This window comes from Sus scrofa, chromosome 14, assembly GCF_000003025.6.
Source record: "Sus scrofa isolate TJ Tabasco breed Duroc chromosome 14, Sscrofa11.1, whole genome shotgun sequence".
NCBI lineage: Eukaryota > Metazoa > Chordata > Mammalia > Artiodactyla > Suidae > Sus > Sus scrofa.
The window spans coordinates 57,264,884-57,336,972 of NC_010456.5; the positions used below are offsets into that span (position 1 = coordinate 57,264,884).

A 72,089-nucleotide genomic window follows, 5' to 3' on the forward strand; every position below is an offset into this window, starting at 1 on the left:
TGTGGGCGTCTTAAGAACTCAGTCTAGAATACTTGTGCCCAAGACTTTGATCCTTCAGTTTATACTCTGCTCATGCTCAGATCCTCCTTTCTTCTTCCCCACCCCTCCCCAATCCTCCTCTTTCCTATTCACTTTTGACTCCAATTTTACACCTCCACCTAGAGGGTTCCAGAGACAGTTCTGGTGCAGCCACTGCCTTGCCTCTCACTTCCTCATCCTGCCTCTAGGGGACGCTGCTTCTGCTCTCTGACGGACACAGCTACTCTCTCCCTCAGGACCCCATGGCAGCAACTGTCCCTTGGCCAGTGACAAAAAGGTCTGGGAAAGAGACTCTCCCTTACACTTCTTATCGTGACAGGGTGTGGGTTTCACCAAAACTGCTCCAGTCTTTGAGCTTCATCCTTCACAAGAAAACCAGCAAAACAGGAGTTCCTGGGTGTCTCAGTGGGTTAAGGATTCAGCGCTGTCACTGTGGTTGAGGTTCGACCCCTGGCCCGGGGACTTCTGCATGCAGCGGGGCGAAAACAAAACAAAAAACAGTGTGAAGGGTATTAAGGTTTAGTGTATTCTCTGCAGATTCACAAAAGTTTTGAAAATGAAGTATTGCATTCCAGGGAGTTCCCGTCGTTGCTCAGTGTAAACAAATCTGACTAGCATCCATGAGCACGCAGGTTTAATCCCTGGCCTTGCTCAGTGGGTTAAAGGATCCGGCATTGCTGTGGCTGTGGTGTAGGTCGCAGACACAGCTCGGATCCGTGTTGCTGTGGCTGTAGTGTAGCTGGCAGCTGTAGCTCCAATTCCACCCCTAGCCTGGGAACCTCCATATGCCCCGGGTGTGGCCCTAAAAATACACACAAAAAAAAAATACGAAAAAAAACAAAACAAAAAACGTATTGCACTCCATTGTTCTTTAATGACATTCCTTATTCAGAGTTTTCCCTTTATGCTCATCTTCTGTATTTTGCACTCTGCTCTCCTATTAGAATCAAGCAGTGGTGGCAGTTTCCAGCATTGAATAAAAGGTAATGACACTCAGCAGGCGTAAGCCACCACTTCAATGATTTGTATTCTTCCGCGCCTCTGCGCCACAGGGAGCATCGTGACCACTGTGAACTTTCCCGTCATGTCCAGAAGCACGTCCCTGCTCTCCAAGGCGTTTCTGGTCCATCGCTTAGCCAATTACCAACCCAGCGGGAGGAGTCTCCCACTGTGGAGCCGCAGTCGGCATGGAATGCAGGCAGCTCTGTGTTTATAGGCAGCACAACCCAGATCAGAGGAACGGAACGACACGTTTGAAGCTACACCTCGCGAAGGATCCACTGATAAATTTCGCATCACAAGAGCTATGGAGCGGGACGCGGGGCCATGGAGTCCATGTAATTCCTTCTCCTGTTGTTCCTTCTCTTGTTGCTCTCAGACAAGATGAGCAAGGGATTTTATACAATACAGAAGGGTTCTTGAGTTCCCCTCGTGGCGCAGTGGTTAACGAATCCGACTAGAAACCATGAGGTTGAGGGTTCGATTCCTGGCCTTGCTCAGTGGGTTAAGGATCCCGTGTTGCGGTGAGCTGTGGAGTAGGTCGCAGACGTGGCTCGGATCCGCGTTGCTGTGGCTGTGGTGTAGGCCAGCAGCTATAGCTCCTATTAGACCCCTAGCCTGGGAACCTCCATATGCCATGGGAACGGCCCTAGAAAAGGCAAAAAAAGACCAAAAAAAAAAAAAAAAAAAAAAGAGGATACAACATTTTAAGGCTCTTTGAAAACAGGAGTTCCCTGGTTGCTTAATGGGTTAAGGATCCAGGGTTGTCACTGCAGTGCCTCAGGGGTCAATCCCTGGTCCAGGAACTTCTGCATGCAGCAGGTGCAGCCAAAACCAGAACAAACAAAACCCATCAAAAACAGCATGAGGTTATTAAAGTTTAGTGTATTCTCTGAAGATTCACAAGTTTTGAAAGTGAGCAGGGGAGTTCCCATCGTGGCGCAGTGGTTAACGAATCCGACTAGGAACCATGAGGTTGCGGGTTCGATCCCTGCCCTTGCTCAGTGGGTTAACGATCCGGCGTTGCCGTGAGCTGTGGTGTAGGTTGCAGACGCGACTCGGATCCCGCGTTGCTGTGGCTCTGGTGTAGGCTGGCGGCTACAGCTCCGATTAGACCCCTAGCCTGGGAACCTCCATATGCCGCGGGAGCGGCCCAAGAAATAGCAACAACAAAAAAGACAAAAGACAAAAAAAAAAAAAAAAAAAAAAGAAAGTGAGCAGGGCAGGGCTGGTAGCGCCCAAGGGGCACAGCACCGAAGTGGTTGGGGAGGCTTCCTAGAGCCCTGAGGATGCTGTCCTTGTTTGGCTCACTGGGGTGCGGTGCCAGGAGGGTGGATTTTTACCCACACCTCAAGCCTTCCCCATGGAGGTGGGACTTCGTTAGTGGGTCACTGAGTATGAGTTATCCTGAGAGGTCTAATTTTCTCTTTTAAAATTCCTAGAATGGAATTGCCTGGTGGCTCAGCAGGTTGGATCCCTGACCTGGGAATTTTCACATGCCACAGGTGCAGACAAAAATAAAATTCCAATTATGTCCTGTGTATAGCATTTAAATACTGCCTTTATGGTTTCTGTAAAGGAGTGCATATATATTTTATACGTGGAGGAAGACCTCTTGATATATTAAAGTATAAGATTGCAACAAGCTAATTTTTTTTTTTTTCATTTCACTTAATTTAAAACTCTCAGACTAATATGACAATCTGTTCTGTGGCTTCTGTGTTCTGGATCCATGCTTTAGTACTAAGTGACTGCAAATCACAAAGCATTGTCTTTCTTTTTCCCCCCTTTTTTAGCCAAGCCCCTCAGCATATGGAAGTTCCTGGGCCAGCCAGGGATCGAATCCAAGCTGCATCTGTGACCTACTTACACTGTAGCTTCAGCACTGGATCCTTAATCCATTGCCCCAGGCCAGGGATCAAACCACAGACATTAACCCACTGCGCCACAACAGGAATGCCCACAGCGTACTTTCAAAACAAAATAGCTTAACCTTTTTTTTCCTCCACAAGATCGCAATCTTCATTGCTTGTTTGTCTCCAGAGAAAATGCCTACAAACTTTTTAGACATCTGAGATCATACTATTGCAAGAAGGTAGAAACATTTATCACAGCAGAGTACTGAACTCATTCACTCAGAAGTGTAATATTACCCTTAATTTATTGCAGCAACGTTTGATTCTTCAGTATAAAGTGAAATCAAAAGGGAAAATCTCTACAATCTTGGGTGAAGAAGAATGCTGGGATCTAGTGACCTAAACTGATAAACAGGATATAAACATATTTATACTTTATATGTACAGTTAATGGTTATCTATTTGTTATAAATAAGAAGTTTAACTTAGAGTCTACAAAAATAATGATTTGGGGCACATGCAAACCAGTACACTTAAACTTATTTATAAAACACATCTCTATGCCTTTTTTTTTTTTGCTTTTAGATATAAATGTTGCCATTTAACCATCAGCTAAATGATTTAAATGCAAATCCCAAAGTCCCTAAGTAAAAGTAGAAAATCTGCTTCTATCCACAGTGGGATGCTGCTTCAAAGATTCTTCACCTATTAGTAAAGTTGCAATAATTTTGTCACATATGAAATACGGGTACATATGCCATTTCCTCAGATTTTAGACAGCCTTCTGGAGTAAAAGCTTCCTTTGTTCCATTTTACAAAAAAAATGTTGCAAACAGTAGCTATTTATTAAAATATCACCTTGGTTTTTACAATCTCATAAAAATGAACAAAACAAAGCCTCTTCCCACTGGCCCTGCACCCGGGGACAGCGCTGCAGAGCCGAAGCCTACTGGCTTGTGGCGCCATCAGTCAAGGCAGGTGCCGAGGGGGCCACAAAAGGCTCGTTCTGCTTCTGCTCCTCCTTGGTGCCGGCAGCTGGGTCCGTGATGGAGGAGAAGGACAGCTGGTCATGCTCGATGATGTGTACCTGGTCCTCGTCCTTGTCCTTCTTCACGTAGAACATTTTCCTGAATTTTTTCAGCTCGTGGAGCTCACAGAAGGTTTCCAGGACCACCAGCATGGCGATGAGGCCAAGGAGCAGGTAACCTGTGGGAGAAAAATGACAGCATCTCCGTGGGACAGAGTCAGGCCACCACCTGTCTGTGGCCCCTGTCAGTGTCATAGCCACTTTTCTAATTTCTAGGGATGTTTTGAATTCCATGGCTTGAAGAGGGACAGAGAAAAATGGAGAATCTGGGGGACGCAGAATAACAGGGGGCCATGCTGGGGGTGGGGAATAAAAGTGGGGCTGATGGGGGATTGTTAGAGAGAGGTAGTAACTATTCTCACCCAAGGGCGACCTCCCCCTGACTGTGTGATCAGCACCCCTTAAAAAACCAGTGACATTTCAGAAGAGGTGGGGGGGTCTTTTGTTTTCTGCTTTTAATTTTAAAGCTGCAGTTGCAATCTAATGCCATAGCTGTGGCAATGCCAGATCCTTTAATCCATTGCATTGGGCCAGGGATTGAGCCCACACCTCCACATCGACCTGAGCCACTGCAGTTGGATTCTTAGTCCACTATGCTACCGTAGGAACTCCAGTTTTGGGGTTATTTTTGGCCATGTCTGCAGCATGTGGAAGTTCGCAGGCCAAGGGATTGAACCTGCACCACAGCAGTGACCTGAGCTGCTGCGGTGACGATGCCAGATCCTTAACCCACTGTGCCACAAGGGAACTCCCAAAAGAGTTTTTGATGTATAATGAGGCCTTGGAACAAAGCTTGGAACCCTTTTCAGGACTCAATCATTTTATCATGATTCCACAAGAGTACAGCTTTTAGCAATTGAAATTACAGTTTAAGCTAGAGGAACATTCCTTTAAGAATGGGCATGGGTATTAACAAGGTCTCTATATGTGGTTTTTCACACTTCCACCGAGATCTAGCAGCAAACTCAGCTTTCCATAATGTGACATGTCATTTTGGGGGCACAAGAACCATTCATCGAATAATTCTACCAGCTTTTTACTCCCAAATAAAACATAAGCTGTAGCTTCAGGTAACATGCTGTTCCTTGGAGTCAGTAATGGATGGCAACATGTTTAAAATCAGTCTTCAGGAATTCCTGTTGTAGCGCAGTGGAAACGAATCCAACTAGTATCCATGATGATACAGGTTGGATCCCTGGCCTCTATCAGTGGGTTGGTGATTACAGCATTGCCATGAGCTGTGGTGTAGGCCGGCAGCTGCAGCTCCAATTCAACCCCTAGCCTGGGAACTTCCATATGCCATGGGTGTGGCCCTAAAAAGCAAAAAATAAAAAAAATTTCTAAAAACAAAAATTAAAAAAAAAAATCAGTCTTCAGAAAAAAAAATCATTAGGAAAAGGAACAAAAATGTGAAAATGAAAACTCTCAGAATAACAAAAATCCCAATTTCATTTCCTAGTAGTAAAATGCTTGAGGAAGATTTTTAGAAAACAGAATGAACCAAGGAAGCCAGAATTGGCAGCATATAATAGGAACAAAGAGGCTGATTGTCCTAAGAATGCCAAGTGACAGTTCTAATATCTTTAGAATTTAGCTATTAGGATCTGATAATAATATACCATATTTTAGAAACAGCAGTGACATTGTTAGACTAACTAGCAAGCCTCCTCCTTTTTCCATTATCCACGATTTAGTCAGACTCTAGCGTGCTGACAAAAACCCCCCTGGAGTTTCAAAGAAAAGTCGTGGGATTTTAATCAATCCACAAATCCATATACTTCTGGAACTTTCACTTGCCCCACCCAGCACATACATTATGTAGATTACCTTTAAAAAAAAAAAAAGATCACATTGAAACATGTCTTAAAATGTTCTACCGGGATTTAGTACTACATGAAAAATCAAGGAGGTTCAACTGTTGGGAAAAACTTGGGAGAAGACAATTAACACAAGGGAAAAGTAGAGCTAGCAAATAATTGATTACAAAAACACATTTGACAGGCGTGAGTCATGAAAAAAATAAATTCAAATCAGGAGGTCACATTTTACTCTAAGAAAAGAAAGTTAATGTTTGTCTACGGTGTCGAATGGTCAATAATAGAACACCTAGACAGCGGCGGTAACTGGCCCACACCCGACCCTCCCCGCCCCGGAATGCAGGTAACCCTGGTGATGCTGTAAACTCATAATGCATTTGGGAAAGCACTGGGTCACCGTTTTCTGTGAGTCACAAAAAGGCATGTTCGCTTTGGGTCAGCCATTCCACTTCCTGGAAAGGTAACAAGGTAGAAACGTGGAAAGACACGCAAATAGTTACGGCAGTGTTATTGATAACGCCCCCAAATTGGAAGCAATCTAAATATTGATATAGTCACCTGGTAAAGTAGTATGTGGATATAAAAAATAAAAACGGCAACTAGAGGAAAGATGAAATCACCCTTGTAACCATTTGGTAAATAGTTATTGAACTCATAAGGTAGCCAGTACTGTTCAAAGCCCTGGGTGTTCTGAGAGAAGCCTTTGTCCTGGGTGAGAATGGTTGACTGGAAATGCTAACATACACGAAGTTCAATGAAGCATTTTGTCACACGGAGACTATAAGATGGGCCAGGACAGAACATCTGACTGTCTGAGTGTGTACTATGATTTCCTAGAAGACATGGCATGAGCTGAGTCTCAAAACATTCTTGAGAAGGCAGACAGGGAAGTTGTACTACATTACAACGCAATTCTATGCATTGTGAAAAGACAGGAAAGGGACATACAAAAATAGTTACTTGCAGATGGATTTCTAAGTTTTCTATCATATCATATTGAATTTTTAAAAATTGTTTAAAGGAATTCCCTGGTGGCTCAGTGAGTTGAGGATCCGGTGTTGTCACTGCTGTGGCTCAGGTCACTGCTATAGTGTGGGTTCGATCCCTGACTGGGTAACTTTTGCACTCCTCAGGCACGCCCCCCCCACCCCCCAAAAAAACTTTAAAAATGATGTCACTGGCCATCTGAATTGTAATGCCTATTTTTCATATGTCAAATTCTGAAAGCAGTGAATGTATTCTAACTTTTTCAAAAAGAACCAGATGATCAAATGAGATTAGATGTTCCTGGTAAATTAAAGAGCATGATTGATTGAATTCTAGCCCTAGTTTTCTGGAGCTTAAAACATTCAATACAGTAGAGCAACTTTTTAAAATTAAAAGTTGATTATCAGAGTTCCTGCTGCAGCACAGTGGGTTAATGATCCAGTTTGTCTCTGTGGTGGTGCAGGTTCAATCCCCAACCCAGACAGTGGGTTAGGGATCTGGCATTGCTGCACCTGTGGCATAAGTCATAGCTGCAGCTTGGATTTGATCCCTGGCCCAGAAACTTCCAAATGCCAAGGGCACGGCAAAAAAAAATTTCTAAAAAAAGTTGATTATCAAGTGTATTCTGTGTGTGCATTTTTACACTGTCATTTATAACGCTATTTCATTCCTACGAAGAAATTGATAAGTATTTTTCAGGTGCCTGGGAAAAATAATTCTCAGTAAAAAGACTTTCTTTTTTTCTTTTTTGGCTGCCCCATAGCATATGGAATTCCCAGACCAGGGATCAGATCCCGGCTGCCAGCTTGGGTCACAACTGCAGCAATGCTGGATCCTTAACATGCTGTGATGGGCTGGGGTTAGGCCCTGTGTCCCAGTGCTCCCAAGATGCTGCCAATCCCTTTGAGCCACAGCAGGAACTCCAATAATAAGATTTTTTCGTAGAGTTTTGAAAGGAATCAAAATGAAATGAGAATTTATGAGAAGGTGGCAGAATGGAAGATCTACCCATGGAAAGCAGTCAGGGCTCTAATGATCAGGCGAGGTGGACCTGGGGAGAGCCCACTCTCCCCTGGTTGAGAGCCCACTCCCACCCCCCAACCCCCATAGAGGCTGGGAACCCCAGTACTCACACGTGATCCCAATCTTGTAAAGCTCTCTGAATTTCTGATTGTAGCCCTCTCCAGGAACATAATCCCCGAGGCCAATGGTGCTCAGGGAAATAAAACAGAAGTAAAAGGATTCCAGGAAGTTCCAGTCATCCTCCAGGACGGAGAACACTGCAGCTGGGATGAAGAAGAAGCAAGACACGGTGACCACGCCCAGGAGGACGGCGTGGACCACGGCCACTGCCTGCTTGGAGAAGCCCCAGCGGATGTGGAAGTAGAGGACCGGCCGTCGGGTGACATGGATGGTAACGCGCTGGACCACGGCCGTCAGGAAGAGGAGGGTGAAAGGGATGCCGATGACCGAGTAGATGATGCAGAAGGCCTTGCCCCCGTCGGACAGGGGCACAGTGTGGCCGTAACCTGCGGGGGGAGGAAAAGTCTTCATAAGTAACATCCACCTGCTGGCTGCCCTCCTCCCCTCACACCCAGGAGAGGAGTCAGATCAAATTCGGGTCAATGCTTCAAAAGCTCTATCTTGTTACCATGGTAACAGGAGTACCATCAGTGGAGGCCACACATTTGGGAAGGCCGCCATTTTGGATCCAATCTTCCCAGCTCCTCCCACACATCCCAGCCTGGTCTCCAGTTCACTGAAGACTGAAACAGAAGCTTTGTGTGTGAAACAGCTCGCATCTCACCAGTCTTAGGCCACCAGGGAAAATCTATATAGGATGCCTACTTCACCAGAAGGATGCAGACATCAAAAAAGGGGAAGAAGGAGTTCCCGTCTTGGCGCAGTGGTTAACGAATCTGACTAGGAACCATGAGGTTGTGGGTTCAATTCCTGGCCTCGCTCAGTGGGTTAAGGATCCGGCGTTGCCGTGAGCTGTGGTGTAGGTTGCAGACGTGGCTCGGATCCCGCGTTGCTGTGGCTCTGGTGTAGGCCGGTGGCTACAGCTCCAATTGGACCCCTAGCCTGGGAACCTCCATATGCCGCAGGAGCAAGAAATAGCAAAAAGACAAAAAAAGGGGGGGGGGGGAAGAAAAATAAACATTAAAACACACTGAAGAGTTCCCTGGTGGCTCAGAGGTAAGGGATCCTGCCTTGTCAGTGCTATGGCTCAGGTTGCTGCTATGGTGTGGGTTTGATCTGATGATCTGACCCTGGAATTTATGTCGCTGGTGTAGGGGAAAAAAAAAAAAAAAAGGCAAAGCACACTGAGTCACTGAGTTGAGCATTTCTTTCCAAATATTTTGTTCAGTTATCTGGTTAAATGGCACTGTTTAACAATGGCACTGTTAAACTGTTAACATTTTTCCCCTTGTCATTTCTATAGGTTCCAAGATGCCATACATTCCACAGACTAGACATAAAAACACCACACATTAGGGCCAGTGGTCAAAATATATGTCTGTTTTATTTCCCACTAGGTTTGATCATTCCCAGGTCAAGCCAATCAAGAGACTCTATCTGACAAATGCTTTCAAGAGAGAAGCCAGCAGATTGTTTTTAAGATCTCACAAGCCCGTCATCCTGAAAGGAACTAACATGTCTGAACAACTTAATTCAGGAAAAAGCCAAATAAATGCATTTTTGGTAAAACTGGATTCTGAAAAAAATAAAATAAAAAAGCCACCTCACTCATGGGGTTATAATTGAAAAGCGGTTTCAAAATCTGATTTCTAAAATATATCCTGCTTAGAAATAACTCTGAAAAACCTTCCTCTTCAGACCCCAATTCTCTTCTTTACACCATTTTCCAAGTGTATGTGGCTGATAAGAGGCTGCTCCAGTTACTCCCGTGCGCAGTCCCATCACAGGAGTGAGGGTGGTTAATCCCAGAAGGTTCTGAACGACCTGGAGGGAGTCCCAGAAATCTACTGAAGTCGTATCACCTTGAACATCCCCACACACGTGCATTTTTCCATAAGGAGATGTCAGAGCTCCGAATCTCAGGACTAAGAACCAGACTGAGAACCACTGTTCTCTATTCACTGCTGAGCATCAGTTCTGGAATCCACCTGGTCCTCGCACACGCGCTTCTCTGGGAATGCTTGGGGCGATTCGGGCACAGTAGGGTTCTCAGAGAAGAACACAAAGGATGGAGAAAGCTTGATGAATAACGTTCATGCCAAAAAAAAAAAAAGGAAGCAGGAGGCGTTCCCTGTTGGGTTAAGGATCTGGCATTGTCACTGCTGTGGCTCAGGTTCCATCCTGGCCCAGGAACTTCGACATGCCAAGGGCATGGCCAAAAACAACAACAACAAAAAAAAGGAAGCAGGAGAAATGTGAATGTTTTACTCTTGAGGAAAAAAATGTGACAGAGGAATCCGACTCTATGAGGAAAGCAGAAGACTGGGGCCACTCAGAGCCCTGCCAGGCATCAATGAAAGAAGTTTTAATGGTCAGAGATCTGGAAATAGCATCTGATAATGGAATTTTATTTAACCATAACACAGCTATGGAAAGTGCTTCACAAATGTGGTTATGAGCCGGCAATTAAAAGTACCAGGAGACCACAGGGCTCGAGCAGAGCATGCCCAAGATGGATTCACTTTGGCATAGAAAACATAAATCAGCTGGACTAGGTAAAAAGCCTTGAGGCCCATGATTTTACCCTTGTTGGTAGCACTGTTACCAACTACCTTCACTAAAAGGGTAACACACTCATCCCACATAGCCCACCCCTTACGTACCATCTGTCCTGACAAATTACACGATCTCAGTTCTAGTAGGAAAATAAATAAATTTCTAGGTTTTTTTGTTTGTTTGTTTGTTTTGTCTTTTTGCCATTCCTTGGTTCCCAGGCTAGGGGGTCTAATCGGAGCTGTAGCCGCCAGCCTACACCAGAGCCACAGCAACACGGGATCCGAGCCGCGTCTGCAACCTACACCACAGCTCACGGCAACGCCGGATCCTGAACCCACTGAGCAAGGCCAGGGATCGAACCCGCAACCTCATGGTTCCTAGTCAGATTCGTTAACCACTGCGCCACAACGGGAATGCCCCAAATTTCTAGTTTTAAAATGCCTTAGGATGTAACTTTTACTCTCAAATGACCATAGTTCTTTTTATTAGAATCTTTTTTTTGGCCACATCTGCTGCAAGTGGAAGTTCCCGAGCTAGCAATGGAACCTGTGCCACAGCAGACACAATGCTGGGTCCTTAACCCACTAGGCCATCAGGGAACTCCTTATGAGTATCTTAACTAAATCTCCATTTATGAAAATGTTGTCTCCAAGCAATACAGATTAATCTTTACAAGACTCCAGGATGTCTCTTGGCAGAAACACATTTTTGGAGTGGGGGTGGGGTCAGTAATAGACTCCCACTAAGATATTAAAAATCACTGAAGTGTAGATCCTTCTTGAAAGTCAGTTTCTCCTTCTGATGTTGACATAAATAATTTCTGTTAATAGGACGTACGATGTAACATTTCCCTCTCATCTGCAGTCTCTAACTTTTAGTGCCAGCCGCCTTGGGAAAACCATCCTGTTCTAGGTTCTGAGCAATTCTTTTGCAATAGACTGCTTAATGCATCAGATGGAAACCTTCAGTCTTAGTGAATTATAATGAAGTGGTGAATAATTTACTCAAGTTGAGTCGATCGACTCCCCAGATAAATCCTAAGCCAAAGCTCCTGTTTTAACCACATTAAAATCCTTTATGAACTCAGAAGGATTTAGCAAAATGTTATTACCTTACCTATTTGGTGCTCCTTATATTTTTCTAAGGCTGTAAATATAATTTGGGGGCCCAAAAGATTGAATATAGCGAAGACTAATGAAAAAACAAATTTCAAAAACTTAGGATCCTGAGATGAAACTCGAATGCATGAATGTTCTTGTGTCACAGCATCCTAGCTCACGGGTGCTGGGTTTTCTGTGATGACTCTGCACCTGTAGGGCAGGTAGAAGTATATGTATGATGCGGGGGGTGGGGGTGTCTTAGGGAACAGTCTCCTAAGAAACCTGGCTTCCCAATTTGTCATTTTAACTCCAACAGCCCTGACAGGATGCTAGCCAACATCCAATCTGGACCCTTGTGGTGCTTGGTACAGGCCTCCTGGTTTTTCCGGTACTTACATCCTCCCGAAGGAGGTTCAAGAGAACCTCTGTGAGCTCCTATTTCGTCCATCAGAGCAAGTGACCAATGGGCAATGAATTTCTTTTCCCCTACCAGAAGTTTTAAGGACTTTCAAGAAGTGCCACTCACCATGTCACCAAGCAGGACCCTGGGAGGCCTTCCCAGAATGGACCCCCACTCATGTTCTCCACCTGCCTTTTTATCTACAGAAAAACTTTAATCAAAAAATCAATTTAAGGAGTTCCCAACGTGGCTCAGTGGTTAACGAATCCGACTAGGAACCATGAGGTTTCAGGTTCGATCCCTGGCCTTGCTCAGTGGGTTCAGGATCCGGCGTTGCTGTGAGCTGTGGTGTAGGTTGCAGATGCGGCTCGGATCCTGCATTGCTGTGGCTGTGGTGTAGGCCGGTGGCTACAGCTCCAATTTGACCCCTAGCCTGGGAACCTCCATATGCTGCGGGAGCGGCCCAAGAAATGGCAAAAAGACTAAAAAAAAAAAAAAAAAAAAAAATCAATTTAAAAAAAGGAACCAATTTAATCAGAGAAGTGAGAAAATACAGGGGAAAAGGAAAACAGTCAAGCCAGACAATGATCAGACAATGATAATGGTTAGCTGTTCAACAAAGTCAAAGATCTTTACTTAGTTCTTCTGCAAAGACTATAGATAATATTCTGAACCATGACCCTTGTGCTGTTTTGCAGGTGCTGAAGCCCCCACTAGTGGAAGAAGCCACCTGTATGCTGCCCACAAGCACTAGACCCCAGACCAGATGGAACCCAAAGGTTGATGACACTGACTCCCAGTCACCTCACCACCCACCCATCAGGAAAGTGTCCACGAGCTGCTCACGCTCTCTCCTCAACACTATAAGACTCCTCACTACCCCCTCCAAGGGCGGTGGGGTGGGTCACAGTCCTTGAGGCACTAGCCCGCTGTGTTTCCTCTTTGCCTGGCAATTAAAGCTACTTTTTCTGTTTCTTCCAACGCTGTCTCCTATTCCAACTCTGTCTTCTATTTGGCTTCTATGTGGCTTTGTGGGGCCCCTACCCATAAAATAAACACTCTCATTTATTCACATGATTTAGTATAATTTGGTATAACGTATACATTGTCTTTCAAGTTAGCCTGATGTGCTTAAAAAAAAAAAAAAAAAAAACTACAAAAGGAGAATCTGCAATCTCTGATGTCAACCTCAAGAGAGATACCGAAATAGTTGCAACATTTCCCAGTCTGTAAAAACAGGCTTTAATTTGTAATCCTGGGTTTAATTTACACATCATCTCTTTCCCACTAGACTAGAACCCCCTGAGGGGAAGGTCTCGTCTTCCTCTACGGTAAACCTCAGCCCGTGCCCTGGTCAGCGTTGGTCAATCCATGGAGGGCAGTCCCACTGGGGCTGGAAATGACTTCAAATTCAGGCGGGGCTAGAAAGTCACTGTGACAAGGCTTCGCATCAAGTTGACTTTTTTCCCTGTTTGTTGTTTTTTCAATTGAATACAACTTTTATATTGGGGTATACTGATTTACAGTATCATGTTAGTTTCAGGTGTACAGCAAAGTGATTCAGTTATACACACATATACCCAGCCCAGTTCAGATATTCTCATATAGGTTATTACAGAACATTGAGTAGAGTTCCCTGAGCTATATGGCAGGTCCTTGTGGATTATCTAGTGTGTAATAATAATCCCAAACTCCTAATTTCACCTGAATTTTATCTTTCACCTGAAATTTGTTTTTGTTCCACCGTTCCTATAAATGGTTCACTTCTAGATACCCTGCATGCAACAAGCAGGTCCCTCTAATTCTCCTTGTATAGCAACCCCTTCCCAAGACCCACAAGTGGATAAACTCTGTTCATCCCTCCCACTTGTGTCATCTACACAACAATGAACTACGGCTTCTTACGTTGCTTATAAGAGGAAGTTTGTTTACAGAGGAGAGAGGACTCAAGGGAGGTCTAAACCAGACCAAGTGGAAAGAGTGGCAAAGATTGAAAATGGGCTTCCATTCTACACATGGAAATAAATACATAACTGTGGAGCTACCAAATAAGGCAGATGTCCAATGGCTCAGAGGATGAGTTATATTCCAAAGAGGCTAATATCAGATAAAAGTTTCAGTCAAAAATGTACAGCGTAGAAGTTCCCATTGTGGCTCAGCAGTAATGAACCTGACTAGTATCCATGAGGAAGCGGGTTCAATCCCTGGCCTCACTCAGTAGGTTAAGGATCCAGCATCGCCATGAGCAGTGATGTAGGGGGCAGACGTGGCTTGGATCTGGCATTCCTGTGACTGTGGTGTAGGCCAGCAACTGCAGCTCTAATTTGACCCCTAGTCTGGGAACTTCCATAGCATGCAGCCCTAAAAAGACAAACAAAACAACAACAACAAAAAATGTACACTGCAAAAATGATCAATTCCTCAATACATAAAGTACATTTTCATTGGAAAACTTCCAAGAATACTGATGGAGCCCAGGTGACCCTGACCAGCTACCTCCTCTTCTACCCTAAACCTAATCCTAACCCTAACCCTTCAGGTCTCTAGAAGTTATATTGTTATGAGTTCGTAGCCAGTAGTTCCTGAAGTTTTTCTAAGCATCTGGATACATAAACTCAGCTTTCCAGAAAAACATGATTTCAGTTTGTTACTATCATAAAGAGTACACTACACATAGGGTGGTTATATTGTTAAGTTTACTTTGAACGATACATCCTACAGACGTATTGCGTGGAGCCACAAAGATCCATCCACAGTATCCTAGTTATGCTAGCACCCCAGCTGATGTAACCCTCCCCCGGCTGATGGACTGGCTGATGGACCACAGGGTGTTTAAATTCGTAACACGTATGGCATTAGTTTGTTCTTTTTTATGGCTGAGTAGCATTCCATTGTGTATATGTACCACATCTTCTCAACCCATTCATCTGCTGATGGACATTTAGGTTGTTTCCATGTCTTGGCTATTGTGAATAGCACTGCAATGAATATAGGGGTGCATGTATTTTTTTTTGAACCAAAGTTTTATTTGGATATATGACCAGGAGTTCGCATACTAAGTGAAGTTAAGTCAGAAAGAGAAAAACAAATACCATATGATATAGTACTTGTATATGGAATCGAAAATATGGCACAGATGAACCTATCCACAGAACAGATAGACTCACAGACATGGAGAACAGACTTGCGGCTGCCAAACAGGGGGTGGGGGGAGAATGGGATGGACTGGGGGTTTGGGGTTGGTAGATGCAAACTATTACATTTAGAATGGATAAACCATGAGGTCTTTGGTGTACAGCGCAGGGAACTCTATCCAATCACTTGTGACGGAACATGATGGAATATGAGAAAAAGAATGCATATGTATAGGTACGACTAGGTCACTTTGCTGCACAGCAGAAATTGACAGAGCATTGTAAATCAACTATAATAAAAAAAAATTTTTTAAGAGTTCACAAAACAAAAAAATTCTTCATTCTTTCACAGGCCAAAGGCAGCTGAGTGAGGTCTTCACCCAATAGGTCCTGTGAGCTCAGACGTCCCCTCCTAGCCTCCCATGATACATTTCCAGCCTAAAAGAGAGCTAGTTGGAGCGCTCTGGTGGCTCAGTGGGTTAAGGATCTGGTGTCGTCACTGATGTGTCCCAGCTTTGATCCCTGGCCCACAAACTCCTAGAAGCTGCGGGCTTGGCCAATAAGCAAGCAAATAAATAAGAGCTTGCTGGCAATCCTATCATTTTTTTCTTGGCTTTCCAGAGTCGTCTTATAACCTCTTACAAATGTCTTTGGTTCCGATGATTCTGTTTACTAGGTTGTTTTTCACTGTTTGCTACCAGCTTAATGAAGTACCCAATCAAAAATATTTAATTTTCTAAGTATAATTTTTCAGCAAGCAATCCGGCCAACCTAGGGATTCCTATTATGAATGCTTTCTTTTCTAATAAGCACTAACAACTTTCAGGGTTCATTTCCTGTGACTCTATAAAACATGTGCTTATTCATTTTACCCCTCAAACCATTAATACTAATCATATCTAACTCTAAGTGATCCCAATTGTTTCCTGTCTGGAAGGGTTCTTTTCCCTGGCACTGTTTATTATTTTAATGCTTAAATGTCTTGAATGACCTTTTTTAGCTCTAGAGTTCAAATTATAATGAGCCTTCCTTTTTTCTTTTCTTTTTTTTTTCATATCTTGGGACTGGTTCATTGGCCTGTTTTAAGACATGGATTTCCTATCATGTCTTCTCACACCACTCTGCACAGCCTCACAAGCCGAGATCACTTTATGAAGCCCTGTTTCATAAACCTGAAATTTTCAGAGGAAAAAATACATTGCAGTACCTTTTTTCAAACAGTTGACCCTCCTTCCTGCTACTCCCTGAGCTGCCAGCCTAGCTTCCTCCTGGTCCTCCTGCATGAACCTTACTCTGTCAAGATGCCATAAGGACCACTCACCCACCCAGCCACCACTTAGTAGCATCTGTAGGAAGATGTCGCATGCTGAAGCGGCATCACCCAGGAAACAGTGGCCAAGGGCACTGTTGACAAATCATCATAGCACCTACTGCCTATGAAAAAGAACCAGGTCAGGAGTTTCCGTCATGGTTGAGCAGAAACAAATCTGACGAGTAATCATGAGAACGCAGGTTCAATCCCTGGCCTTGCTCAGTGGGTTAAGGATCTGGCGTTGCTGTGAGCTGTGGTGTAGGCCGGCAGCTACAGCTATGATTTGACCCCTAGCCTGGGAACTTTCCGTATGCCACAAATGCGGCCCTAAAAAGACCAAAAAAAAAAGAAGAAGAAGGAAAGAGAGAGAGAGAAAGGAAGGAACGAAGGAAGGAAGGCAGGCAGGCAGGAAGGAAAGAAGGAAGGAAGAAAGAAAGAAAGAAAGAACGAACGAACCAGGTCATAATTGCTACCTTCCCAAACACCAGCTTGTTCCAGTGGCTATCTACTGAGCACTATCACTTAAGGCCCTTGGTAGGTTACCAGAGGCAGCAGAAGGCTGCCCATGACCCCATGTCCAATAGGAGATCATCACCAGATCAGTCTAGACTTTTAGGACAACTTTCCCAGGAATCCCTGATGTCCCATGTCTTGTGGTTTCCACAGGAGGGAACAGACAAGGCAGGGGAAAGAGGTTTAGGGCTGTTTAGCTAGAGTAATTTCAGCAGGCTCTGGGACTCAGGGCGGGGCAGGGGGGTGCTATCCCCAGTTTTCAGGCACCCAGCCTAGAACCCTGGAACTAGGGCAGGCCGATGAAGGAGGTGTTGGGGTGAGGGTAACTGGCTGGTTTGAATACGCAAAATACACTCATAGGCGGGCCCTTTACCATCTAGGGATCAGCTGACCCTGGGAGGGGCAGTTCCTGTGGGATCAGCAAGGCCCAGAGATAGGGAAGCAGCGCAATAAAAAAGATACACTTCAAACAGAAGGAGAGCAAAACCAGAGCCTCGCTCTAGGAGGCCACACCTGGAAGTCGTCCCAGGTCTGAGGAGCTGGTTCCAGCAATCTAGCCAGGAGAAGCCCGGCATACTGGATACAGGAACAGGGAGACGCGCTTGAGAGCATTTTCAAAAAGGCAGGGAATATGGTCAATGAATAATTATAAGAATACAGCAAATTCCTACAATATCCTCATAGGGGCTGCTTCTTAACTCGTTTCCCGTGCAGACCTGAGAAGTAGTGCAAAGAGAATATGAATGTAAAGCATTGGATATGTTATGACCCAGGCATCTGCTTTACAAGCATTGCTCTTTTTTTGTTCTCGGCACGCCTGTGACACGCAGAAGTTCTCAGGGCCGGGGATCGAACCTGCCCCATAGCAGGGACCTGAGCTGCTGCAGTGACAATGCTGGATCCTTAACCCGCTGCGCCACAGGAGAACGCCAAGCATCATCTTCTTTATTTATTTATTTTATTTATTTTTTTTGTCTTTTTGTCTTTTTTGTTGTTGTTGTTGTTATTGTTGCTATTTCTTGGGCCGCTCCCGCGGCATATGGAGGTTCCCACGCTAGGGGTCCAATTGGAGCTGTAGCCACCAGCCTACGCCACAGCCACGCCCGATCCGGGCCGTGTCTGCGACCTACACCACAGTTCACAGCAACGCCAGATCCTTAACCCACTGAGCGAGGCCAGGGATCGAACCCACATCCTCATGGATATGAGTCAGGTTTGTTAACTGCTGAACCACGGTGGGAACTCCTCACCAATGTTCTAAATCAGGCCGTACCGGGGTTGTGACACAGAGGAACAAGGTAAAATCAAGGAGGGGTGACGACTGTGGGAAACAAAAGCTAGACAAATCTCTGGGTATTTCCAGATAAAGGAAGAGTCTGAGCTGGATCAGACCTAAAGCAATGACCACAGGCTAACCCATGCTGGGAGCACCCAGAAACTCACCCTGCCCTGAAGATTTGGGGCTCCAGTAAAAGTCTGTTCACATACAGAAGGATGAAGAAGTCATTCTGGCTTACACATGAGATATCTTGAATTTTATGCTAACAAGAAGAGCCTGTTGGTGGCCTATCAAACCTACATTGTACCTTCACTTTAATTATTAAAGAAAAGGGCACACTGACAGGAAGTAAAGAATACCTATGTTAAAAATAAAGCTCAAATGCCCCCTCTTCTTGGGGCACCAATGCAGGCACTTCTTGGACCACAAGACTCTTTTCCAGGTGCCAAGGCCATGCTGACTTGCTGTGTATGTGCTGGTCTGGTCTTTCTGGATGCGTTGAAAGAACATATCCCTGACTTGTTTGATATTCCTGGATTGACAAGATATAAAACTGTGCTAAAAACCCTGCGTCTCCGAGTTCCCGTCGTGGCACAGTGGTAAACGAATCCCATTAGGAACCATGAGGTTGTGGGTTCGATCCCTGGCCTTGCTCAGTGGGTTAAGGATCCAGTGTTGCTATGAGCTGTGGTGTAGTTCGCAGACACGGTTTGGATCCCGCGTTGCTGTGGCTCTGGCGTAGGCCAGGGGCTACAGCTCTGATTGGACCCCTAGCCTGGGAACCTCCATATGCCGTGGGAAGTGGCCCTAGAAAAGGAAAAAAAGACCAAAAAAAAAAAAAAAAAAAAAAAAACCAAAACACTGCAGTTCCTCAGAGTGTTCTGACAGGCTGTCTTCTGGGCTATAGTCCTCAGTTTCGCTCAAAAAAACCCACTTCTCCAGTCTATCGATGGTTTACTGCTTATTTTTGTTGCCAGTTACCTGGGCTGCATGCTGACCTGTCCTGATCCTTAGTGGGACCCAAGACTTCTGCGGGGACTGGTCTGTTTCTAATTCCCCGTGGCTTTTGCCTGGGGCTTATGCAGGATCCCTCAGGACTTTTGTGGCCCTCCGAACTAACTGAGATGAAAGGCTGGGGCCCCAATTCCACGAGATCAAGAATAGGAGGGTTCATACCATGTCCTAGGGAGTAGGATCCACATGAATCTCTTGCAAGCGTTCCAGCCCGTCCCAGGGGAGGCTCTGCACCGGAGTGCCCTTGGCACCCTCATCCTGGCTGCTGCTGTTCTGAGCCTGGCATCCCCTCCCACCTCTTGTGGAGGGGTCAGCACACCTGCGCAGGTCCCCAGCTTCCCCCTGTGTCTGTCACACACACAGCCACCTTTCCACCCCTGGGACATCTGACAAAAGAGTTATAATCCTGATCTAATGCCTGGTTATCGTGGGAAACGGCACAGCCAAGGAATCACACATTACATAAGTCTAGTCTGTCTTTCTTTTATTATTTATTTTTAGTTTCCTCTCTCACTTGTTCCTGACCATTTCTTAGAAATTTTTGACAATGGGACAACAATGTAAAGAAAAACTGAAGAAAACAACAACAGGACACTGGTCGAGTTCTTCCTAAAACTCCCATGGTATTTTTGGGGGGCCACCCCCTCCGCATGTGGAAGTTCCCAGGTCAGGGATAGAACCTGAATCATGGCCGTGACTTCAGCCACGGCAGTGACAATGCCGGATCTTTAACTCAATGCGCCACCAGGGAACTCCCAGCTCCAATATTTGAGACTAAGCCTTCTGATCTATTCATCAAAGCATTATTTCCTTCACCCTCTGCGTCCCTCAGGTTTGCCTTCACGTTTGACATAATTATCCTGCAGCTGTACTTCCCTCAGGTTTAAAAGTTATTACACTGCAAAGGCTTCCCAGTCATGCACTTTTAGAAGAGGTTTTGAGAATTCATGCTGGAGGCATTTTCCCCTGGGGCAGAGATGTGCAGAGAACTTCAGATTTCAATTTCCTTTCCCCTGGGAACAGCGGGTACCTTGCCCTGGGGAAGACAGCCTGGGAAGGTAATAGGAAAAAATGCTGGTTGATGAGGAGAAGATACATCATTTACTTGATCCTGAATTTCTAACCCCCAGCCCTGCAGATAATAATTCTTGCTTGGCCCAAACATAATTCTTGCTTGGCCCAAAGCTTAACTCCAGACTAGCCAGTGGACCTAAACTCTCATGTGGTATAAAGGGGTAGGGGAGCCTCTGGACACCTGCTAGATCAAACGTCCCCTCTTTTTATAGGAACTCAACACAGTGATGTCCCAAGGCTTTTGGTGACTCCGAGCGGAAAACACAGGTGCCCATCTTAGCAGGGAAATCTCTATACCTTTAAAAGACAGAGGTTCCCAGGAGTTCTTGTTGCGGCTCCTCAGGTTAAGAACCCATCATAGTGTCTGTGAGGATGCGGGTTTGATCCTTGGCCTCGCTCAGTGGGTTAAGTGTCTGGCATTGCTGCAAGATGTGGCATCTGTCACAGATGCGGCTCGGATCTGGCGCTGCTGTGGCTGTGGCGAAGGCCAGCAGCTGCACCTCTGGTTCAACCCCTAGCCTGGAAACTTCCATATGCTGCAAGTGCAGCCCTAAGAAGAACAAAAAACTAAAAGCCAGGAAAAACTCAAAAGCAGCCGGGGGAGGCATGTAGGATGCAGGTTACAAGAGTGGGAAGATTCAGTGTGTGACAGCCGGCTTGTGGGTACAGGGAGCATTCATTATGCAACTCTAATTCTGCTCGTGTTTGAAAATAGCCTAGAATAACACATTTAAAAGTTAAGGCTTAGGAGTTCCCTGGTGGTGCAGGGGATTAAGGATCCAGCTTTGTCACTGCTCTGGCATGGTTCTATCCCTGGCCTGAGAACTCCTGCCTCCTGTGGATGTGGCCAAAAAAGAAAATAAAAAATGAGAGTTAACGCTTCGACATGTGCATGTAAGAAGAGTTTTCCATCTAGATAACCTCTAGCAGGAGGTCCTAGATTTATTTCACTTTACTCCTTGAAATCCTGATTTTGTACAGACAGTGCTGGAAGCTGGAACACAAAAAGAAGATGCGGCACAGAAGTGTGGCACTCACAGACACTAAGATACAGTCAAATGTGCTTTTTATTTATTTACTTTTTTGCTTTTAAGGGCTGCACCTGCTGCATATGGAGGTTCCCAAGATAGGGGTTGAAGTGGAGCTCCAGCTGCCAGCCTACACCACAGCCACAGCAGTGTCAGATCCAAGCCACATCTGCAACCTACACCACAGCTCATGGCAATGCCATATCCTTAACCCACTGAGTGAGGCCAGGGATCCAACCCACATCCTCCTGGATACTATGTCGGATTCTTAAGGCACTGAGCCACCACAGGAACTCCAAATGTGCTTTTTAAATGGAAAGCCTTCCACATCTGTAACAAATCCACAGTCTCTTCGGACAGAGGGCTTAACAGCTCTGATTGTTCTCTGAGACACAAACTCCCAGGCCACAGACAACTCAGACGTGAGGGGTCAGCTGGATGGGGTAGGGGTGAGTGGGGGATCAGTTCTGGGGCTTCCTCGAGAGAGTTTTTAGGGAGTTCTGCTCCTGTATGGCATGGGACACAAGTCTCAGGCCCATCTGCCGGTTTGGGCAGGGTGCAGCCCACGGAGCGCCTCTTGGCCTTGCCAACCTGTCACTGATGAGCAGTGTTCCGGAAAATGTTATTTCTCTAAGGCTGGGGGAGCTGCAAGCCACGAGGACATAGCTCCCACACACATGCTGAGTCTGACTTCCATTACCCCAGGATACTTGGAGCGCTGAGTGCCAGAGGAACAGAAGGGCTGTAGCCAGAACCCAAGGCAGTGCAGCTCTCCTGGCTCAGCATAGTGGTAGGGGCGGGAAGGGGAGGGGGATGGTGATGAGGGTGGTGGGGATGGGGTGTGTGCAGAGGGCCAACCTTCCTCATCCCAAGGGACCTCCAGACAGCTCTCCCCAGGCAGCTGGGTCTGCCAGAAGGTTATCTCAGCCCGAGGTTCCAACTGATGCTGGCTGAGCCCCGGCTGTGTCCCAGGCACTGAGCCTGGACAACCATTTACATTCAGGTATGAAGCAGCCATGAGTCACCAGCTGGAGCAACCAAGTTCACTCAAGAGAAACCACAAGAGGCTCACCAATCATACACGTGCCCAGTAGAGGATCCCTCTGTAGCCAAGTCAGGCTGACAAGAAAAAGATTTAAATGCACAGAGCAGAAGACACACCATTTACAAAGCTGACACCTCAATAAGGGATTCAGGTGTCACAGTCCCAAAGATGAAATATTCAGTTCAAGAGTTCTTGCCATGGAGTTCCCGTCGTGGCTCCTGACTAGTATTCATGAGGACGTGGGTTTGATCCCTGGCCTTGCTCAGTGGGTTAAGGATCCAGCCTTGTCCTGAGCTGTGGTGTAGGTCAAAGACGTGGCTTGGATCCTGCACTGCTGTGGCTGTGGTGTAGGCCAGCAGCCGTAGCTCTGATGCAACCTCTAGCCTGGGAATCGACATATGCCTCTATGCCTCGGGTGCGGCCCTGAAAGAAAAAATAAATAAAGTACTATCTTTACACCTGTGGGTCTTCAACCTGGCTGCACAGTAGCCTCAGCTTGGGGGTAGGGAGGGCTCTTAAACACCTTAGAGGTTTCATTTCAGTTGATCTGGGATGGAGTGCAGATACTGAAGCGTATTTTTAAGCTCCCCAAGAGACTGCAACGTACAGCGAGGATTGAGAAGCACTCTCTCTACTATGGTAATGCCTCCCAAGTTTACTTGTTCTCATCTCTTTTCTCAGCTCCAAATTCAGGCCTAACATACTTACAATCCATCTTGGATGTGATACAGGCATCTCAGAATTAATTAACAGTCTCAATCACGCCATTCTCAGGACCACCCCTGCCTCCCAACCATCACCTCTCACCCTGAAAACCTCAGCCCAGGAGTTCCCATCCTGGTGCAGTGGAAAGGCATCCTGAGGTTGTAGGTTCGATCTGATCCCTGGCCACACTCCGTGGGTTAAGGATCTGGCGTTGCCGTGAGCTGTGGTGTAGGCCAGCAGCTACAGCTCTGATTCAACCTGGGAACTTCCATATGCCATGGGTGCGGCCCTAAAAAGACAAACAAAAAGAAAGAAAAGAAAAGAAAACCTCAGCCCAAATTTGCCCTCCCTTCCTAGCCACCCTAATTTCACGTAACAGTACTGGCATCTGGTTTGTTCTTCAGGCCAAATACCCAAATACCAAGGCAATTTTTAAAAATTCTTCTTTCCCTTGTCCCCAGCGTCTAATCTATCAGCAAATCCTACTGGTTCTACTTCCAAAATATGCTCTAAGTCAGAGCACTTTTCATCTTTCTCCCAGCAGCTGATCCAAGCCACATGGCTTTTCTCCTGGATCACTTTTAACAGCCTCCCCCTTCTCGCCGGGGTCCACTCCTCCAGCCCCCAATGTCTGCCAAGGCTGTGAGCTTCCTGTTGCTGCCTTAACAAATTCCCACCATCCTAGTGCCTTAAACTAGGAGAAATGCATTTTCTCACAGTTCTGGGGGCCGGAAGCGTGAAATCCCAAGATGTTGGCAGGGCCCCACAGCCTCTAAAGGCTGCAGGGACGGGTTCTTCCGTGACACCCCCAGCTTCTGGTGGCTCCAGGCCTCGAGGAAGGTGGCTTCCTGGGCTTGCAGCTGCACCTCTCCAATCTCTGCTCCAGCTCTACATGGCCTTCCCCGGGCATCCTCTCCTTTACTGTCTCACCTAAGGACAACTGTCACTGCATTTAGAGCCCATCCAGACAATCCAGATGATCTCATCTCAAGATCTTTTAACTTAGTACAAGGACCCTTTTTCCAAATAAGGTCACAGGTTCGAGGGCTAGGACAAGAACCAAAATAGTGGGGGGGGGGGCAATACTGTAGGGTTAGCTTTTATTTTATTTTACTTTGCCACACCCTCCAGGTGCGGATTCAGGACAGGGATTGAATCTGAGCTGCAGGTGTGACCTACCCCACAACGGTGGCAATGCTGGATCCTTAACCCACTGTGCCATAGCAGAAACTGTGTTGGCTTTTAATAATGAAAATCATATCACATCACTCCTTAGATTCAAATCCTCCAGTGACTCACCAGCGCCAAGTATTGGAAATAGAAAGCTCTCTTCATTTCCTTGCTATGGCTTATACGGCCCTATGGAATCTGACCCCTGACACTTCTTTGGCCAAATTTCCTAGTGCTATCCCCTCAGACACTACCCTCTGGATACCCCAGCCTTTCGTCTACTCTTCAAAAAAAAAAAAAAAATCCAAGCTCTCTCTTAGGGCTGCCTCCTTTCCTTCACTGAGGACTCAAACCAGTATCACTGCCTGGAGAGAAGGCTCCAGATCACCGTGTGTAAAGTGGCCCCATCCCCTCTCATCACTCCGAAGCTATTACCCTGTTGCAGTTTCCTATCACACCAAACACTGCCTTTCTTAGTTACACAGTAACCAGAAGGTCTTGTCTATTGTTACCTGCCTAAGTGCCTAAGTGCCCAGAAGAGCCACTTGGCCAAAAGGCTGCACCAAACACCTATTTGTGACACTATGAATTAATCGGGCGCCTGTTGAAGAAGTACCAAAAATGCCTCTGAGATGGTGGCAGTTTTAATGTAAAGAAAGGTGACCTGCAGAAGCTCTTTTGGGACTGTGGCAGCAGAGGTGATTTTGTCTCATCATACTTTCCTCTACAGTCGACATACTCTACCCCGCATGTGACCGGGGCATCCAGTGAACTCAGATGGCACAGGGTCTGGAGATGATGTGAGCTGCAGAGGAACGAGGATTCAGCCACATCACGCCACGCCATGGGGCGGGGGGGAGGTCATGGCTGCTCCTGCCAGGCTGGTGTGGTCTAAGACCCCATGGGCAGCCCACACCCATCTAAGACGTTCAGGGCTCCGTGGCTCCTCCTCTGACCTCTGTAAACACAAAACGATGGGGATCATGGTCTGAGGGTTGAGTAAGTAAAGAGAAGCACAGCCAGGGCAGGAGCACAGCATTTAAAGGGAACTCACTCTGGGGAAAATGTTTCCTAGCAAGAGCTCTTCAGAGAAAACCGCATCCTCTAGTAGGAAACAGCAAACTATGATCTCATGAGCAGACGTGAATTCCGTCAGTGTACAGTGAGTTAGAAGGAGTGGGTCACTCTTTCCTGCTGGACTCCACCCAGGCATTTTATTTCAGCTGGTACCTACATGCACCACCACCCCCCGCCCCCGTAAAGTCTGACTCATATATACTCCAACTCCCACTTCTCTCATCAAACTCAGTCTTGTTCCCAACCACCTGGGGACAAATGTACCATGGGTACCCTAAACCAACACATCTACAAATGAACTAGAAAGCTCACTTCTCAAACCAGCTTGGAGATGGCTCCACGGTCCACCCACCAGCTGACTTAGGGTGATCTCTGGCTCACGATGCCCTGCCACTAGCAGGCAAGTATACACTGAAAGCTGTGACTCTGGGCCAATTTCCCCACCTCCCTCCTTTTCCTCTATCACCAGGACAGTGATACAGCTGAGGATATTATTGTCCCTCTGGCTCTTCTCCCACACTGCCCATCCCTTGCACCACCGTTTCTCCCTGCAAAAGGTTAAGATCCAGCCCACCAGGTGAACGCTTAGTGCCCATCTGCCCAGCCTCACTGCTTGCTCAGGGCTGATCAAAGAGAGACGCTCTCAGCACATCCCCTGCCCTTCACACCTGCATGATTTGGCACGCACTGCTCTCATCCATTTTTCTGGCAGGCTTGTCTCTGCTCTGCACCTGCAGCATGGCTGTGACAGCCCTCAAGGCACACAGCCCCCTCCCCCCTTGCCTGTTTCTACCAGAAGGTGGCAAAGCCATCCAATTCTTGTCCTTGTTACCCAAAGTCATAAGAGATCACAGTATCGCTCGGATAATCAGCTGTACGTGGAAATGTGCTGGAGGGAAGCTGGTTTAGGGAAACCTTCATTTCTTCTGCTTTATCACCAATAGCACGTTGGGAGTGGAGTGGCCATCCTGTGATGCTGAGGACTGGCATGATGGTGAGGGGGCAGCAGGCAGGAAGCTGCACCAGGGACCTGCCATGTCAAGTAGCTCGAGCAGCGCCACCAACTGCTCCATCCAAGGTGTCATAATGTGGGAAAAATCAGTCCTCCACCAATTTAAGCCAGTATAAATTGGGATTTTTATTTACCGCAACTGAAAGCCATCTTAACTGGCACATGGTTTCCATGTTTCTCTAAGATAGGCTTGAGCCCTCTCTCCACCTCTGAAATCCTAGCACAGGACCTTGCACGTGGCAAACTCATAAAGGCTATAAAACCTGGGAGGCAGTCGTAAGAGGCTGTTCCAGGCAGACGTGAGACACACCTGACCTTTATTCTCAACATTTTCCCAGAACACCACCTCTTTAAGAGCAATTTACAAGGAAGGAGTCCTTAAGAGATTAAAAATACTATGTAAAGAACAGACTTGTGGTTGCCAAAGGCGAGGGAGGGTGGGGAAGGGATGGACTGGGAGTTTGGGGGTGAGTAGAATCAAACTAGTATATAGAGGATGCATAAACAACAAGGTCCCACTGTAGAGCACAGGTACTATAGTCAATATCCTGTGATAAACCATCATGGAAAACATGAAAAAAACACGTATGAACAACTGAGTCACTTTGCTGGATACCAGAAACACACCCAACATTGTAAGTGGACTATATTTCAATAAAATAACATTTAAAAAATACATATAGGGCTTCTCCTGTGACTCAATGGATTGGTGGCATCTCTGCAGCACCAGGTTCCATCCCAGCCGGTACGGTGGGTTCAAGGATTCACAGTGTAGGTCGAAAGGGCAGCTCAGATCTGATCCCTGGCCTGCAGTGTAGGTTGAACGTGCAGCTCAGAGCTAATCCCTGGCCTGAGAACCCATATACAGCAGGGCAGCCAAAAAAGAAAACATAAAAAAATTAAAATAAAAAATACATATGTAAATGGTTTTTCCATCATACAGATATTCACATGATAAGCAAACTTTTGGAGCCAGTTGATTCTACCATTAACCTCTGACTGTAAGTCATTACTTCCAAGTCAATTTTGTCTTTCTGGTTTTTTTGGTTTTTTTTTTTTTTGCCATTTCTTGGGCCGCTCCCACAGCATATGGAGGTTCCCAGGCTAGGGGTCAAATCGGAGCTGTAGCTCGGATCCAACCCACTGAGCAAGGCCAGGGATCGAACTGGCAACCTCATTGTTCCTCAGTGGATTCGTTAACCACTGAGCCAAAACGGGAACTCCTGTTTTGTCTTTCAAAGGAGATGAAATAAGAAATACGATAAGTCTGCTGAAGCCAAGCTCATAACTAGGTCAAAAGCCAGGCTAGGCTTCCTGACAATCTCTGAAAGCCCAGCGCTGAGAAGTCTAATCACCCCTTTATTACTCACCTGCCCACTTGCAAGAAGTCAGGGTCAGAATCAAGCCCACACTGACACCAATATCACACAACTGTGATTTCTTGCAAGTGTTTCCTCACCTTTTCAGGACCATTCATGGTGCAAAAAAGTTCTATTTTATCAGAGGAGTGTGTTACCATGTATTCAAATGTTACCCCCAAACATTTCGCTTTTCAAACCCAGACTTGTATGGTTTTCTCTCCCTGTTGCTTCCCACATACCTGGGGGATTTGGCTGTTTGGACAAGAAATTCTCACCTAAGATCTCTCTTTGGATACAAAGCTTACAGTCCCTTTTGCAAATCCTCATTTAAAAAAGGAGGAGTTCCTATGTGGCTCAGCGGTTAAAGAACCAACTCGTATCCATGAGGATGTGGTTTTGATCCCTGGCCTAGCTTAGTGGGTTAAGGATCCGGTGCTGCTGTGAGCTGTGCTGCAGGTGGCAGATGCAGTTTGGATCCCATGTTGCTCTGGCTGTGTTGTAGGCTAGCAGCTATAGCTCTGATTGGACCCCTAGCCTGGGAACCTCCACATGCTGCAGAGGACAAAAAATATATACAAAAGACAAAAAAATATATAAAAAAATAAAAAAGGAGTCCCTGCTGTGGCACAGTGGGCTAAGAATCTGCACCAGTGGCTCGGGTGCCATGGAGACACAGGTCCGATCCCCAGCCAGTACAGTGAGTTAAAGGATCTGGCGTTGCTACACCTACAGCTTGGGTCGAAACTGCAGCTCGGATTCAATCTGCGGTCTTGGAACTTCCATATGCTGAGGGTGTGGCCGTAACATTTTAAAAAATAAAATAAAAAAGGAGAATATTAAAGTAACAGCAGGATCCACCCCTACGCCATAGTGCTCAATTTCCAATCAGTCTCCTTTCTATTCATCCTAAAGCCCCAGGTTAGCGGCTGCAGAGAAAAGAAAGAGGCAGGGGCAGAGCCCCACCAAGGACCTCATCAAGTGTGACCGGACAGGAAGGAACAGCATTCAGTCCTTTTCAGGTAGGCGTTTTCAGGGTAAAAGTCAGGAGGACAAAACTAAATAACTCAAACCACACCAAGCAAACATGCAAACAAACCACAATGCCAAGTTCATGAGCTATCTGATGGTCTCCACGTTTTTTTTTTGGTTTTTTTTTTCTAAATGCTGTGCAGCCTAGAATGTACTGATTCTTCCCCTAGGATATTAATGGGAAGAGGATCAAGTATTTCACACAACACAGGGGATGTTGGATGCTGTGTCAGATTCTTCTACTTTAAATATCATTGGCAGACAAATGAGAAGGAAGCTTGGTGGTAAAAAGGAAGCTGTCTCTGATGGGAGAGAGTGATTCAGTGAGGCAACACAGAAGCTGGAAAATCAACCCCTCTCACAAATAGCTTAAAAAGCTCAGGAATGTGCTCTGGTTGTGATCTATATGACACACCTATTATGTACCAAACATTTTGAGATGCTACAGGTTCTTCAAAGAAACGCAGGAGCAGCTCCATGCTCCTCTTGTCTTAATGAAAAACATAATTGTGGAAACAAAAAAGAGAACATATTAAAAAAATGCAAAACAGTATTACTAGGGGCTTAAATGAGTGATTAAAATGCTCTAAATAAGAAAGAAAGAGGAAGTTCCCATTGTGGCACAACAGAAATGAATCCAACTAGTATCCATGAGGATGCAGGTTGGATCCCTGGCCTCCTTCAGCAGTGTTGCCCTGAGCTGTGGTGTAGGTCACAGAAGCTGTTGGGACCAGCCTTGCTGTGGTGTAGGCCAGCAGCTGTAGCTCTGATTCGACCCCTAGCCTGAAAACTTCCACATGCTGCCAGTGCAGCCCTTAAAAAAAGGGGAGGGTGGCGGGAGAAGAGGTGGGTAAGCACTGTGTGAGGTCAATGTCAACCCTTTCTTCCACCTGGGTCCTGATTTAGGGTAATAAAAAAGAAAAACTCAAATTCTATATATTCACTTCTTCCTGCAGCAGGACCAGAGCTCAATCGCAGAGCCAACCGTCGTGGGTGAATATACACGTGGGTGCAAAAATATGGAAAGGAGACCTCTGAAGACTTTGGTCAGAGGAAACTAATCATCACTGAGCTTATGCTTTATTTTCCCAAGGCGTGATTCCTATTTGTTTTGTGGGCAATTACCCTGAGGCAGCAGGAAAATGTACTTCCGTAGACACGCACACTACCCCACAGAGCCAGACCGGGAGGAACAAGCTGCCTGGTAGAATCCTGTGAATTTCTCCCTTTCTAAAAAATATTACTTTCTGGCATCAAACACTTTCCTGAGTGTGACCCAACTTAGTCACAGAGCCCAGCGATGCAGAGCTGGGATATTCGTCACAGGCTGCTTCCCGCCAGCTGGGTCCCCATCGCCCCGCACCTGCGCAGTAGGGTGGCTCAGCCAGAAAGGGCTCAGAGAGCCTCCAGGGAGGAGGTGGGGAGGCTGGCGGTCTCTGAACCCCGAGGCTCTGCAGCTTCCAGGTTCCGTCAACACGTCACAAAGCCTCTGCACAGCCCAGTTCCTGCTGCAGTGCTCAGGTCCATCTGTCTTAGGAAACATTCTCACGTCTACTAAATCATCATTTCCTGAGCAGACCATTTATTTCTTGGAAAATGATCATTAAATGAAAAAGTAAAGAGAAAAAAAAAGTCACTTTTTCTTTTTCTCCTAACACAAGTCTTTGTATGACATCATTAAAGAGAGGAAGCCAGCCCCCGTTTGGGGCAGGCACACTGTAGAGTCAAGGGACATGGGGTCCCCCCCCCCAACTTTTAAGCATCTCAAATTAGACACTTATATAGCTTTGTTTTACCATGTAAGACAGCAGGAGTGACTATCCAAATCAGTATTTTACTAACTAAAAATCAAGGTCCCCTTTGGATAAACAATACAAAGAAAGAAATCCATGGTGGGGAGGGGGATGCTTCTAACTGGTGGGGGAGGGGGAATAACCTTAATGTTTTTCCACAGCCCAGAACATTCCTGGAAGCATTAATTTCTATAATTTGCAGTGTAATAGAGAAGAACAAATCTGACTCCATATTGGATCTAATTCTTTTACTTTAACCTTTGTATTCTGTTGCTTTTCCTACAAGTTAAGAATGTTGCCCAGAGCCTGAAACATATAGGCAAGCCATCCTCAAGGCTCTGACCTTTAAAGGTGTATCATTTTCTCATTCACATAAAGATAAAGAGCTGGAAGAACAGAGAATAACATGTGTCTTGTGGACGTTTACAGCAACATCACGACCTGACCGACCTGGACAATCGCAAGAACAGAGGATTCTGACACCAGGAAGTTTGCAGCAACCAACCCTTTCCCTTTTAATATAAATCCTGAATTCTAACACAAGTGAGATGGTTCTTTGGGACACTAGTCCACCATCTTCTCCATTTACTGCCTTTCCAAATAAAGTCGCTATTCCTTGCCCCAACAATTCATCACTAATTTAGTGAGCAGTAAGAACGTGGATTCAGGAGTTCCTGTTGTGAGACAGCGGAAACGTATTCGACTAGGAACCATGAGATTGTGGGTTCAATCCCTTGCCTCGCTCAATGTTAAGAATCTGACATTGCCCTGAGCTGTGGTGTAGGTCGCAGACTCAGCTCGGATCCTGCACTGCTGTGGCTGTGGTATAGGCCGGCAGCTACAGCTCCAATTGGACCCCTAGCCTGGGAACCTCCATATGTTGTGGGTACAGCCCTAAAAAAAAAAAAAAAAGAACTTGGATTCAGTAACACCATGATACAAAATATAATACTTAATATTCAAACTCTATATTCTTTGCCCCACCTAGCCATTGAGAAACTCTGCTCTTAAAGGCCTTAAATGTTTTTAATCCACCTGATTAATAGAATGATTTAAAATGTAAAATGACGCTGTGTAGCACTGGGAACTATGTCTAGTCACTTATGATGGAGCATGATAATGTGCAAAATAGAATGTGTACATGTATATGTAAAAAAAATTAAAAATAAAGAATAAATAAAATGTAAAATGAGTTTCTATTTCCCAAATGACTGGATTTACTTTTAACTCAGAGTTTCCCCCAAAACATTATTACATTCTAACCATTCCATTGTCCAAAAAAAAGCAGAATTCCCATTGTGCAGGTTTTGTACAAGTGAAATCTCATCACTGGTCGGCTCCTAGAAATACACTATTATCGGAAAGGTCCCACTGAAAAGCCTGGTAATTCTGTTTATGAAAAGATAAACAAGCACCACCAAATGGAAATTTTCATGTAAACAGACTGGGGGGATAGCTTGAAAGAAACGATGCTGAAAACTGAGACATGGGCAGACAAACTAGTTTAAGTAGATTGGTGAGATTCTGTTTATTAATTAAAGTGTAACTGATTACAGCTCTCTGTTAATTTCTGCTGTACAGCAAAGGGACTCAGTTACACACATATACATATTCTCTTTCACACTCCTTTCCATTATGGTTTAACACGGGATCCTGAATATAGTTCCTGTTCTATTCAGTATGTCAAGGTTTTAAAAGTCCTTTTTGTTTCAAATTCTCCTTACATTTTCATCTCATGGAGCAAAGAGAAGCCAACAGGAAAGAGCTCCGACAAGAATGCCAGAGCACATCTCTCCACCCTTGGAAATGACCTGCAAGCCTTTCTCTTCTGTTTCAGAGGCCAGCTCTCCAGCTGGACAAGAGGACGCAGCCCCATTCACCTACCAAATACTCAGCCCAGACCCAGAAGATCTACCTTCTTTCCAGAAACACTGTTACTCTCCCATCTTAAATGAACAAGCTAACCCTTCTCCAGATTCTCCGCTTCCCTACCAGCTACTGCCCATCTCCTGCTCCTCTGTGCAGCAAGACTATACACCATTAGTCACCCCATCCCTCCAGTTCCTCTCCTCTCTCTTTTTAATTGACTTTACTTTTTAGACAGAATGGTTCACAGCAAAACTGAGAAGGTGCAGAGAGTTCCCACAAACCCCAGGACCACACAAACACAGCCTTCCCCATGGTCACCATCCCCGTCAGAGTGGTGCATTTGTTACAGTTGATGGACATACACTCACAGGTCCTTATGGACCGGGGTCTAGGGAGTTACGGGGTCTACATTCTGTGGGTTTTGACAAATGGATAACAACATGTATCCATCATTATGGTATCATACGGAAGAGTTTCTCCTTGCCCTAAAAATCCTGTGTTCCACCTATTCACCCCTCTACCCATCCCCTGGACATCACATTTTACTGTCTCCATAGTTTTGTCTTTTCCAGAATGTCCTATAGTTGGAATTGTACACGATGTAGGCTTTTCAGATTGGCTTCTATCACTTATATATACGTATTTAAGGTTCTTCCATGTCTTTCCATGGCTTAATAGCTCATTTCTTTTTTTTTTTTTTTTTTGTCTTTTCTGGGGCCACACCTACAGCTTATGGAGGTTCCCAGGCTAGGGGTCTAATCGGAGCTGCATCAGCCAGCCTACACCAGAGCCACAGCAACGTGGGATCTGAGCCGCGTCTGCAACCTACACCATAGCTCATGGCAACACCAGATCCTTAACCCTCTGAGTGAGGCCAGGGACTGAACCCACAACCTCATGCTTCTTAGTAGGATTCGTTAACCACTGTGCCACGACGGGAACTCATTTCTTTTTTTTTTTTCTTCTCTTTTCGGCCACACGCACAGCATGTGCAAGTTCCTGGGCCAGGGACAGAACCCACACCACAGCAGCAACCCAGGCATCGGCAGCAGCAATGCCAAATCTTTAACCACTGGGCCACCAAGGAACCCCTGATAGTTTATTTCTTCTTAGTACTGAATAATGTCCCATTATCTGGAGGGTCCATAGTTTAATTTACCCATTCACTTACTGAAGGACACTCTCTTTTTTTTTTTTTTTTTTTTTGAATCTTACTTCAAAGATTTACTCCCACCAACCCTGCCTTTGCTAAATCCAGTAGCCAATCTCAGCCTTCGCCTTACTGACCTATCAGTGGCATTTGACACCGCTGTTCATGCTTCCTTGCAACACCTCTATCATTGATCACTTGACCTCCAGGCCATGGCCATCACCGTGGCTTTCCTATGACACCACTGATCACTTCTGAGTCTTTCTTATTGGACTCCTCTTCTTCCTGAACTTTACTTGGGACAGCCCAGACTCATACATCCCACCACCTACTCAGTATCTCCACTTGGCCATCATGCAGGCATCTAAACTTAATGTGTCCATAGCTGAGCTCCCAACTTGCTTCTACTTGGCTTTATCCCCTCTGTCAGTAGCACCTGCAACTCCACCTCACTGTGGCTCAAGCCAAAAGTCCTACAATCAAGTCTCTTTTTGTTCCCTCTCTTTCACCCATGTCCACTCCATCAGCAAATCCTACAAATGGCCTATCATTAAAGGATGTCAATACTGGGCCAATTCTCATCATTCCCTACTCTACTACAGTGGTCCATGCCACTGAAATCTCCCTGGCGATCGATCACATTAATGGTCTACTAACTGGTTTCCCTGACCCATCCAGCCTCATATACTCTACCCTCCAAATAGCAGTACAGCGACCCTGGGAAGACAATTCAGTTGGTGTTCCTCCCTGGCTTCAAATCCTCCAGCGGTAGCGGTGCTCTGTCTCACTCTCTTATAATAAACCAGACTCCTGGAGTTCCTGTTGTGGCACAGTGATTAACAAATCTGACTACGAACCATGAGGTTGCAGGTTCGGTCTCTGCCCTTGCTCAGTGGGTTAAGGATCCGGCGTTGCCGTGAGCTGTAGTGTAGGTTGCAGACATGGCTCAGATCCCGCGTTGCTGTGGCTCTGGCGTAGGCCAGTGGCTACAGCTCCAATTAGACCCCAAGCCTGGGAACCTCCATATGCTGAAGGAGTGGCCCTAGAAAATGAAAAAAACAAAAACAAAACAAAACAAAAACCCAAAATCCTTATTATGGCCCATATGGTCCTACCTGATGTGACCCCCAGATCTCTTTAATTTTATCTGCTACTACACCCTTTCACTCAGCTCCAATCATACCAGCCTCCCAGTTCCATGACTCAGTCCTGACTCAGGGCCTTTGCACATGCTGTTCCTGCTGCCTGGAATGGTTTTTCCTCAGTTATCCATTTGAGCAGCTTATTCCCCAACCTCAGGTCTTTATTCAAATGTGGCCTTCTCAGAGAAGCCTCAGCAAGGCACCTTACCTAAAACCTTATAATCGATGCTATTCTCAGTACAAAGCTTGTATCAGCCGTCTCTGCTTTATTTTTCCTTAGCCTTTATTTTATGCAAAATATTTTATAACTATAACTTACCTACATTGTTTTATCATTCTTCCTTTCTGGAATGTATACCCCATGGCAGGAATTTCAGTCTACCTTGTTCCCTGACATCCCTTGGCCCCTAAAAATGTTCTGGGGACATGGTAGGTGCCCAAAATATATTTTATGCAAGTATGGATAAATCAATGAGGGAGTGAATGAATATATTTCACGTGGCAGACACAAATTCGCAGCTTAATCCTTTTCTTTTTTTTTTTTTTTTTTTTTGCTTTGTTTTTTAGGGCTGCACCTGTGGCATGTGGAACTTCCCAGGCCAGGGGCTGAATCAAGAGCTACAGCTGCAGGCCTGCACCACAGCCGCAGCAACTCAGGATCCGAGCTGCGTCTCCAACCTACACCACAGTTCACGGCAACGCTGGATCCTTAGCCCACTGAGCGAGGCCAGGGATCAAACCTGCATCCTCGTGGATGCTAATTGGATTCGTTTCCGCCGCACCACAAAGGAAGCTCCCCACAGCTTAATCTTTAACAAAAACCCAAGGTATTGGTTTCGGTGGCTCATTAACATGCTATTAAACCAGATCATATGTGAAGTTTCAAAATTTCAAGTAAAAAATATACAACTGGGATGCCCTCTTGGCTTAAACTTTCCATTTTTATTCAACCATTCAAAAGTATGAAAAGCCAAACAAAAATGTGATAGTTTTGGACCCAGAGTCTAGGTTCCCTTTGTGCAACAATTATATTTGCTCTTTTTCTTCCCATATTTCAAGCCCAGGAAAGGCTGGCTCACAGTGGGGACTCAAAAGATATCTGTGGCCTGAATGAACATTAAATAAAGCTTTCATTTTAAGTGGCATGATTTATTGAGCTATGCTAGGGTGAAAATCTCCTCAGAGGTACTCCTACCAAGCAGGTATATATGTAAACCATTTATATGGAAAAGATGGTTATTTTTCCATTCACAGAATGACACTGCTATTAACAGAATATTAAAGCGGCTCCTGAAAAAGAAAAAATATGAGTATTTACCTACCTCAGCTATTAGGAGAATTACTTTTTCTTTTTCTTTTTCCTTTTTTTTTGCGCACCCACGGCATATGGATGTTTCCAGGCTAGGGGTCGAATCAGAGATACAGCTGCCAGCCTACACCACAGCCACAGTAAGTTGGGATCCGAGCCACATCTGTAACCTACACCACAGCTCATGGCAGCGCCGGATCCTTAACCCCCTGAGCAAGGCCAGGGGTCAAACCTGTGTCCTTGGAGGTCCCATCGTGACTCAGTAGTTAACGAATCTGACTAGGAACCATGAGATTTCGGGTTCAATCCCTGGCCTTGCTCAGTGGGTTAAGGATCCGGCGTTGCCGTGAGCTGTGGCTTAGGCTGGCAGCTACAGCTCTGACTCAACCCCTGCCTGGGAACCTCCATATGCCGAGGGATCGGCCCTAGAAAAGGCAAAAACACAAAAACAAACAAACAAACAAAAAACCTGTGTCCTCATGGACACTAGTCAGATTTGTTTCCACTGAGCCACAACAGGAATTTCATTTTTTTTTACAGACTTTTTTAAGAAAATTTTCGATTCATGGCGAAATTGAGCAGAAGGTACAGATTTCCCACATACCTCCCGATCTGACACAGCACAGCCTCCACCAGGGTCAACCCCGGCCACCAGAGTGGAGCATCTGTTACACCTGATGAACTTACATGGACATGTCATCCTTACCCAGAGGCTAGAGTTTACATCAGGGTTCACTCTTGGTGATGGTCATTCTATGGATTTGACAAATGTGTAATGACATGGATCCATCACTGGAGGGTCACACAGAACAGTGTCACTGTCCTAAAAATCCTCTGTGCTCTGCATGTGTCCCTCCCCCGCTTTAAGATAATACCATTCTAGAGACTTGGCCTAAACAATGGATAGGCTGGACCAGAGAACCACTTCTATTTAAACACTCTTCCTTTGGAGCTGGACCAAGGGGTAGAAGCCTTCAGTACCATGGAGGGCTATGATACTTCAACTTGACTTTGGAAAGAAAGAATTCTTTCTTTCTACTTAAAGTGCTCCATCTGGGAGTTCCCTGGTGGCTCAGAGGGTTAAGAAGCGGCATTGTCACTGCTGTGATGGGGGTCTGACCCCTGGCCTGGGAAGTATTGGATGCTGAGGGCGCAACCAACAAATAAGTAATACATACATACATAGATAAAGTGGTCCATTTGGACAAAATGACCACTTTATATGCAGATGCTAAAGGGGTGGTCTTGATTCTCTTTCAGCTTTGCATCAGGTGATTCAAAGGAAGCATAGTACAGGATTTTTTTAGCAGCTATTGACCCTTGTTCCCAAAGAAGAATTAGAGGAACTTAATAAAGTTTAAGTCACTGTGTACAGGGCACGGAGTGGCAGTAACAATCCTAGAAGCCCTGAGTCTACGGAACACTCTGGCTCTCACACCTCACTGACTTGCTCATAGAAAGAGCCTCCTGAGGCTGTCAGAGCCTTGGGGCTTGAGTCCCACACTCCATTCCCAACTGCTTCTGGCTAAACAATGTTTGCATTCAAATCCTTGAGACTGTAAGGAGGAAGTGCCGCTGCGGTGCAGGGGATTAAGGATCCAGCAGCGTGGCAGCTGTGGCGCAGGTTGAAACTGAAGTGCAGGTTTGATCCCTAGCCAGGGAATTTCCACATGCCTCAGGTGGGGGCAAAAAAAAAAAGACCTTAGGGAAAATTAAGGGCTGCCCTGCTAGCCAAACACTTTAACAATCCAAGGAAGCAACAAATTAGAGCAGCTATGACTAAACAGCAGTTTCAAAATGTAAATATGTTGATTGAGTATTTGTCTTTCTTATTGTCTCCTGATCACATTCATTGTCACTGCTGAACACTAGTCTTTACAATTTCTTGGACCAGCAAATAGTCAGTAAATGAATAAAGGGAACATCTGCTTTGCTGTGTACCTGTCTATTCCGACTGCCCCTTCTCAGTACTAAAAACTAAAATGGCTTTCCCTTGGCACCCACCATGAACGAGGCTGGGTGTTTTCTTTGTAAATCATATGCTTCTTCTATCGCCTCATTTCAAGTTGTCTCCTCTACCCTCAAACAAAAACCGATGAAAAATGTATTCCCTGAAAAACAAAACATGGAATTTTAGACACTGGAAACTATCAAAATGTGTCTCTTTTTTAGATGGACCCTAAACACTAAGTCAATTTAATGTTTCACAGGGTATTATTCAAGATTTTAGACAAATCAGCACAACAATTTTGTCCTATGGCTAAGGATCTAACAGGACTCCAAATTCTGCCTTGTAAAATTGGCAGTTTACGGCATGCAATAAAGTCAATATTCTTAGACTCAAGAATATTTCTTGACTCCCTCAGAAAAACAAACATCAAGTTTAATGAGCCTATCAGCATTTCCCATATATATTACGTTCATCTGGCTTTTTAAAATGTGCTGACCTACATGAGAAGGCCCTGGGGAAGAGCCCTACATACATACTTACTCTAATGGAGTTTTCTTCTAAAAAAAGTTAATTTTTGTCACATATTTTTACGTCTCCATACCTGTCAGAACACACGCATGGCAGGTCCACCTATTACAGGGTAGATTTCTAAAGGTCACAAAATGAACCTGAATTGCCTGAAACCTCTTCTTCACCCCCATGCTTCTCAAGGATCCCACCGCTATTTTCAACAATTCACTCATTAGCAATGAGTCTGGTTTTCACTGAAATAACAGACAGAATCAAGCAAGGTTTGACCAGAGCTAACCTAACCTTTGTAAGGGTCAAGGAGGAAGCTTCCGTGCAGAGTTACAGGTCGACACTGCACACTGGGAGGGCAGGTTTCAAAACATTTCTGAGACTAGAGAGGATGGTCCTCCAGCTCACATCTTCAAAGGCAAAGGCTGTTTAAGAGATGAGAAGCTTCTGAAAGCTAAGTTCTGAGAGCTGAACTGCAAAGGACTCAGATGCGGAAGAAAAGTCAGGGAACAAAGAAAGCAGCTGGCAGGTCAGGATGCCACACAGTGAGCTGCTTCTGGGAAGATGTATAAACCCAGGATAATCAGAAAGGGTGGCCAAGATCAGTGTGTGGACAGTGGAAGCACCCAATTAAGTCCAAGACAAAGAAACTATATCCAGCACAGGAACTACATGAACCACCAAATCAGATCCCTTGGTGAAGTCTAAGCAGCAAAGAGAGGACAAATCATTGCCAAGAGAGCCCACAGCAGTGTCTCCACTGGAACTCGACAGGGACTGCAGGCAGCTTTTTAAAAAGATAAGCTCCAATATTGGAAGTGATGAAAAAACAGACCTTTGAGGCTTCGCATCCATGAATTGACTTTCTCTTCCAATCTGGTCAAAAGTACTAATAAAACATTCTCTTTGACATAATCAGGTGATTTGATGGTTTGCATGTCAAAGCTTACTTGCTTCATGGTAGAGCTGGGATTTTTAGGAGAAAAAAGTAGGAAACAGGGCAACTATGTCCATGCAAAAGTGAATTCATGCAGAACATATTATAATAGGACTCATTCACTTTGGAAGCAGCCTTGAGGGCTCCTCAGTCCCACTTAGAACACAAAGCTATGCTTTCCTTCCCCATCGAACACAGCAGCACATGTGTAGAAGCAGAGTATGAGGGTCCTGACGTCTTGGGCAGATGCCGTCTAGTTAGTGGGGCTGGAGGTCAGAGTGGGCTTTCAGGTGCAGGGCCAGATTGAGCTACGATCCCTCTCTGGAGATGAGGACAGGCTCTGCCCCATCAGAGGGGATCAAACCAGAAGACAGTCTCAAGTCACTGAGGTTTCTGGATTTAACCAGAAACTCTCTACCTCTGCATTTAATAGGAAGTGGAGAATTACTCGCTGGGGAAAAGGCAGAACTGATCAGCCATTAAGGAGACCACACATGGGAACGAGTCTACTGTGTGAGAAGGGTGAGGGTGCTTCTCAGATATTCTAGCCCAGCCTCACATCACAGGTGAGAGGAAGGAAGGGGAGACTGGGAAAAACTCAAACACCAAGGAAAACTCAAAAACAATCGAAGGTACACACTTTTGAAAGCATGCAAAGTGGATAAATGCAGGGATTGACTTTATGGCACTCTTAGGTGGAAGGGAGAGTGGCTTTCAAAACGATCATGCATGCAAGAGGAATTTGATTAAATTCACGGTGTCTTCTTCTCAAGGTCACAAGCTAGAGTTAATTTTTTCTGCTTTTAAGCCAATAATGGTTGGGCTTAAAATCTTACCATTAAGGACAGGCATAATGAGGTGGTTGTAATTCAACTTCGAGCAATGATTCCCATCCTTTTCTCCAATAGCTAAACAAACATCGGCTGACCTGTGAGTGGCACACTCTCATGGGCATACCCTGATGATGCTGTCACCAGATGGTGACAAAAGGAAGGAAGTACTATGATAACCAGTAACCACAATACCTTTTAGAATTACTAATTATTGGAGTTCCCTGGTAGCCTGATAGTTAAGGACTCGGTGTTGTCACTGCAGTTGCTCAGGTTCATTCCTGGGCCTGGGACTTTCTGCATGTCACAGGCACAGTCAAAGGAAGAAAAAAAAAAAAAGAAGAAATGAAGAAAGAAAGAATTGGAGGGATTGAACCTCCGTCACAGCAGGGAAAACACCAGATCCTTAACCCCTTGAGCCACCAGGGAACTCTCTTTTCAGGATTTTTATGTGGTCCCACGTGCTGGGCACAGAGTAGGAGAGTAGCTAAGTATTCAGGAAACATTCCCAAGACCCAGGCCCATGGAACCTGGGGTGGAGGGGATCTCAGACCTTTCTTTGCACAGAGGTGACAACTAACTTCTAGAGAAATGATGGATGCGTTCTTGTTGACCATGACCTCCAGTCCCCAGATCAAGGATGTCACATCTCCTGTCCCTCCCACCTTTCACTGAAGCCCCTGGCTTATCTTTCAAGGTCCCCAGAAAACACATATTTATTTTACTTTTTTGACTTTTGTATTTATTTTACTTTTTTGTCTTTTTAGGGCTATGCCTGCAGCATATGGAGGTTCTCAGACTAGGGGTCTAACTGAAGTTGCAGCCACTGGCCTACACCATAGCCACAACACCACCAGATCCGACCCACATCTGCGACCTACACCACAGCTCACGGCAGCACCAGATCCTTAACTCACTGAGCAGGGACAGGGATTGAACCTGCATCCTCATGGATATTAGTCAGATTCGTTTCCACTGAACCACACTGGGGGAACTCCCCCTAAAAACACTTTAAGTGACACATAGTTAGTCTCTGTAGAGTCATTTGGTACATCAGAAAGTAAACCTTCTCTCTAAAAATAATTTGAGATCGTCACTTTTTGCTCGACCATGTTGTATTTGTTCTTATCAATTCAGTCCCATATCACTGGACAGTCACATGGCACAACGCCACCCCCCTGCCCCGGGCTAGTGAGGAAAGCCCAGCACTGCCAGCAGTGGGAAGGAATTGTCCCGAGGGCCCCTGCCATTGGCTGGCCGAGTGGACACTGCGGAGGGCCACCCCCAGTGGACAGCAGAAATCCTGGGGATACATGCTCCCCCACCGGCCCTGGGCGGTGGCAGAGCCTTTGCCCGACGCAACCGGCACCAATCAACACACAAAGTGCAGTCGTGAGCAAAGTGAGAGAGGCAATTCAGGTGCCAAATAGGTCTTTTTAGCCTTATCCAGATGATCTTTTCCACTGCTAGGTCTTCAGCCAGAGCTCCTAGAAAAACAAAGGCAGCTTTAGGTCCAGAAACGCCGAATGGAAGTTTGCATTTTTGTCGCTGTTGCTGTTAGTTTCAGTTCTGTCCTTTCTCTCCGTCTTTAAACACAAGATTTGCCACGGAGGCAGGGTGCCGGAGGTGGCAGATGGCTGGTCCCCCAGGCTGGGGGGAAGCTGGGGCTTAGCACCGCCCCCCATCCCACCCCCGCGGGCTCTGCATCTGTGTCACCAGCCGGAGGCAGCTCTTTGCTGCCACGGCTCATGTCACATCTCTGGTGGCAGGTAGGTCATGAGGCGGGGGCTTCTTTCCGGCCTCAGAACTTCTCAGAGAAGCGTCTGACACTGAGCCAGCTGGGGAACAGCCTCTCCAGCTTCTTTAATTAACTTAATCCACCTAACCAGTCTTTAAATAATTGAGTGCCTTAGCAACTGGTGCTCAAAATATTTGAAGAATTTTAGTTACAAGACGGTTTTAACCTTTCGATTCTCGTTTCCAACATTCCGCTTTCCTTCCTGTTATGCACAAGCTGAGGCAACATCAAAAAAACAGTATGTGAGGAAAAGAAGAGGATGCTTAGGGCGTAGAGAGTGATAAACAGGGAGCCACGTTATAAAAACGGGGTCATTCCAAGTGCTAGTTCAACGAACTTCAAATACCATGAAGAAATGAAAATTACTCGGGTGGTTTTCAGAGTCACATGGATGAGTTTCCCATCTGTTACAAAGTGTAAACGTTTATTTGAAGCAGACAGACTCCTAAAATGTTTGGATCTCTTGTGGAAAGAAAAAAAATCATGTTTTTCTTATTTACTTCCTAAAAACAGAAACAACCTAGACTGGGTCCTTGGTAAATAAGTGTACTAAAAGAGTTCCCATCATGGCTCAGTGGTAAGAACCTGACTAGCATCTATGACACAGGTTGGATCCCTGGCCTCGCTCAGTGGATTAAGGATCTGGCGTTGCTGTGAGCTGTGGTATAGGTTGCAGACACAGCTGGGATCCCGAGACGCTATAGCTGTAGTATAGGCTGGTAACTGCAGCTCTGATTCGACCCCTAGCTTGGGAACTTTCTTTATGCCACAAGTGCAACCCTAAAAAAGCAGAAAAAGGGAGTTCCCATTGTGGCGCAGTGGTTAACGAATCCGACTAGGAACCATGAGGTTTCGGGTTCGATCCCTGGCCTTGCTCAGTGGGTTAAGGATCCAGTGTTACCGTGAGCTGTGGTGTAGGTCGAAGACGCGGCTCCGATCCCACGTTGCTGTGGCTCTGGTGTAGGCCGGTGGCTACAGCTCCAATTAAACCCCTAGCCTGGGAACCTCCATATGCCATGGGAAGCGGTCTAGAAAAGGCAAAAAGACCAAAAAAAAAAAAAAAAAAAGGATATATATATATATATATATATATATATATATGATACAAATGAACTTGTTTGCAAAACAGAAACAGATTCACAGGCTTTGAAAAACTTATGGTTACCAAAGGGGACAGGTGGGGTCTGGAGGTGGGAGGGATGGACTGGGGGTTTGGGATTGGCGTGTGCACGTGAGGTATATGGAATGACTGGTCAACAGGGACCTGCTATATAGCACAGGAACTCTACCCGGTGTTCTGTAATAATCTATGTGGGAAAAGAATCTGAAAGAGAAGGGATGTGTGCATAGGTTAAAGAAAAAAGAAAAGAAAAATCAGTCCGATCCCATGGCCCCTTTGCTCAAAAATCTCCCAGGGCCCTCCCCTCACTGAGAGAACAGCCAGCCGCTCTGCAGTGGCCTGTGACGTCCCCTTCCCATCTCCTTGGCCTCATCATTCCTTCTCTCTGGGCTCCAGCCAGGGTGGCTTTCCAGCTGCTGCTCCAATAGGGGGATCTGGTCCCAGAACACAGTTCCCCAGACGGCTATATAACATCCTCCCACCTCCTTCAGCTCTTTCCTCAAATGCTGGCTTCTCAGGAAGAGCTTTTTAGCTTTCTCATGAAAGACCACAATCCTGGACCCCACCTCACCCCACCTGGAGCACACACTGATTCACCACCCCCAGCTTCTTGGGTCCCTTTGCTGCAGGACTTCTCTCCTTAGCAACTTATCCCCACGGTGCATCCTAGGCATTTCACTTAGTCATCACATTAACTGCATCTCTCTCCTTGCTAAACAGACACATCCAGCAAGGCAAGGTCCCCAAGGGCTCAGGAAACACTGGTTGGAGAATATGCCTCTTCCTCTAGATCACCCGGGGCCCTTCACAGGGCATGGAGTAGACAGGAGGCATCAGCTCCAACTGTTTTCGTATCATGAATGAAAAATGTTCCTGCCATGTCATTAAACAAAGGATGCTGCAGCCACTAAACCATCACATGACAGCCACCCTGACAGTCAGCCTTGAGGGGACTCAGGATGAGAAAGCACAGGATGACGGCCCCAGAGAGCTGAGGTGCACATCGAAGGAATGATGACAGTGAGCCGAGGCCTTACATCTCCCCATACATAGAAAAGCACTAAAAAGGCACTAAAAGCCAAACAAAAAAAAGGGGGAGGAGTTCCCATCACGGCGCAGCAAAAATGAATCCGATTAGGAACCATGAGTTTGCAGGTTCGATCCCTGGCCTCGCTCAGTGGGTTAAGGATGTGGTGTGGCCATGAGCTGTGGTGCAGGTCACAGACAAGGCTCAGATCCTGTGTTGCTGCAGCTGTGGCGTTGGCCAGCAGCTGTAACTCCGATTTGACCCCTAGCCTGGGAACCTCCATATGCTGCGAGTGCGGCCCTAAAAAGCAAAAAAGAAAGAAAGAAAAGCACTAAATTCCTTAACTTGAGATGTCTGGTTTTCCTCAGTGAACAGTAATCTTTTGATGCTCCGACTACCTGTGTTTTGTTGCAAAAACTCCCATATATCCTGGCTCCCCTGCTTGCCTCTCTGGAAAAGTCTCTTAGCATTATCTGAGATGCTGTGTGCTGGGCTTGAAGTCCTCAGAATGTCCGCCGAATAAAACAGAATTCTCAACTTTTAGGTTGGGCAATTTTTTTTCAATCGCATCGACAATATGAATAATTTCCGAAATTATTTAAGCAACGTGGGCCACTGCTTCCTCACGACAGTAACGGAACTCTACTGAAGGTCTCTTGAAAATGAATAACATCTTTAGAACCTTCCTCATTTTCCAGAAGAGGAAACACGCCAGCAAGTGAAGAAACGTGCCTTAAATTGCGCTTATGAGGACCTACGGAGGGCGAGAGAGGCAAAGGGAGGCCAAGAAAAACGGGCACATCCTCAAGGCCGCTCTTTGGGGAGGTGAGATGTGAAAACAAATGATTTCAGTACCAGGTGGTCTGTGCTGTCACAGAAGAATGGAAGCATCCAATACAAGGAGGTGTACCCGTCGTGGCGCAGTGGTTAACGAATCCGACTAGGAACCATGAGGTTGCGGATTCGGTCCCTGCACTTGCTCAGTGGGTTAAGGAGCCGGCGTTGCCGTGAGCTGTGGTGTAGGTTGCAGACGCGGCTCCGATCCTGCGTTGCTGTGGCTCTGGCATAGGCCAGTGGCTACAGCTCCGATTCAACCCCTAGCCTGGGAACCTCCATATGCTGCGGGAGCGGCCCAAGAAATAGCAACAACAACAACAACAAAAGACAAAAACAAAAAACAAAAAAAAAAACAAGGTGTTAGGGGAGCCAGCAGGCGTGTCTGCACCAAAGACCTCCCTCAGACTGTGCTGCAGACCAAACCGTGAAGCCAGGATCTGGATCAACCACGAGAGGCGTCTATGAAGCTGAGTGGAAAGGGGACTGAGGCATCCACTAGAGCAAAGAGCTTCACTGGGGTCACTGTGCCATCGAAGCGTCAGCAAGGGCCGAACATCATCAGTGGAGCCTCCCAACTCTCCTTTGTCCTGGGCAGTCTGTTGATCACACTCAAATGAAACAAAAATGAGTATTTTGGAGTTCCTGTTGTGGCTCAGTGGAAACAAATGTGACTAGCATCCATGAAGACAGATTCGATCCCTGGCCTCGCTCAGTGGGTTAAGGATCTGGCGTTGCCGTGAGCTGTGCTGCAGGTCACAGACACAGCTCAGATCCCTCATTGCTGTGGCTGGGGTTGTTGGGTTATGTGGCCAGCGGCTACAGCTCCGATTCAACCCCTGGCCTGGGAACCTCCATATGCCATGGGTGCGGCCCTAAAAGGACAAAAAAAAAAAAAAAAAAAAGCCCCTAAACCTGAGGCACAAAATGTTACCTATGAGAGGTGCGCCATACTAAAAACAAAGCAACAACAACAAAAAAGATAAAGAAAAGAAAAGAAAGCACTTTTCATTCCGTGTATTTTGCTTTCTCTGCTCTGCACCCACCAGCCAGGGCTATTACGGATACTGCAAGGAACTGGGTCTCTGAGCCCCCTGGGAGCTTTCTGCCAAGAGCTCATCACCGGGTACCAATCTTCCCAGGCTTCAGAGCACAGGCTTTGATTTCCCACAGCATGTCAAGCTGAGCCCGAGTAGCCAATGCAAACAGACTCTGATCTGGAGTCAAGCCTATAGAAGCCAATTTAAAAAAACACTGCCAATATCTAACATAACCCAATCAATCTCTTTAAGATAAGAACAGACTCTGTTTTTTTTTACAGGGGGAGGGTATCTTTTTAGGGCCTCATCCTTGGCATATGGAGGTTCCCAGGCTAGGAGTCTAATCGAAGCTGTAGCTGCCAGCCTACACCACAGCCACAGCAACATCAGATCCGAGCCACGTTTTCGACCTACACCACAGCTCATGGCAACACAAGATCCTTAAACCACTGAGCAAGGCCAAGGATCAAACCTGCATTCTCATGGATACTAGTCAGATTTGTTCCCTCTGTGCCACCACGGGAATTCCCTGACTCTGTTTTATAGACTCAACGAGGGGAACATGACTAGAAAACACAAGGCAAGCCCTGCTGCTCTGATCCGTGCCCAGGTTGGTAATCGCACAGCCCTTTCAGAGGCACCCCCTTGACACATCCGACACCCTCCTTCTTCATTCTGACCCGTGCCCTGACATTGAATGGCAACCAACTCTGAGGTCAAGGACTCTACCCAGAAGGAATAAAGTCAGAGCACTAACTGAGCCCAGGAAAGAGAAAGAAGCATGGGAGAGAAGGGGAGGGGACAGGTCAAGAAGACACATCCAAACGTGCCTGCATTTCCATAAAGAGGCGGCCTTTGTCTCCCGCCAGTAACAGGCAGTAACAAGACAGTCAAAGGATGTCTTGGTATTTCATGGCTTTGGCCACAGCTGGGATGGGCTGATGTCTCAGGAATAAAATCTAGCACTGTGTACTTCACCATTGAGAATGTATGGTGGAGACAGTGCCTCTGTGCCTGAAACCAGCATGCAGCAAGTTGACCCACATGAACCGGCCATTGTTATGGGTCAGAACAGTTGAGCTCCAGCAACTCCATGGGCTCCAACCTTCCAGTACTCTCTCCCACAGACAATCAGTGCTCTGCCCCAACGGCCATCCAACAAGCAGCGCCATAAAACTACTTGTCCTGAAAGGCTTCAGATTTCCCTCGAGGTTACTGAGATAATCAGAGGTTGTATTCTTGACAAACTTACAGTTATGTCATAAAAGCAACACATCATTTCTTTCGAGATATAGTCATTTATAATAGCAATAGGACCTTCTGGGTGCCATAAAACAGGCATAGATAACAGCACATTCACAGCTTTGGAAAAAGAAACCCTTCAAAATGTTAAAGATCTGCTGTTTTATAGATAGGCATGAGTTTACACATTAATTAAGCCCTAATATCTACTCTTTGATCATTAATGGGTAGAAATGTTTCGAGAATTTATCACACACTTCCCTGCTTTCTTAAATAGAAGCATGTCGAAGTATCTTTTTTGATATTTCAAAGATGTCAATGACTAGACTGCGTTCTAAAACAAGGATGTCCAACCTAGTCGTATGTATGAAATTGTTGGCTGCAACTGGAAAGACCTTAAAAATTATTTGTTTGTGCTCCTTTATGTGCATGTGTGTGTGTGTGTGTGTGTGTGTGTGTGTGTGTGTGTGTATTTGTGTTTGTGCAACTAAAAAATAATTACCTGAGTATTTCTGTAGTAGTTTGCTGCGGATGCCATAACAAAGTACCACAGATTGGGTAGTTTAAGTAAAAGATATTTATTTTCTCACAGTTCTGGACGCTGGAAGTCCAAGATTAAGGTGTCTGCAGGTTTGGTTTCTTCTGAGGCCTCTCTCTATGGCTCTAAGGCCACCTTCTCCCTGTGTCCTTGTTTGAACTTAACCACCTCTTTAAAGGCCCTGCCTCCAAACATACTGAGGTATTACCGTTAGGACTTCAACATCCGTAACTGGGGAGACAAGACTCATCTACAAATAACTGTCAATGCCCAGACATGAGGTGAAACTCAAGTTCTTAATTCAGACATGTCTGGATTCCAATTGAGGCCAGTCTCTTCTGATTTGGTGTCCTAGTTAGAGTAGTCACTCAACCAAAACTTCTGTCCTAGCCTCTGTCAAGTGAGGACAATGAAATCTACACTGCATTAGTTCCTGGCAACATGGAAAGTAATACATAGAAACACTGCCTGGCTCACAATATCATTTTATTTTCCTGATTTTTTTTTTCTCCTCTTTTTAGGGCTGCAGGTGTTGCATATGGAAGTTCCCAGGCTAAGGGTTGAATCAGAGCTGCAGCTGCCGGCCTACAGCACAACCACAGCAACGCCAGATCCGAGCCGCGTCTGTGACCTACTCCACAGCTTGTGGTCATGCCAGATCCTTAACCCAGAGTGAGGCCAGGGATCAAACCCACATCTTCATGGAAACTATGTCGGGTTCTTAACCTGTTGAGCTACAACGGGAACTCTCTATTTTCTTGATTTTTTTTTTTTTTTTTTGTCTTTTTGCCATTTCTTCGGCCGCTTCCGAGACATATGGAGGTTCCCAGGCTAGGGGTTGAATCAGAGCTGTAGCCGCCGGCCTACACTACAGCCACAGCAACGCAGGATCCGAGCCACTTCTGTGACCTACACCAGAGCTCACGGCAATGCCAGATCATTAACCCACTGAGCAAGGGCAGGGACCGAACCCGCAACCTCATGGTTCCTAGTCGGATTCGTTAACCACTGCGCCACGACGGGAACTCCTTTTCCTGATTTTTAAGGTATGTGTCTTTTCATGACTTTTCACGTATGTTTGCCTAAAGGTGTGGCTTTCCATTTTTTTTTTTTTTTCGTCTATTAGGGTCTCAAAACCAGATCGTTGAATTTGTTGTAATTAAATGTAGAGGCTCAAAACCAAGACCAGGCGTTCCCATTTGGCTCAGTGAAAATGAATCTGACTGACATCCACGAGGACACAGAGTCGATCCCTGGCCTTGCTCAGTGGGTTAAGGATCCGGCATTGCCATGAGCTGTGGTGTAGGTCACAGAGGAGGCCGGGATCCTGCATGGCTTGGCGTAGGCTCCAATTCGACCCCTAGCCTGGGAACTTCCATATGCCACGGGTAAAGCTCTAAAAAGATTTTTTTTTTTAAATTAAAACAAAACAAAACAAAACCCGAGACCAAAGGCTCCCCCGTGAATAAACAGTGCACACTTCTGCACCTGGGATTTTGGATCTCTCTTCTGGCTGACTGAGTTTGCTTGTTTGTTTTCAGTGGAGCTCCCTTCCTTGCTGTCATTTCTGCTCCAGATATAATAGTATTTACCGCCCATTTTTAGATAAGGTAATCCCAACATGAAAAGTAGCTTTGTCACCTTCCAAAACAAAGGGGAGTCATAAATTTGACCAAAAGCTAAGAGACACATCCTATAATAAACAATTACATGTTTGGCATCAGCTAGGGGTGGCAATATATCATTTCAATGTAAACCACTTGAAAACAGCACAAAGAAACCTGGGCAGCTCAATTCTCTTCTAAAAAGTTTTCCAGAAGGAAGGAAGGCACTTGAACTCCTCTGATTTTTTGAGTTCCTTCCAAGCTTTCTTTAAAGCAGGGCTGGGCAGACTTTTTCTGCCAAAGGTCAGAGAGTAAATATTCTAAGCCATTCGGCCCTATGGTTTCTGTCACAATGGCTCAATTCTGCCATGGTAGGCAGAAAGCAGCCATGATACAGCAACAAATGGGTTGTGTGGCTGTCCACCAATAAAATTTGATTATGGATACTTAAATGCGATTTTCATAAAACTTTAATGTGCAAGGAAGTACCGCTTTTCCTTTTGACTTTTTTCCAGCCATCTGACATAAAAACCATCCTTCGGGAGTTCCCACCGCGGCTCAGTGGAAACGAATCTGACTAGCACCCATGAGGACGCAGGTTTGATCCCTGGCCTCGCTCAGTGGGTTAAGGGTCTGGTGTTGCCATGAGCTGTGGTGTAGGTCACACACACCAGCTCCAATCTAGCGTTGCTGAGGCTGTGGCATAGGCTGGCAGCTGCAGCTCCTATTGGACCCCTAGCCTGGGAATTTCCATATGCCATGGATGCAGCCCTAAAAAGACAAACAAAAAACAGAGAAACAAACAAAAACAAAAAACCATCCTTAGCTCTGGGCCCACACAAATAGGTAATGGGTCACATTTGGCCTAGAGCCATAGTTTAGCCATGCCTATTCTATTCTAAAAACTCAATATATATGTGTTGTCAGTGATAATCTATTTCTCCTTCTGAAAACAATCTGAAAGCTAAGATTCGTTCAGACAGGCACAATTACATTTTCTCACCTTCTCTTTTTCAAAACTACCAATACTTTAGTAGCTGCCACCCTGACTGAAACAAAGGCCACAGTAAAAACAAGCTAAATTAAATTCTTTTTCTGAGCCCTTTAAATAAGTTTCAAAATACCTCTTCATAAACAAGGAAAGGTATCAGGCCTACAACTGAGAGAAACAAAGCCTGAGCTGTCTCAGGACCACATCTTTACAAAGCAGCAAAAGGCATAACAGCTTTATAATCACATACATAGAAACTGTATTTTCACCACCCACCATCATGCGGTAGCTTTGCTTAGGGGGATGAATAAAGAAGCCAATGACTGACATGACAAACTGTTCTTATGAATGAATGACGATTTCCTTGGTTTAAGGATCTGGCGGTGTCATTGCTGTGGCTCTGGTTACTGCTGTGGCATGAGTTTGATTCCTGGCCCAGGAACTTCTGCAAGTGGGGGTGTTGCCAAAAGTAAAAAAGGAATGAATGAGACTGCTCACCACTCTAAAGACCACTTTAATAACAATTACTTATTTTCACCTAGACACTATTTCTTTAAATACAAAAGTTCTGTGCAAACTCCCTGAGTCTATAGTAACCTTTTATTTTTATACAGCCCTGCCCTCTGTAAAAGTGGACTGCACTTCCTCCCAGCCTCATGACTTCCATGTACAGGTTGCTCCTGTATCATTTTTTTAATCAAGAAGTAAAGCGATGTTAAAGTATTTGCCAGAAATAATTTGGAGTCCTTGGCAGAGCAGAGAATGAAGAGAACATGGCTAAATTACCAACCTAAGGCTTCTTCCGAATAGACCATGAAGACTTTTCCTTCCAAAAATGAAAGCTTCTACTTCCTGGGATAAGATTCTGCCATAAGTGCCTTCATGTTCCTATATCATGATGGTGACCACCAAGAGTTGTGTCTTTGTGATGCCCACTGATACAGTGGGGGTTGACTACCCCAATGGACTGGGTGACAACTATCTCAAGACGCTGTCATCAACCATGGTAGAAGAGTTTTTAAAAATTACAGCATGTCTAGTCTCTCCCCAAAGCATAAAACACAATTCTAATTCACTTGAGTTGTCTAGTATTTTCTTGAAAATATTTTTCTAGTACTGAAGTATACTAGATTGACTCTCAAAACTATCTGATCCTCTGGCACAAAATACCAGTAAACATTTGGATCATTAAATGTGTCAGAGGATGATGGGTCAGTGCAGAACTAAGAAAGGAGTATCTTTCAACTCAAATAGAACGAAGAGAAGAGTATCTTTGATTTGGAATAGAAATCTAAATTTCAAAGGAATTCTATGTGACTTAATAAGTTCAAGAAGCAAATTTTTTCATCTAGTTTATCCTTAAGTGCCCCTTGCACTGATTTCCTAAATGAACTTTTGTTTTGCATGAATACACACTTTCTTAGGAACTGCGATGCAATCTGAATACCAATATTAAGACATCTTTCCCCACCTTTAAAAAAAAAAAAAAAAAGAATGGCAGATTTTCCTAGTTGCAAAAAGAGAGGGAGGAAATCTGGGAAATAATTGTTCAAGATGTAAATTCCTATCTTTAACATTTGATTAGATGCATATGACATCGAGATTGTACATGAGCTGCATCAGTAAAGGAAAATCCCACTGAGCAAACGCGTTCTTTTTCTCATAATATTGTTCATACTCCTGCTCTATCTTTGAAGTTTTGTTACTTAGAAAGTATGAAAAGTTTAACCATTCTTTGTAATATTTACCCCAACATTGTGACCCAGCTGTAGACCTTCCGCAGCCCACAAACCCCTTAGGTCTGCAGGGAAGAAATGATTCTCAATTTAGCACAAACATACTCCAAAGGAAAGGCAGGGCCAGTACTAAATGATCTGAGGAATAGAGCGAAGTAAAGACAGTGGAAGCAGGCAGGACTGGCCAAAAAACAACCAAAGAGTGGTGTCGGAAAAGCTAAAAAGTAAGAGAACAGGTCGTCTTAGGGCTACCTTTAAAAAGTGTCACAAAACAAACTACAATTCTACTTCCCCTATAGCAGGGCAAACATGGGGCAGTTTAGTCATTCACAGCACACTTCTGAATCCCAGTTTTTACACCATCTACTGGGATAGTGCACCATTACTCATTACCAAAAAAATCACCGGAACCATCAACTGGGTTTAGCTCAAGGGTATTATAAAGAAATAAACCCTGGGAGGCGGAGAGGAGGTGGGGCCACGGAGGAGTCTGAGTAACACAAGTTTAATTCACCTGGAAAGGTGGGGGTGGGGTACCCCCTGGGGTACCCCCATGTTCAAGGCTGGGAAATCACAAGGCTCGGCTTCCAGAACAACGCTGGGAACTAGGTTGCCTGTGACCTTGTGCAAGTCAAGAGGGACTGTTAAAGGTCTCATCTGATGTATAGAGATGGGACTGCGCTGAATGCTCTTGGAGACCACTTGCCTGGGTCCAAATCCCAATGGACAAAACCTCCCCCCAGGTGTTCACGTGCCTCATTTAGTCCAGGCTGGGGCCACTCTATCCAACCAACCAGTTACCGGCCTCCTCTCGCCCCCGGGACACTCTCCATCGTGAACGTCTTGCTTGGTGAGTGGTGTGGGGAGGGTGGCGCCAAGAAGTTTAAGCGTGGCCTCGCGCACCGAAAGTTAAAAAACTGCTGAATCAGGGTGCCCCCATTTTCCCGGATCACAGGCTATCGGATGTTGCCTAGCCTCACCCCTCCTCCTGCTCCGAAGAGAAACCGGATCGGCCAGTGCGCTCAGAGGTCACCTGCGAAGAGCAGAGTGATGTCACTCGCTTACCCCGAAACGGCCGCTACGGTAGAAAAGAGCCTAAACATCACAGTATCATCAGACAGAGGCCCCTCGGGAAGGTGACCCTGGAACACGTTATCCTTAGGCTCCTCAGTCTCGGCCCAGCGGGACAGGGGAGGGAGGAAGGCGCGCGCCCTCGCTGCACTGGAGTTTCCATCACCGCCGCGCGGCGTCCAGGACCCAAACGACTCCAAGCGGACGGTTGGATGGAGGGTGTAGCAAACAAAAGAACGCGGCTTTGGGGACCCCTGCAGCCGCTCAGGCCGAAGGGTTAGGGACCACGATCCAAGACTTCCAGGGGGTCAACCCTTGTCTAGCATTCTGAACCCACCTCGCCGGCTTCCGGCGCCGCGGAGCCGGTCCTCCCAAGATTAGCGCCGGAGGGGTCCGGGGAGGGAGGAGCGGCTAGATCAGAGAGCCGATCCGGGGCCAGGGACGTGGGGTGGGCCTCTTACCTGTGGTGGAGAGCACGGTGCTGGCGAAGAAAAGGGCGGAGGTGAAGTCCCAGTTCCAGTTGCCCGAGGCGTTGCTGAGCACCGACACGCCGTAGTTGCTAGCTGCCAGCACCCGGCCCAGGAACTGCTCGAGCTGCGGCTCCGAGAGGCACTCGTGCTCCTCCAGGAAGCGCCGCTTCAGCTTGCGCAGCTCCTGGCGCAGCAGGTCCTCGTAGGGCAGCTCTACAGACGAGAAGACTACGGCGCCGAAGACCAGGTAGAGCAGGTAGCCGAGTACCAGGAAGCCGAAGCACCAGGCCGAGCGGTGCCGCTCCACCAGGCGCACGCACGAGCTGCCGGCCAGGGACTGCAGCATCTTTCCCGCCGCGAGGCTGTCGCCGCCGCGAGGCCCGCGCCGCAGACCGGCCCGCCGCTGCCACCCGCCGTCCCCTCGGCCCGCCCCGCTGCCCGCGCGCCCGCTCCGCCCGCAGCGCCGGCTGCCTGCGATTGGCTAGCGGCTCCGGAGGCCTTTTTCTTCCTTCTTTTCCTGTTTCCTTGCAAATAAAAAAGCCCAGATGATGTGGCGCTGACGTGGTGGCCGGCTCAGGTAACCCGAGAGTCGCCCCTGACAGCCCGGCAAACTTAGCCGCCGAGTGGGGGCTGGGCGCGCAGCCGGGACGCTCCCGCCCTTGGCGATGTCTCCTGGGCGGCCCAGACCCCTGCCTTGTGGCGAGGGTACCTCCAGCTCCCCGCCCAGGTTCAGCCCCAGCAAAAGGCAGGGCAGGGGGGCGGGGAGGTGGCAGGGAGGGAGCGTATGCGCGCGCGCGCGCGCGCGCGCGGCGGCGGGGGGACACTTCTGGGCAGTGCGCTGCCAGTCCAAGCCTCAGATCGCAGCTACTCCGTTTCACCCTATTTCTTCTTAATCAAATCCACTATTATGACAAAGCGGGCGCTGGAATACTTTTCATCTTGTCTTATTGGCCAGATAAGACGTTGGCGCAATCTGGTGCCAATGATGGATGGTGAAAAGAACCAGAAACCTCAAGGTCAGAAGGTGCCTTGGACCTGAAGACTAAGGCAGAGTTTTGGAAAAGTCACATTTCTGAAGCCTAGTTCTTTTAAAACATGAAGAATGAAGAAAAATACCAATATGCCAACCACTAGAAGCGACTGAGCTTTCCCATGTGGCAGATCTTTTTAAGGGGAAGCCCTTACTGTGGGCCAGTCGAAATGGGTGTGCCCTTTTTGCAAAAGGCAAGTTGAGGATGTTTCAAGAGCCTTAAAAGAGCTTATGTACTCTGATTCCATGATGTGGCCTAAGAAAAAATCAGGGAGGAGTTCCCTAGCAGCCTAGCCATTAAAGAACTGGCTGTTGTCTCTGCTGCTGCTCAGGTCACTGTTGTGGTGTGGTTCAGTCTCTATCCTGAGAAATTTCACATGCCTCCAGTGTGGCCAAAAAATAATAATCATAATCAGGGAGGCAAACATTTATAGACAAGGCAGTTCATAAACAATATATATCTATATTATACATGAAATAATGAAGACTCAGGAACAAATGATTCCAAAATAGAGAAATGGTTAAATAAATTACTACGGTATCTCTACAAAAGCAATGAGAGTTCCCGTTTTTGGCTCAGTGGTTTACGAACCTGACAATTATCCACAATGATGCGGGTTCAATCCCTGGCCTCACTCAGTGGATTAAGTGAGCTGTGGTACAGTTTGAACACAAGGCTTGGATCCTAACTTGCTGTGGCATAGGCTGGCAGCTGCAGCTCTGATTTGACCACTAGTGGGGGAACTTCCATATGCCACAGGTGCAGCCCTAAAAAAAAAAAATGCATAAATAAATAAGTAAAATGAAATAACACCATTCGCAGCAACATGGATGGACCTGGATAATATCATACTAAAAGCCAGCTGGAGGTGGGCTCTCAGGGTGGGAGATCAGCTCATATACCATTTCTTTTTCACTGATAGTGAGGTCACAGGGGACACAGGGGTTCACATTATAGTCCTTAGGCTCCAGGAGACCTGGGGCTCTGTGTTCACGGTGATCAAATAGTTAACATCTTCTTGTTTGGGGTTGGGGGGAATCACATTTGCAAAACAACTTGGAAAATGGGCATCAGATACTGTTATCTAGGTACTTGGGAGAGGAGCTAAAGCCTAGGATACAGGGAAGGGCCCATATGGTCCTGCTCCATTAAATTATCCCCTTTTCTTTGACACTCCTCAATCTTGAGGAGAGCAAGTGATGGACAAGAAAAGGAATAAAAGTTCAGATAAAGAGGTTAATCTTGACAGAGGTACCCTAGGATCCTGCTCAGTTTAACCAGCAAACACTGCTTTGAGAAAGAGTGGTGGGTGGTGCCTGAGTCTGAGTCTGACACAGTTACTCCATTTTTACTCCCAAATGCATTTCTCTCCTCAATGGCCAAAGCACTTTTCACTATTAATGATTTTAGTGCTTTTCTAGATATGAGAAGATGCAAGAATTTGGGCTCATAAAATTTTCTGAAAATACCTAACCATCTGAAGGCCACTTCTCCCACTTTTTCCTGGAGCACAGAAAGCCTCATTCCTGATCTCACCATGAATTTCCTTCGGTGGGGGGGGGTGTTAAAATTCAGTGACTACAGTGGCTATTGACCTAATCCTCGTAGAGGCAGATGCCGAGTGCCAATTTTTAGCTGGCAGGGCCCATTCAGGGTCATAAATTTGACCACGGTTTTGGGGGTATTTCATGACCATTTTGTCCCACCATGCTAGGAATGCTTATTCCCAGGTCTGACGAAGATTTCACTGATAAGCCACTCTGTTTGCTATTACTGGACTAGGCTTTATTAATAGCAGCCCAGAGCCTCAGGACCACCTATCTTACTAGTCTCTTATGGCCCAGGAAAATATTCCCTCTTCTTGTTTCTTCCCATATCCAGAGTTACACTATTATTATAATCATGGATCTCGTATGGAGCTATATATTATCAGAGTCTCGGTCACACATTTATTAATGCAAGAAACAACAATTTTGTAAAAAAGGAAGTATAGGCCCTAAATTGTTGCAAATATCTCCTGGTTTCAGCCAGACTCAGAAGGAGGTATGTTAATTTCTTGCCTGCAGCCATCCACAAGTGGGCTGGATCAGGATGTTTCCTGGGAGCTGAACAAAGATATTTCAGCTTAACAATCAAGCATGGGGGTAGGGTTCCCTGAGATGGGCCATTATGTATACTGTAAGGTATACAAAGATTAAAGTAAAAGAAACAGATCTAATATGGAGTCAGATCTAATATTGTTCTTCCCTATTATAATACTAAATGAGGTAAGTCCGAAAGAGGAAGACAAATACTATAGGATATTACTTTTACATGGAATCTAAAATATGGCACAAATGAACTTATCTACATAGCAGAAACAGACACTCAGTCATAGAGAACAGAGTTGTGTTTGCCAAGGGGGAGGAGAGTGGGAGGGATGGTCTGGGAATTGGGGGTAAGCAGATACAAACTTATACATAGAATGGATAAACAATGAGATAGAGCCTACTGTATAGGGCAGGGAACTATATTAAAGTCCTGTGATAAACCATAATGGAAAAAATACGAAAAAGAAAGTATATATATAACAGAAGCACTTTGCTGTAAAGCAAAAATTAACACAATATTTTAAAGCAACTATATTTCAATAAAATACATGAGTAAATAAATAATGGTATCTCTACAGCATGGATACCATAAACAATTAAAGATGTGTTTGAGGAGTTCCCTGGTGGCTCAGCGGGTTAAGGATGGGGCATTGTCACTGCTGTGGCTTGAGTTCGATCCCTGGCCCAGGAACTTCCACTACAGGCTCAGCCAAAAATAAATAAATAAAAATAAAAGTGTGTTTGAAAACTATTGAAGCATAATCAATCTCGTATAGAGTATACGCAATCTTATTTATAGAATCTCGAATGTGTAAGAGGTTTGTATTTTCTGTGGTAAAAGTATCTGCATAATAGATCTGCTGCACGGAAGTAAAACTAGCTCCTGACAGTTGTCTTTGGGTGATAGTGGTGTATATAGATGACATTTATTTCTTTGACATTTTTATACTTTTCAAATTTTCTCCAGGGATCTGTTTTTGTACTCCAAAGAAACATTACAAAATAAACCAAAGTGGGAATTCCCGTTGTGGCTCAACATTAACAAACCCCACTAGTATTCATGAAGATGCAGGTTCGATCTCTGGCCTTGATCAGTGGGTCAAGGATCTGGCGTTGTCATGAGTTGTGGTGTAGGCCGCCAGCTGTAGCTCCAATTCGACCCCCAGCCTGGGAACTTCCATGTGCCGTAGGTGTAGCCCTAAAAACAAACAAACAAACAAAAGTGAATTATTTAGTCCAAATGTTTAGCCTACCTTAAGAAATTCTTTAAAAAAAAAAAAAAAAACTTAGACATTTTCGTGGAAAATCTAACATCCTCAGCAGTGGATTTTTTTAATTTCAGTTAACAAGCTTACCTCCTGTATTACTCAGAGGATTGAAGATATTCCTCCCCTTTACTTCCCTGTACTTCAGAATCCCTTCATCTGGAATTCACTTCTTTCCTTTCCTCTCACCCCTGAAAAAAAGGCTCCTGCTTATTTTCAAGGTGAAGGCTTTAACCCACCACTGTCAGCCCTTCTGTACCCCGGAATCTTGATCTCCCCAGCCAGTCCCCTACTTTTTTATTTTCTTTATTTTTATTATTTTGTTCTGTTTTGCTTTGCTTTGCTTTGTAGGGCTGCATTCACGACATATGAAAGTTCCTGGCCTAGGGGTCGAGTCAGAGCCACAGCTGCCAGCCTACAGCACAGCCACAGTAACGTGGGATCTGAGCCGCGTCTGCGACCTGCACCACAGCTCTGGATCCTTAACCCACTGCGTGAGGCCTGGGATGGAACCTGCATCCTCCTGGATGCTAGTCGGATTCGTTTCTGCTGAGCCACGACAGGAACTCCCTCCCCTCTACTGTTTTAGACCTTGAATCCCTCCTGCTCTGCCAGCTCTCTTCTCTCCGCCTCAGACTATCACTCACATCTACACCATCCTGTGACAGGCTCTCTGCCATGTGCTTTGTAACCCTTGCCCCTCCTACCCCAGCCTTCTCCACCTCTCCCAATGTGACATATTGGAGGGACCAGCTTGCTCCCAAGGCAGCGCTCTCTTTGTCCTACTGCCTCTCGCAATGCCTTTTCTCCCAGTGTCATGGTTTTCTTGTTCGTTTGCTTGGCTGTGTCTCTGCTCACTCTTTCAGACAGTCCCTGCTCCAGTCTCCATCAGCCAAGTCCTCTTGTACTTGTCCTGCAGGCTGTGGCTTGCCTCTTCCACAGCACCTCTGATGCCCCGAGGGACATGTTTCTTCCTCCCTGCAAATAACATAACTCTTTGAACACCGCAATTGTACTCCAAAGAAACATTACAAAATAAACCAAAGTGGGAATTCCCGTTGTGGCTCAACATTAACAAACCCAACTAGTATTCATGAAGATGCAGGTTCGATCTCTGGCCTTGCTCAGTGGGTCAAGGATCTGGCGTTGTCATGAGCTGTGGTTAACAACTGAGTATGAAAGTGTGATTCTAGCACCGTGCCCCCAAATATACATAGACATTTGTGGCAGCTTTAAAACACGAATGCAAATTCGTTGCCCCTCTTCTCATCAAAGGGAGGACTTTGTGTCCCCTTCTCTTGAAACTGTGTGCGCTTGTGACTATTTCAATCAACGGAGTGCATCAAAGGCAACACTAGGTGATTTCAAGGCTGGATCAGAAAAGGCCAGCAGCTTTTGACCTGATTCACTGGAACACCCCCTCCCTTGGAGCCCCGCCCGAGGCACCCCTTAAGACCTCTGCATACCTTGAAGTAATTGAGGTAATCTGCTTTGCTGGGGAGGCCAGCTGGGGCCTTCCAGGTGACAGTTCCAGTTGAACCAGGCTTCCCACCATCCTCACCGAGGGACTAGACACGAGTGCAACCACCTTAAATGCCCTCCTCTGTGGACCAGTAATTTCAAGATAAAAGCTGCACCCTCCTTGGATAAAAGGAGACCTCCGGAACCACACACTCCCAGAAAGGTTCCTTGGGGGTCAGAGAAAGGAGGGGCACCAAACCATAGTACATCCTGTCAACTTCCCATGGACTCTTGCGCTGGAATCCATCCTGGCAGAAGGATGTGCACACATGCGCATGCAGGCGAGTCAGGCCAAGGCCAGACGGAGCAAGATGATTGGCCAGAGGAAGCCCAGGAGGACTGTGCCATGCAAGTGATTTGAACGCCCTCCAGCAGCAAGCCCTCTTCCTCTCTTCCTCTCTTGCTCTTTCTCTCTGTCTGTCTCTGTCTTTCTCTCTCCCTCTCCACCCCCTCCTCCCACAGAGCCTGCCTGTGCCTGTCTTTTCTCTGCACCTACCTTCTCTCTCTTTTCTCTTTAAGTAGTAAACACTTATTTGCCTCACTGCCCTCAGTCTCTTTGCCGAATTCTTTCTCCAAAGGGACAAAGTTCTGGGGACCTACATCAAGTAGTTTGGGTTCAGCATTCTCACCCCACAGCCACCCGAGGACACTGGCACCACATAAGTGGGACTTAATGTCCCCCCTGCCGCACACCGGTGTGCCAGAGGTCACCTCAACCATCTCAGAACAAAAAAAGCGAGTGTGGAAGAAAGTGCTGAGAAGAGCGCAGAAATTCTGAAGAAGGGAGCAAAGATGGGAAGGGGAGGGGGTGAAGAGGGCAGGAGGGGCAGCGTGTCACCAGGCTGGGGTGGCTTTTTACATACTTGGTCTCCTTAACTGACATAGTTTGTAAACAGGTGGCTAAGCTTTGTGAGAAACAAGCCTTGCCCTTGGCCTACACTTTGCAAGTCAACCTGATGCGGAGTCAATGATGTAAGGGATCACTATTGCGCTGTATGCTAATTAGGCATAATTGGCAAACAATGCATGCAAATGGGTTTCGTTACCTCTACAGGTAGACAGGAAAAGCACCACTTCTGGGAGTTCTGGAGGAAAGTCTTTCACATGAGATCCAAAAGTAAAATTCACAAACACAGAGTTGGGGAAACCCACTCAATCAGCGGCAAAAGCAAAATGTTAGTCTTTGTAATTTTATTTTGGGGTTTATACCGGAAAGAATTGAAAGCAGGAACTCAGAGAGGTCTTTGTCTCCCTGAGTTCAGAGCAGCATTATTTACAAGAGCCAAGGGATGGAAGCAAGCCAAGCGTCCATCAACAGATGAATGGATAAGCAAAATGTGGTATACACTTAATATGGAATATTTTTTTCAACCTTAAAAAGAGATGGAATTCTTTTTTTTTTTCCTGTCTTTTTCTAGGGCTACACCCGCGGCATATGGAGGTTCCCAGGCTGGGGGTCTAATCAGAGCTATAGCTGCTGGCCTACACCCAGCCACAGCAACGCCAGGTCCAAGCCACGTCTGCGACCTACACCACAGCTCACAGCAATGCTGGATCCTTAACCCAAAGAGCAAGGCCAGGGATTGGACCCGCAACCTCATGGTTCTGAGTCGGATTCGTTTCTGCTGCGCCACGACGGGAACTCCAAAAAAAAAAAAAGAGATGGAATTCTGACATGTGCTGCAATATGAATGAATTGTGAAGACACTGTATTAAATGAGAGAAACCAACCGCCTAAGGATAAATACTGTAAGATTCTATTTATATGGGGTACATAGAGGAGTCAAATTCATAAAAACAGAAAGTAGAATGAATTGTGATTGCCGGGGGCTGGGAGTGAGGGGGATGGGGAGTTACTGTTTAATGGGGACAGAATTTCATTTTGCAAGATGAAAACTCTGGAGATGGGTGGGGGTGACGGTTGCACAACCATGTGAATGTACTTAATGCCATTGAACCGGACATTTTTAAATGGTTATGATGGTCAGTCGTTGTGTGCATTTTTACCATAATTTTTTAAAAAGTCAGTGTTGGAGTTCCCTAGTGGCTCAGTGGGTTAAGGATCAGGCATCCTCACTGCTGTGGTGCAGGTTCGATCCCTAGCTCAAGAACTTCTGAATGCCACGGGCATAGCCAGAAAAAATTAAAAAATAAAAGATAGGAGTTCCCATTACGGCTCAGCAGGTTAAGAACCTGACTAGTATCCATGAGTATCCTCGCTCAGTGGGTTATGGATCTGACATTGCTGCAGTGTAGGTCGTAGGTGCAGCTTGGATCTGGCATTGCTGTGGCTGTGGTGTAGGCTGGCAGCTGCACCTCCGATTTGACCCCTTGCCTGGGAGTTTCCATGTGCCGCAGGTGTGGCTGTAAAAAGAAAAAATAAATTAATTAAATTAAAATTAAAAAATTAAAAGTCAGTGTTTTGAGTTGACAGTGGGAATACAGGCATTAAGAGAGGGCTGAAGTTTTCCCACCCCTCAACTAGTTCCAGGCCGTATCCATGATGTGGGTCCTTCAAGAAGTAGATATCCTTCACTTTCAGAGACTGTTGGACCATCCAGATGGGTCACAGCATAAGGGACCTTGGTGACCTGCACGTACATAATAAGATCCCCCTCGTTAGTGATGGGTCTGGAAACTCAGCTTAGAGAGATGGCAGGAGTATTCCAGGCATTTGCCTGTAGGAAAGAAGATTTAGGAGGATCTGATAGCTGCATGCAGAGGGGAAAAAAAAAAAAAAAGTGAACTTACTTTGCATGTCCTCATCAGGCAGAGCAGGACTACTGGGTGGAAGTTACAGGTTGTAAGACTTAAACATCATGGCAAACAAGAACATTCTGATCCTATGACTTGACTATCAATGGAATGAGCTGCCTTTAGAAAGCTCCCTGCCATGACTGTTCAAGCAGAAGGCAATCTCAGGTTAGCAAGGTAAAATGGAGAGCCTGGAGTCATGTAATTAAGGCTATTTCCAAGTCTGAGATTTTGGTGTTTTGTTTTAATTTTATGTGTGTGTGTGTGTGTGTGTGTGTGTGTGTGTGTGTGTGTGTGTGTGTGTGTGTGTGTGTGTGTCTTTTTAGGGCCACATCCACCGCTTATACCACAGCCACAGCAACACTGTTTCCTTAACCCACTAAACAAGGCCAGGGATCAAACCCACATCCTCATGGATACGGTCAGGTTCATTACCTCTAAGCCACAACAGGAACTCCCCCAAGCTTGAGATTTTGAAATTGTGTATGGGCCCCTAAGTCTTTGTGTTTTGAAGTAAAAGTCCTTTTCCTTTAGCCTCCCAGACCTCCCCTCAGTCTCAAGAAGCTGACTCCAGAGTTAATGATTAGGAAATTCTGTTACAGCCCAAAAAAATAAAACTAGTTAAAACAGTCTCCAATATGTTATGCCCTACCTTGGCCCACTAACTTATTACTAATATTTACTTTCTAGTTAGAGTTGTATTGGACCTAGCGTGTTTTTGGTTTGTTTTATTTTGTTTTGTTGGTAATTGGAACACTCCCTAACCCCTTCCCGGTAAGCAATCTTCTTTCCCGAGAAAAGGTCAAGGAACGATAACCCCGAAGACAGCAGAAACCATCACTGGACCGAGTGATGTCAGACTTGACGACTCCGAAATGATCTATGGAGGGAGGATAATGTAGACACCCTAACTAATAACTCTGTCTTCCAAGCTAAACCTGTAAGACCCCTTGTCATGCCCTCTCAAGGCAGGACACAGTTTTGAGGCTTTAGCCTTCTATGGCCTTCTTTGCCTGGCAAAGCAATAAAGCTGTCCTTTCTGTTTCACCCAAAACTCTACCTCAGAGACTAATTTGGTGCTGGTGTACAGAGGCTGCATTTTGGCTGCAATTTTATGGTTGTTGCATTTATAAGGTCAAGGGTATGGGAAGAAAGGCGGGAAGGTAATGAAGCACAAAGATGCTCTGAGATGCCCCTGAAAATTGCTGGAGTCCTAACCAGGGATGCCCAAGATGCTCCTGCCCTGGAAGCCCTAACTCCCAGGTGAAGCCATGCCGGGGTGTCAGGGCACCCCCACAGAGCACACCCCAGCTTCTCTGTCACCTTTGGCAAAGGCTGCTGCCCTCTCCCCTTATTGTGGTGGGAGGCGTCCATCCTGTGAGGAAGACAGATCAGGCTCAGCCTCTGAGCAGGGGCTGCTGGGAGGGCCGGAAGTGACACCTGATTCCTCTTCAGGTCTTCCTGTCCCCACCGTCCTGGGAGGGACTGTCCACCCTGGCATGAAGGATGCTTATCATTCTCCTGCCCTCATCCCTGTCTCTGAACCCCGCTTCCTCATTCCACCTCACCAGTGAATGTTAAAACATCAAGGGTCCCACTCACATCTTGTTCCACAAGCCCACCAGGGATACCAGAGATAAACAGGGAAAGGGTTAGAAGAAACGGCTCTTCTGAGAGGAAGAAAATGCAGGAGGGCAAAGGAGAAGTTAAAATAATATGAACAGAAACCTAAGGAGTCTAACGACGACCAGGGCTCTGCAGGCCACACCCCTTTGGAAGGTGGCCCCACCCCTAGCCGGTCCCTCTCCGCAACCCCCCGCCCCAGAGTGCGCAGGCGCCGCTGAGCTGGGCGCGCGCAGCCTGTGGCCACCTGGCTGGTCCCTCCTCATTCTCTCTAAAACAAGGTCCTATGTCTCAGCAGCTTGGAATGGGCTCCTCTGGGCTTGGATTGTCCACAATTTCAAACCTTTACACAGTATGGGGGTCATGCCCTAATGCTGGAAGAGAGAGAAAAAGAGCAGGACAGGAGTTCTCGTCGTGGCGCAGTGGTTAACGAATCCGACAAAGAACCATGAGGTTGCGGGTTCGGTCCTTGCCCTTGCTCAGTGGGTTGACGATCCGGCGTCGCCGTGAGCTGTGGTGTAGGTTGCAGACACGGCTCGGATCCTGCGTTGCTGTGGCTCTGGCGTAGGCTGGGGGCTACAGCTCGGATTCGACCCCTAGCCTGGGAACCTCCATGGGCCGCTCCGGGAGCGGCCCAAAGAAATAGCAAAAAGACAAAAAAAAAAAAAAAAAAAAAAAAAAAAAAAAAAAAGAGCAGGACAGTCAGTATCTTTTCTGCCTCCCAGAGGGTCCAGCCCAGGCTGCTGGCCATCAGCAGGCCTGTTGTATCCCACGGTTAGCGGGGTGATACAGGTGAACTTCATGCTCCTCAGCAGCGCAGGACAATACTCTTCAGAAACTGTTGTGTTTGCGTGTGGCACAGGTCGGCACCGTGGCGGCAACGTGCCAACGGGCATTCAGGAAGCTTTCCAGCACGGGGTGGTTTCATGCTGAAGATCAGTGTTCTACCTTTTCAAGAACCCACCTACTCAGAGAGAAAGTTTTCAGGTTTGGGCACCCTGAGATTCCTACCCACTCCCACTGAGCGCTAGGGCCAGGACACCAAGGGAAGTCTGTGAACACTCTCCAATCCACGTCTGACTTGGCTCTATTAGTACCTCTCTTAGATCCTAGAATCCTTCTATTTTTACCCTATCATAGGCCGCTTCCAAATAAACTTTCCCCCATTTCCACACCCTATTCCAATCAGCCTGCCAGGTCTCCTCCTTTAACTATGGAAACACACGAACCCCATCTCCCCTGTCTCTGAATCTTTTCTACACATATTATCAGTGTGTACTGGTAACATACATACACCTCCCAGTGTCATTAATGTTGTGAGCACATCCTTGTCTCCCCAGAAGACTGAACACTTTGGGAGTTCCTGTCATGGCTCAGCAATAACGAACCCAAATCGTGTCCATGAGGATGCAGGTTTGATCCCCGGCCTCGCTCATTGGGTTAAGGATCCGGCATTGCCATGAGCTGTGGTGTATGTCACACATGAGGCTCAGATCTCGTGTTGCTGTGGCTTTGCTGTAGGCTGACAGCTGCAGCTCTGATTCCCCCTTAGCCTGGGAACCTCCATATGCCACAGGTGCGGCTCTAAAGAGAAGAAAACAAAAACAAAACAAAGAAAACCTACTGAACACTCTTAGGAAGAGTTCCTGTGTCTCTTAGTTCTCTGTATCCTGATAGCACTTGGCTATGTGACTCTTTCACATGATGTATGTACAGTAAATATTTTTGTTTCATTAATAAATAATTACAATCGTTGCACTTTGCCCAGGCGGTGGTGTATTGTTTAGTGGGAAATATTTTTAGAACCATGATCAACTACCCTGTGCTTATGCAATAAATACCTGTGATTGGTTTCAATGTGAGGAAATTAGTTCTTAACACAAGGACCTGTCCAAAGGGCCCTAGGCAGGAAATGATTTATTTGGGGAGTAATTTTGTTCCACTAGATTCTAGGAATTCTATATATAAAGAAGAACTTTCAGGTGTTCTTTTATAATGGAAGGCAAAGATCTTCTAATAGACTTTAATTTTGAATATCTGCCCTGGCCGTTACCTTTAAAAACAAAACAAAACACCTTCTTACATATTCTAGAAAAAGCAGGAAAAGGAATATATATCTATCTATAGATATCTGTACCCCCTGATATATTTCTTTTTGTTTGTTTGTTTTTGTTTTTGTTTTTTTTTTTTTTTTGTCTTTTTGCCATTTCTTGGGCTGCTCCAGCAGCATATGGAGGTTCCCAGGCTAGGGGTCTAATTGGAGCTGTAGCCACCGGCCTACACCAGAGCCACAGCGACGCCAGATCTGAGCCGCGTCTGCGACCTACACCACAGCTCACGGCAACACCGGATCCTTAAACCACTGAGCGAGGCCAGGGATTGAACCCACAACCTCATGGTTCCTAGTCGGATTCGTTAGCCACGATGGGAACTCCGTGATATATTTCTTAATCACAAAGGGGGAAATGGTAACTTTATAGTAGAAAAAGCCATAGACATAACCTCAACCAGGTGATCAAGGTTACAGTAATAAGACAGATCAGCATGAAGTAGCTATGACATGACACATTGAAAAGAGTAGGTAGTATGTCAGATGGGTGGTATTCTTTTTTTTTTTTGCTTTAACATTGTTATAATGAAATTATTACAACTTTCACTTATGTTTCATATTCATATGTATACTCATATTCATAATCATAAATCTTACTATTTTAACCTTTGCAAAAATTCCATCAGTTGAATACACCACAATTATCCAACCCTCTCTTGATAAACATTTGGCTGAAGTTCCCATTGTGGCTCAGTGGGTTAAGAACCCAACTAGTACCCATGAGGATATGGGTTTGATCCCTGGCCTTTCTCAGTGAGTTAAGGATCCAGTGTTGCTGCAAGCTATGGCATCGGTCCCAGATGAAGCTCAAATCGCGGGTTGCTGTGTCTGTGGCATAGACCGGCAACTGCAGGTCTGATTCAACCCTTAGCCCAGGAACTTCCATATTCCATGGGTGTGGTCCTAAAAACAACAAAAACAAAAAGGAAGAAGAAACATTTGGCTGTTTATATGAATTCTTTGATTAGGACATGGTTACATATGTTCATTTGGACATTATAAATATTTTTGATATATTTCCCATTATAAATATTCCTGATGTATTTCTCCACAAGTTTATAATTGTGTGGTGTTCTTAACAAAATGCTTAATGTCATATTAGTCCTGAGACACACTCACAGTGAGGGACAGTCTATAAAAATCACCGACAGTTACTCTTAAAAAGTATCAGGATCATGCAGTCAAACAGAAATAAACCCATGCACCTATGGACAATTAACCTATGACAAAGGAGGCAAGAATATACAATGGAGAAAAGACAATCCCTTCAATAAGTGGTGCTTGGGAAACTAGAAAACTGCATGTAAAAGAATGAAATTAGAACATTCTCTAACATCATACACAAATAAACTGAAAATGGATTAAAGCCCTAAATGGAAGACCAGATACTATAAAACTCTTAGAGGAAAACACAGGCGAAAACCCTTTGACATGAATCTTAGCAATAATCTTTTCAGATCCACCTCTTAGAGTAATGAAAATAAAAACAAAAGAAAACAAATAGAACCTAATTAAACTTAAAAGCTCTTTCACAGCCAAGGAAACCCATAAGCAGAACAAAAAGAGAACCCATAGAATGGGAGAAAATATTTGCAAATGAAGTGACTGACAAAGAATTAATCTCCAAAGGATTATGCAGCTCAATACCAAAAAGCAAACAACCCAATCAAAAATTGGGCAGAAAACCTAAATAGACATCTCTCCAAAGAAGACATATGGATGGCCAGAAAGTGCATAAAAAGATGTTTATCATGATTAAATTTTAGAGAAATGAAATCAAACTACAATGAGGTACCACCTCACATCAGTCTGAATGGACATCATCAAAAAGTCTATAACAATAAATGCTAGAGAGGGTGTGGAGAAAAGGGAACCTTCCTACGCTCTTGGTAGGAATGAAATTTAGTAAAACCACTATGAAGAACAGTATGGAGTTTCCTTTAAAAACTAAATCTAGGAATTCCCACTGTGGCTCAGCAAAAATAAATCTGACTAGCATCCATGAGGATGCAGGTTTAATCCCTGGTCTCACTCAGTGGGTTAAAGATCCAGCGTTGCCATGAGCTATGGTGTAGGTTAAAGATGTGGCTCGAGTCTGGCGTTGCTGTGGCTTTGTTGTAGGCTGGCAGCTGCAGCTCCATTTCCACTCTTAGCCTGAGAACCCTCTATATGCCACAGGTACGGCCTAAGAAGACAAAAAGACAAAAAGACAAAAAAAAAAAAAAAAAGATGTGGAACATATACATACAATGGAATATTACTCAGCTATAAAAAAGAATGAAATAATGCCATTTGCGGCATCAAAAATAGATGGGCCTGAAGATTATCATTCTAAGTGAAGTAAATCAAAGAAAGACATACAGGCCGGCGGCTATGGCTCTGATTTGACCCTTAGCTTGGGAACCTCCATATGCCGCAGGTGCGGCCCTAGAAAAGACAAAAAAAAAAAAAAAAGAAAGACAAATATCATATGATACCACCTATGCGTCAGATCTAAAAAATGGTACAAGTAAACATTTCCAAAACAGAAAAAGACTCACAGACATAAAAAACCAACATATGATTACTAAAGGGGAAAAGTGGAGGTGGGGTGGTGATAAATGAGGAGTTTGGGATTAATATAAATATAGTAGTATATATAAAATAGATAGGAGTTCCCCTCGTGGCGCAGTGGTTAACGAATCCGACTAGGAACCATGAGGTTGCGGGTTCAATCCCTGGCCTTGCTCAGTGGGTTAAAGATCTGGCGTTGCCATGAACTGTGGGGTAGGTCGCAGACTCAGCTCAGATCCCGAGTTGCTGCGGCTCTGGCGTAGGCCAGTGGCTACAGCTGTGATTAGACCCCTAGCCTGGGAATTCCATATGCCGCGGGAGCTGCCCTAGAAAAGGCAAAAAGACAAAAAAAAAAAAAAAAAAAAAAAAGATAATCACAAAGACCTACTATACAGCACAGGGAACTCTATTTAATAGAGTTGAGGAATAACCTTTATAGGTAAAGAATGAATAGGAGTTCCTGCTGTGGCACAATGGGATCTGCAGCATCTTGGGAGCATTGGGATGCAGGTTTGATCCCCCGCCTTGCACAGGGGGTTACAGATCCAGTGTTGCCACAGCTGAGGCTTAGGCTGCAACTGCGGCTCAGATCCAATTCCTGGCCCAGGTACTCCATATGCCATGGGGTGGCCAAAAAAGAAAAAGAATGGATATCTGTGTCTGTATAACTGAATTACTTTGCAGTGTACCTGAAACTAACACAACATTGCACATCAACTATATTCCACTATAAAATAAAAATTAGATTAAAAAAAGGAACTTTCCAGGGCATATTAGTGCAATGCTTTTTCAAGGTCTTCGAGGAACCCTGTCCTTTGAATTGCAAAATCAAGCACTTACTTGTAAGACTGCTCTTTGAAACATGCCTATGAAATGATTGTGATGTGCTTGGTGATATATTTAAAAATGAAACCCAAGGGCTTGGTAATAATAGCATTCTGTCACTATACTTTGTTATCTTTCAAGGACTCTTCAATCACTGAGAAATAGATTTGTTCTTTGCTGAGAAACACAGAAATGCAGTAAAAGTGACCGTCAATAATGAAAATGATTAATAGTGGTGGCTGCACCGAAAACCAGGAATGTTTTGGTGTCTAGTTAAGATAACAATAGAAGAGTAGCTGAAAAATAAGCACTGATAGACCTCAGTGCTTCTAAGATTTTTTTCCTTCTAACAGACTAAGCGCCTTTCAATCCAGGTTTCAAAATGGCAGAAAGTTCCCTGAATGAGCAGCTCCTCAAATGAATTTGGTGCTTTAGTGTTTGGCAATCAGGGAGAGGCTTTTGTCATGGTTTTCAATCTTATCCAAACAAACTTGGCCAGAATGACAACAAGTAAAAATGCCTCACACGTCCATACCTTCAAGCAAAAGAGGTTTGGATGAGGAATTTGGTGTAAAAATCACTATGCACAAGTAACCCCCCAAATTTTCACCTGGGCTTTCGTGTAAGCATTTGACACTTTAAATTATTCAGTTACATGAAATTGCTGTTTTTATACAGAAAATGATAGTCAAACACTAGCAATTTTATATGATTCAAAGTAATATTTCTCTAAAATAGAAAATGGTTAGAACCTATACTGTGACACCTGCTCCTGAAGGAGTCCTTAAAAAATGAAAATTTAGGGAGTTCCCTGGTGGCTCAGTAGATTAAGGACCCAAATAGTAGCCACGAGGATGCAGGTTCAATCCCTTGTCCTTAGTGGATTAAGAATCCAGTGTTGCCAGAGGCTGTGGTGTGAGTCACAGATGCAACTCAGATCTGGTGTTGCTGTGGCTGTGGTGTAGGCCGGCAGCTATAGCTCCAATTCAGCCCTTAGCCTGGGAACGTCCATATGCCACATGTGTGGCCCTAAAAAGGAAAAAAAGAAACAAATAAATGAAAGCTTAAGGAGTTCCCTGGTGGCTTGGTGTGTTAAGGACCTGACATTGTCACTGCTGTGGCTTGGGTTGCTGCTGTGGTGTAGACTTGTTCCCTGGCCCAGATCTTCCGCATGCCATGAACCCAGCCAAAAAAGAAAAAGAAAAATGACAGCTTCGGCTTTCTTCCTTTGTCAGTCTTTCTTCTTTGAAATAAGTAACCCATGAGGCCCATCTACTCCTCAAAGGTCTGCACTTGAGCTCTCAACTTTTCAGGTGCACACTTATCCCCACCCCGGTCATGCTCTTCAAGTTGTTTCCACAAAGAAAGAGACTAGAACAGAGGCAACTGAAAAAAACAATCAAAGATGTAAAACCCCCGAAGTTCCTCCCTAAGAAATTCTTAATCCAAATCTAATTAGTTAAAACATTATTGCTCTATATTAAAATTAATCATCCCTGGTGATTTAAGTGGTAAATAAACATGAAAAATTATGTCTTCTCCTTTCATTGCTTTTTCTAGAGTTAAAGGTGAACAAGAAGATAGTATAAGATAGTATTACTCCCCCCTTTCCTCACTCAGCTTTATTTTATACCCAGATTGGGGATTTCTTTTTTTCTTTCTTTCTTTTTTTTTTTTTTTTTTTTTTTTTGTCTTTTTGCTATTTCTTGGGCCACTCCTGCGCCATATGGAGGTTCCCAGGCTAGGGGTCAAATCAGAGCTGTAGCCACCGGCCTACGCCAGAGCCACAGCAACGCAGAATCCGAGCCGCGTCTGCAACCTACACCACAGCTCACGGCAACGCCAGATTGTTAACCCACTAAGCAAGGGCAGGGACCGAACCCACAACCTCATGGTTCCTAGTAGGATTCGTTAACCACTGCGCCACGACGGGAACTCCTGGGGATTTCTTTTACACAATTTGAAGTGCTATGAATTTATCCCCTGGTCAACTAGACCATGTAATGAGAAATGATTGTCCATGTATTATGCGCCAGGAGACTAAGGAAATATTGCCATGGAAACCTGAGTTTATAAGGGTAAAATTTTCATTTGTGAAATTATAGTTGCAAGACATTTTGTGCATAAAGCTGGATGCATTCATCAAAAGCAAGGAGTTATCTTCCCATTTTAGTAATCAGCTGGGTCGAACATAAGTGAAATGTGCCCTTTTTTCATGCCAGCTCAATCAAACTAGGCATATGCCAACAAGGCATCTTTGAAAAATACCTAAAATTCATATTGCTACATGCATTGGCTTCACTTGAAAGAGGTTTTCTAGGGAATAAGTTAAAAGCAGTGGACCCTTGGAGTTCCCTGCAAGACTAGAGGTTAAGGATCTGGCGTGGTCACTGCTGGGGCTCTAGTCACTGCTGTAGCATAGGTTAGATCCCTGGCTTGGGATCCCATGTGCTGCGGGCATGGCCAAAAAGTAGTGGACCTTGGAAAACATTTTGCATGAATACAATACAATAAATTAGAGGTGGCACGTTGTTTTTACTTTTTTTTTTTTTTTTTTTTTTGCCTCTTTAGGGCCTCCCCTGTAGCATATGGAAGTTCCTAGGCTAGGG

General features: G+C 45.5%; 1 protein-coding gene across 1 annotated transcript; it reads right to left on the bottom strand.

Annotated features, from left to right (window-relative positions):
- On the bottom strand, positions 3,181 to 54,455 carry KCNK1 (potassium two pore domain channel subfamily K member 1). Its single transcript, XM_001928032.7, has 3 exons — positions 53,700 to 54,455; positions 7,919 to 8,314; positions 3,181 to 4,100 (listed from the first exon to the last, which is right to left on the bottom strand). The coding sequence occupies exons 1-3, from the start codon at positions 54,052 to 54,054 to the stop codon at positions 3,841 to 3,843; spliced, it is 1,011 nt and encodes a 336-aa protein (XP_001928067.1). The 5' UTR covers positions 54,055 to 54,455; the 3' UTR covers positions 3,181 to 3,840.

What these genes read in the sequence shown, in the direction of transcription:
- KCNK1 (XM_001928032.7), bottom strand. Translation starts at nt 54,054, where the DNA reads ATGCTGCAGTCCCTGGCCGGCAGCTCGTGCGTGCGCCTGGTGGAGCGG. An exon ending in CACCGTGCTCTCCACCACAG is followed by an intron (nt 8,315 to 53,699) that starts GTAAGAGGCCCA and finishes CTCCCCCCGCAG; the next exon opens with GTTACGGCCACACTGTGCCC. An exon ending in TTACAAGATTGGGATCACGT is followed by an intron (nt 4,101 to 7,918) that starts GTGAGTACTGGG and finishes TTTCTCCCACAG; the next exon opens with GTTACCTGCTCCTTGGCCTC.